Below are 72,089 nucleotides of genomic sequence, written 5' to 3'. Positions count from 1 at the left end.
TTTGATGACTTGAGCATTCATTGTCATACTGCTTTGCATGATCATATAGCTGACATAGTAGTCGTGGATCAGCCACCGTTCATCATTTTTCATACATGTTATGCTAGATCATTGCACATCCTGGTACATGCCAGAGGCATTCATATAGAATCATACTTTGTCATAGGTATTGAGTTGTAGTTTCTATTTCTTTTGAGTTATAAGTAAATAGAAGTGTGATGATCATCATGATTCATTTTTACGGCAGTGCCCTAGTGAGGAAAGAATGATGGAGACTATGATTCCCCCACAAGTCAGGATGAGACTCTGGACAATGATAGAAAAAAAGAAGAAACAAAAAAGGAAAAAGAAAAAATATAATAATAAACAAATAGATAAGGGGCATTGTTAGTATCCTTTACCACACTTGTGCTTCAAAGTAGCACCATGTTTTTCATATGGAGAGCGTCCTATGTTGTCACTTTCATATACTAGTGGGAATTTTTCATTATAGGATTAGATGCACACCCACTTCGTTTTCATATTGAGCTTTCATACACTTATAGCTCTTAGTGCATTCGTTGCATGGCAATCCCTACTCCTCGCATTGATATCGATTGATGGCCATCTCCATAGCCCGTTGGTTAGCCGCATCGATCTGAGACATTCTCACTTTTTGTCTTCTTTATATTTACCCCTATCATCATTCTCTATTCCACCCGTAGTGCTATATCCATGGCTTACGCTCATGTATTGCGTGAGGGTTGAAAAAGTTGAAGCGCGTTAAAAAGTATGAACCAATTGCTCATCTTGTCATCGGGGTCGTGCATGATAAATACTTTCTGTTAAGAAGACAGAGCATGACAAGACTATATGATTTTGTAGGGATAGCTTTCTTTAGCGTTGATATTTTGAAAGACATGATTGTTTGTTGGGATGCCTGAGTATTGTTGTCTTTATATCAAATTATAGACTATTGCTTCGAATCACTTATGTCTTAATATTCATGCCATGATTAGATATATGATCAAGTTTATGCTAGGTAGCATTCCATATCAAAAATTATCTTTTTTTATCATTTACCTACTCAAGGACGAGTGGAAATTAGGCTTGGGGATGCTGATACGTCTACGATGTATCTACAATTTTTGATTGTTTCATGCCAATATTATACAACTTTCACCTATTTTTGGCTTATTGTACTAACCTATTGATCCAATGCCCAATGCCAGTTCCTGTTTGTTGCATGTTTTTTGTATTGCAGAAAATCCATGACAAACGAAATCCAAATGCAATAAAATTTTACGGAGAATTATTTTGGAATATATGTGATTTTGGGGACTTGGAATCACCGCAAACGGAGGCCCACACAGCCCACAAGACAACAGGGCGCACCCCAGACCCTGGCGCGTGGTGTTGGGTTGTTCCCTCCCCGAACATCGGTCGGGGCTCTACTTCGGGCGCAAGGAAGCTTATATCCGGAAACGAATCGAGTTAAAATCTCAGCGCAATCGGAGTTACGGATCTCCCAGAATATAAGAAACGGTTTTCGGCCAGATCTGGGGAACGCGAAATAGAAGAGAACAGCGAGAGAGATCCAATCTCGGAGGGGCTCTCGCCCCTCCGCCTACATGGAGACCATGGACCAGAGGGGGAACTCTCCTCCCATCTAGGGGGAGGTCAAGGAAGAATAAGAAGGAGGGGGCTCTCTCCCCCTCTCTCCCGGTGTCGTCGGAGTGCCACCGGGGCTAGGATCGTGATGGCGATCTACATCAACAATCTCGCTACCGTCTACACCAACTTTCTCCCCCTCTATGCAGCGGTGTAACAGCTCATCCCCTCGCTGTAATCTCTACTTAAACATGGTGCCCAACTCCATATATTATTTCCCAATGATCTGTGGTTATCCTATGATGTTTGAGTAGATTTGTTTTGTCCTGCGGGTTAATCGTGATCTTGGTTGGTATGATTGTATATTTTATTTCTGGTGCTGTCCTATGGTGCCTCCGTCCCGCGCAAACATGAGGGGCCCCCGATGTACGGTGTTGCAATATGTTCATGGTTTGCTTATTGTCGGTGTTGCAGGGGTGAAAGCAGCCTAAACGCGGATAAGTGAGTTATGGCGTATGGGAGTAAAGAGGGCTTGATACTTAATGCTATGGTTGGGTTTCACAACCTTAATGATCTTTAGTAGTTACGGATGCTTGCTAGGGGTCCAATCATAAGTGCATATGATCCAAGTAGAGAAAGTATGTTAGCTCATGCCTCTTCCTCATGTAAAATTACAAGAATGATTACCGGTACTTTTTATCGATTGCCTAGGGACAAATGAATTTCTTGTTGACAAAAGCTATCCACTTTTATTACCTTGCAATTTATCCGTAGTTTTATTCTCGCAAAGTACTTGTAGTTTTATTCTTGCAAAATATTTTCATAGTTGTTTTAGGTAAAGCAAAAGTCAAGTGTGTGTATAGTTGTATCAGTGGTCGATAGAACTTGAGGGAATATTTGTTCTACCTTTACCTCCTCATTGGGTTTGACACTCTTATTTATCGAAGAAGGCTACAAATAATGCCCTATACATGTGGGTTATCACCCATCATCTACTTATTACTTCCCAATGCCTTCCCCTAGTCCCAAATCATGGTGAAGTGTCATGTAGTCGACGTTCACATAACACCACTAGAGGAAAGACAACATACATCTCATCAAAATATCAAACGAATACCAGATTCACATGATTACTTATAACAAGACATATCCCATGTCCTCAGGAACAAACATAAGTACTCACAAAGTGTATTCATGTTCATAATCAGAGGGGTATTGAATATCATTAAGGATGTGAACATGTGATCTTCCACCGAATAAACCAACTAGTATCAACTACAGAGAGTAATCAACACTACTAGCAACCCACAGGTACCAATCGGAGGTTTTGAGAGAAAGATCGGATACAAGAGATGAACTAGGGTTTGAGAGGAGATGGTGCTGGTGAAGATGTTGATGGAGATTGACCCCCTCTCGATGAGAGGATCGTTGGTGATGACGATGGCTTCGATTTCCCCCTCCAGGAGGGAAGTATCCCCGACAGAACAGCTCCGCTAGAGCCCTAGATTGCTTCTTCCTAGGTTCTGTCTCGAGATGGTGGTGCTTCATCATGAAAACTTCCTTATGATTTTTTCTAGGTCAAAACCTTTCATATAGCAGAAGATGGGTACCGGAGACCTGCCAGGGGGGCCACAAGCCCAAGGGGAGCGTCCAAGGGGGTAGGGCGCACCCCCCAGGCTTGTGGCCTCCTGGTGGATCCCCTTTGGTATTTTATTCACCGAATATTTTTTATTTATTCCAAAATAATTCTCCGTAAATTTTCAGGGCTTTTGGAGTTGTGCAGAATAGGTCTCTCAGAATTGCCCCTTTCCGGTCCTGAATTCTAGCTGCTGACATTCTCCCTCTTCATGTAAATCTTGTAAAATAAGAGAGAAAAGAAATAAGTATTGTACCAGAATGTGTAATAACAGCCCATAATGCAAATAAATATCAATATAAAAGCATGATGCAAATGGATGTATCATCCTATTAAGCGTCTCGATCTATCCCTATAGATCTTGATGCCCAATATATAAGCAGCTTCACCGAGGTCTTTCATTGAAAAATTCTTATTCAAGTATCCTTTTATGCTATCCAGGAATTCTATATCATTTCCAATCAACAATATGTCATCCACATATAATATTAGAAATGCTATAGAGCTCTCACTCACTTTCTTGTAAATACAGGCTTTGTCGTAAGTCTGTATAAAACCATATGCTTCGATCCCCGCATGAAAGCGTATATTCCAACTCTAAGATGCTTGCACCAGTCCATAGATGAATCGCTGGAGCTTGCACACTTTGTTAGCACCTTTAGGATCGACAAAACCTTCTGGTTGCATCATATACAACTCTTCTTTAAGAAATCCATTAAGGAATGTAGTTTTGTTGTCCATTTGCCAGATTTCATAATTATAAAATGTGGCAATTGCTAACATGATTCGGACTAACTTAAGCATCGCTACGGGTGAGAAGGTCTCATCGTAGTCAACCCCTTAAACTTGTCGAAAACCTTTTGCGACAAGTCGAGCTTTGTAGATGGTGACATTACCATCAGTGTTCGTCTTCCTCTTGAAAATCCATTTATTCTCAATGGCTTGCCGATAATCGGGCAAGTCCACCAAAATCCATACTTTGTTCTCATACATGGATCCTATCTCAGATATCATGGACTCAAGCCATTTATCAGAATCTGGGCTTATCATAGCTTCTTCATAGTTCGTAGGTTCGCCATGGTCTAATAACATGACTTCCAGGATAGGATTACCGTACCACTCTGGTGCGGAACGTGCTCTGTTCGACCTACGAGGTCCCGTAGTAACTTGATCTAAAGCTTCATGATCATCATCATTAGCTGCCTCTCTAGTTGGTGTAGGCATTGCGGGAATGGATTTCTCTGATGTGCTACTTTCCAATTCAAGAGAAGGTACAATTACCTCATCAAGTTCTACATTCCTCACTTCTTTCGAGAGAAACTCCTTCTCTAGAAAGGATCCATTATTGGCAACAAAGATCTTGCCTTTGGATCCATGGTAGAAGGTGTACCCAATTGTTTCCTTAGGGTATCCTATGAAGACGCACTTCTCCAATTTGGGTTCAAGCTTATCAGGCTGAAGCCTTTTGACATAAGTGTCGCAACCCCAAATTTTAAGAAACGACGGCATAGGTTTCTTACCAAACCATAGTTCATACGGTGTCCTCTCAACGGATTTAGACGGTGCCCTATTTAACATGAATGTGGTTGTCTCTAATGCATAACCCCAAAATGATAGTGGTAAATTGGTAAGAGACATCATAAATCGCACCATATCCAATAAAGAATGGTTACGACGCTCGTACACACCATTACGCTATGGTGTCGTTCCAGATGGCATGAGTTGTGAAACAATTCGACATTGTTTTAAATGAAGGCCAAACTCGCAACTCAAATATTCGCCTCCGCGATCAGATTGTAGAAACTTTATTTTCTTGTTACGATGATTCTCCACTTCACTCTGAAATTCTTTGAACTTTTCAAATGTTTCAGACTTGTGTTTCATCAAGTAGATATATCCATACCTACTCAAATCATCTGTGAAGGTCGGAAAATAACGATACCCGCCGCGTTCTTAACACTCATCGGACTGCATACATCTGTATGTATTATTTCCAATAAGTCATTTGCTCGCTCCATTGTTCCGAAGAACAGAGTTTTAGTCATCTTGCCCACGAGGCATGGTTCACAAGTATCAAATGATTCATAATCAAGTTATTCCAAAAGTCCATCTGCATGGAGTTTCTTCATGTATTTTATACCAATGTGACCTAAACGGTAGTGCCACAAGTATGTTGCACTATCATTATCAACTTTGCATCTTTTGGCATAAATATTATGAATATGTGTATCACTACGATCGAGATTCAACAAGAATAGATCATTCATCAAGGGTGCTGTCACAGCCCTAGCTTCAGCCTTGTTGTGGTCTAGCCTTGGTTGTTGCATCATGTTTAAATTCAAAGGAAAATTGAATTGAGGGAATTCCCAAAGCCTCAGAAATCTTTTAAAAAAATGAGCAAGTTAAAAATTTCTTCAAATGAGCCCAAGGAAATGTTCACTTTAATCCTTGAAAATATTGGCAAGAGGTAAAAATCCAAACCAATATTTTAGGGCATTAAGGGTAATTAAATTGGGCATTTTGAATTAAACCATAATGTATTTGAATTGGCTTTATTTCTGTTATAAAATAAATACATGTCCAATAATTTTGGAAATTTTTGTGGGGCTCTAGAGTAATACCTCTAGTCCATACAATAATTTACAGAAGCAACAAAAATGGTTTAGTTTTAAAACTAAATCAAAACAGAGAAAAAAATAGAAAACAGAAATTAAATAGCAAAACAAAGAGAGGCAGTGAACTCACCCGTTCAACCCACCTCGTGGCCCAGCACTGTAGCTGAGGCCCAGCCCAGCAGGCAGCCGACACGCCAGTCGTCGCCTTCCTCTCGCCAGTAGGATACTGAGCGCGTGGCCAACGCACGCACTCCCTCCTCGCGCCACCTCCTGCCTCCTTGCCTACCTCGTCGATGAGGGGATAAGCCCCGGAGCCGTCTGGATCGATCTCTCTCTCTCCTCGCTCTTTCTCCCCTCCCTTGTCTCTATCACGCGCGTCCACCGAGCGCGGTCGTCGACACCGACCGCCGTACGCGCAGCCACCGCCTCTCCCTCCTCCCCTTGAGCAGTCCAGGAGCTCCGAATCATCGCCATAGCCCTCTCCATCGACTCAGGCGACCGGAAGAGCCCCGACGCGTCGTCCTCGACCTCATCTTCTTCCTCGGCCACGGGAGATCGCAGCCGGGATTCCGACTCCGTCAAGCCTTCCTCGAGCACGCTGACCCTCTCCCCGTCCTCCCTGTGAGCTACTGCGTCTTCCCCCCTCTCTCCTCTCTCTTCTTTTGCGCCCCAGCTAGCTTCACCGCCGTGCCCGAACCTCGCCGCCGCTGTGCCATGTCGCTGTCACGGCCAGAGCTGCCTCCGCCCACTTTTGAGTGTGTCGCCGTTCTCACCGTGCTCTCAGGAGCCGAACGCACGCACTAGCTCCTTCTCCTATGCACCGCAGCGTCGTCCTCACCGACGCCGAACTCCGGCTGCCGCCTTGCTCGCCGCCGGCGCTGCTCCCGGCCACCCTGCGACCTCCCATCCGGTCCTTTGGATGCGGACGAGCAAGAGCAACTCCCCGGTGCCCTTAGCTCGCCAAACCACCACCCGTAGCTCAAATCCGAGCAGAGCCGCCGTCGTTTTGGTCGCCGCCGGCAAGGCTCCGGCGACTGCCGACGTGGCCGTCATTAGCGGCTAATCGCGCCTCTAATTAACCTCCAGTGAAACAGACATCCGGGCCCCACCGCCTAACTGACCGGCTAACTAAATAAGATTAAGTTTAATCTAATTCTAGTGGGCCCACATATCAGTTTTGACGATGCTGATGTGGCCGTTGACCCGACCCCACATGTCTGTGACTCTAGCCAGCACTGTGTCACTGACCTACGGGTCCTACCAGTCAGGTTTGACCCGGGCAGCCCTATTGACCCTGCTGACATCACCCTGACGCATTGCTGATGCAATAAGTCATTTTCTAGGTTAAAAATAATTCAGAAAATTCCAGAAAATAGTATAAACTTCAAAAAATCATAGAAATTAATCTATAACTCCAAATGAAATAATTTATATGTGAAAAATTATCAGAAAGATTCAAGGAATCCATCTGTACCATTTTAATGCATGTTTGAACAATGTTTGTCCTCTGTTTTGGACAAAACAAATAAAGGGCATTTAAATAATCATATATGGAGTTGGAATTTGAATCATGTATTCAAACCAACTTCATTTAAATCATAGCTAGATGCATTAGCTCAAATCACAGCATATTACCATGTCATGATCATGCATCATATTGTGGCATTGCATTGATTGTGTTCTTTCTCAGTTGCCGGTGATTGTCCCCTCTCAGTAGACGATGTTCCGACGATGAGATCGATGACACCGATGAAGAACTATATTATCTTCAGAAGTGCCACGCAAGCAAAAAAAACCCTTGTTCATTCCGATATAATCCCACTCTCTCGCTCCTACTCTCTTTTACTGCATTAGGACAACAACGTTTCAACTGTTACATGCTGCGGTAGTTGAACCCCTTTCCTCTGCATGACCTGTCATTGCCACAGTAAATAGATGAAACCCACTAGCATGAGTAGGACTTGTTTGAGCCCTGATGTGCCTACTCATTCATGTTTGTTTGTCATGCCTACTACTACTTAGAGTTGAGTCAGGTCTGATTCATCAGGGATGAATTGGAATGTGGTGAACATGTCCTACCGTTGAGAGCTAAGTGTGTGAACACGATTTGGTAAAGGTAGCGGTGAGAGGCCATGTAGGAGTACATGGTGGGTTGTCTCATTGCAGCCGTCCTTAGGAACTGAGTTATGTGTTTGTGATCCATGAACAGTTACTACCACACATTGGGTTCTGGTAACTCGACCCCTCTTGACTTATTAATCAACTCGATCTCTGTCCAGGAGTTGCAACTAGTTTCTAGTGTTTGTAGGTAGTGTTAGTAGTCTACCAAGTGGCACCCGGTACAGGTGGGCTTGGGACAGACTAGGCACAGTGGCACGGTGTACCAAGTGGCACCCGGATGGTGGGCTTGGGAACCCTGCACACATTGTTTGGGGCCATGAGCGACACCCCAGCCGGATCTCCTTGAGGATGGAACCCGAATAGGTGATAAACCTGAACTAGAGACTTGTTGGTTAGTCAGGACGTGGCCGACTCCCTTGCCCGGCTTCCTCTTGAAGGTTGCCGAGGTACATGACGTGTACATGGCGATAAGTGGCGAGAGCGTGTGTGAAGAAGTACACCCCTGCAGGGTTATCATTATCTATTCGAATAGCCGGATTCCTCGGATATGGAAACTTGGAGCCCTTGTATAGTACATAGACAAGTGAAAGTGGATACTCTAAAATGCGCAAGATAAGTGTGAGTGCTATGGATGGCGTTCTCGTAGGGAGACGGGAGCGGATCCATAGTGGAGTATTGATATGGTGAATATGTGGACTCGTGTGCGCCACCTCAAAGAGTTACTTGTAGTCGTAGTTCAGGTTAGCCACTGAGTCAAAGCTGGCTTGCTGCAGTTAAACTCCACCACCCCTCTATTGATACTGATGCATATGTAGATAGTTCTGATGTAAGTCTTGCTGGGTACATTTGTACTCACGTTTGCTTATTCTATGTTTTGCAGAGAGACGTCAGTCTCGCTAGTAGTTCCGTGTGGACTTCGACGTTTAGCTTGTTACCTCAGCTACGATCTTGTACCCTTGGGAGGGTCTTGTAGATAGTCAGGCTTTTGAGCCTTCTTCATTTGTAGTTGTCTGTACCCAGGCAAGTTAAGCCTCCGCATGTGCTTGTTGCTTGTATGCTCTGAATGATGGGTCCTGAGACCCATGTTTGTAATATCTCGCTCCTCGGAGCCTAATGAATAAATACTTGAGTCGTAGAGTTATGCTGTGATGCCATGTTGTATTTACACATATCGAGCATATTGTGTGTATGATTTGAAAGTGTGTTATACCGACTAGAGGGGGGTGAATAGGCGATTTTTATGAAAGTCTTCAATACATGGAAGTTTCGAAGACAAATGATAGAAATGAACCTATTACCATGCAGCGGAAGGTAGACTACACTAGGCAGACCATAGTCACATATTCAATGAAGTGAAACCACAATGACTAATAGCAGCTAGGCAGTAAGGATCAGGTACACGGTGAAGACAAATAGATAATGCAAATAGGCACTGACTTCACTAGAGCCAACTGTAAATAAAGAGATGGGAAGGATAGAACCAGTGTGCGAGATGAAGACAAAGGTTTAGTAGACCAGTTCCAACTGCGGTGACAGTTGTACGTCTGGTTAGGGCAGATAGGTATTTAAACCTGAGGACACTCAGTCCCGGACACTTAGTCCTTAACACGCAGCTCAGGACACTTAGTCCTCACAGTATTCCCCTTGAGCTAAGGTCACACAGACCTCGCCCAATCACTCTGGTAAGTCTTCAAGGTAGACTTCCAAACCTTCACATACTTTGTTCACCGGCGATCCACAATGACTCTTGGATGCTCAGAACACGACGCCTAACCGGCTGGAGGATTCACAGTCCTCAAGTGTAATAAGTCTTCAGATCACACAGACAGGAAGACTTAAGTGATGCCTAACACTCTTTGGCTCTGGGTGTTTAGGGCTTTATCCTCTCAAGGAATTCTCTCTCAAAGGCTTCGAGGTGGGTTGCTCTCAAACGACAAATGTCGTGCTTTAACTCTGAGCAGCCAACCATTTATGGTTGTAGGGGGTGGGCTATTTATAGCCACTAGGCAACCCGACCTGATTTGTCCGAAATGACCCTGGGTCACTAAGGAACTGACACGTGTTCCAACGGTCAGATTTCAAACACACACGACAACTTTACTTGGGCTACAAGCAAAGCTGACTTGTCCAACTCTGGACAAGATTCGCTCTCATAGTCTTCAATCGAAGACATAGGATTTTGGTTAAGCATCACTTCTGTCATTCTGACTGGTTCTCTTGGACCCCACTTAACAGTATGGTGGTTCCTATGACTCAACAAAGAAAAACACAGAACGACGAAACTGCTAAGTCTTCGCGCTCCATAGTCTTCACGCGATGTCTTCTCTTGTCATAATCTTCAATGTGAATGTCTTCACATACCACCTTTGACTTCAATGTCTTCATACATTTTTAGGGGTCATCTCTGGTAGGAAAACCGAATCAATGAGGGACTTCTACCTGTGTTATCCTGCAATTCTCACAAACACATTAGTCCCTCAACTAGGTTTGTCGTCAATACTCCAAAACCAACTAGGGGTGGCACTAGATGCACTTACAATCTCCCCCTTTTTGGTGATTTATGACAAACTAGTTGAAGTTTTCAACGGGGAATATAATATGTGAAATTGTAAAGGATAGGGAATTGTCTTCATAAGTTGCAAGGGCTCCCCCTGAAGATGTGCATATAAGTAATTTGCTTTTGGAATGCAAATGCACATGGCAGGTTGTACTTGTGGAGATCCTCTTCAACTTATGATGACAATTCATCATGCATGAAAAGTATGTGAAGATAATGACATGCATAATGAAAAATGGACGTCTGCAAAATGATCTAAGTGCGGAATTTATCATCGCATAAGAGAATAGCAAATAAGTAGCAGACGACCATCGAGTTTAAGTGTTACAACTCAAAGAACCAAATGTATCAAAACGAGAGTTGTAAACACTAGGCAAAACATAAAGTAACCGCCCATATGGACCCGCTTGAAGACTATCAAACTCATATGCTTCTTCACCTTTTGTCAGTAAGGACCAAAAAGGTTTGAAGACATAGAGCATCTACTCGTTCCCATGAGGAGTAGGTGAAGCAGCAAGGTCGTCGGTGTTGTTCGGCGGTGCAGACGAACTCAGGGCAGTGTCGATGCGTGCAGAAGTAGGGGGCGGTGAAGTGGCATCTTCTTCGTCCTCGATCACTCTGGCATTCACAGTTGCCGCAGAGGAAGAGAACTCAGAATCTTCAAGAGACGGAGTTCGTCGTAGCACATTTCTTCTTGGAGGTGTGGAGTCAAACTTGAAACGTTCAGAGAAACCATCCTCTTGAAGATCATCTTCGGAACACATAAGCGTCATCCCTTTCCATGTACGCCGACAGGTTTCATGGGCAACAAAGGCATTCTTGGTGGCAAGATTGCGAATGCGGTTGACATCCACCAAGAGGCTTTGCATTTGGCGCTTCAGCCAGTCATGATGCCTATCCTGTTTCTGATCAAGGGCAACCAGAAGCTCTCGGTCATTGAGAACACGAGACCTCTTCTTGGGCCGTTGGGCAATAGTGCTTTCAGTGGCTTCAGTGAGGGCATGATGAGGTGCGCGTGTAGTACCAGCCAGAGGATAAACACGAGTGACTGCTTCAACTCCTTCAATGTTTTGAGAGAAGCTTTGATGCTCAGCATTCTGAAGACTAAGAGGCTCCTAGGCAGGCTCTGGATAGATGGCTTCAACGGACATATCAACGTCAGGCAGAAAGATCCGATGATTGCGAGCAGAGGGCTGATATGAGACAACTGATTGTAGTTTGATCAGCCGCATTATCCATGGAGCGTAAAACTTCAAGCCAAACAGATCAGATCCTGATGTAGCAAGTTGGTGGATGAAGAAGTCTTGTGCATTGAAGCATTTGCCATGAAGAATATAAAAGACCAAAGTCTTCATTGCACCTTCCAGCTTTGCATGTGGAGAATGTCCTTTGATGGGCCAGAGAGTTTGCCTGATAATGTGATAGATAGTGCGTGGCAGATACTCAAGGTCTTCAACAAAGAACTCCTTAGGATATGTGGCATCTGGAGGCAAAGGCTTCATCATGCTAAGCATCTGACTCATTTTCGGTTTAGGCTTCTGAAAGATGCTCTCCATAGCTGCACTGTGAAGCTGACAACCAGGTTCATAGAGATCTCCAGGAGTGGGCAGACCAATGAACTCAATGATATCAAAGGCTTTGGCTTCGTGATGAACATTGCCGGTCATCCACTCAAGGACCCAAGTCTTCGGATCTCTGTTGTAGCCACGAATGTGAAGAGTGGCATAGAATTGGAGCAGCAACTCTTTGTTCCAGTGCTCTTGGTCGGTGACGAAAGGCAACAGTCCAGACTCTTTGAAGCAATCCAGAGCTTCTTCCAAGCAAGGCAGACCAGTTATGGCTTCAGTGTCAAGACGCATATGAGGGAAAATGCGACCTTGATTATACAGAATGCATGAGTAATAACTTCGCCGTGGATAGCTCCAGAACTGATCAGAAGATATTCTTTCCCTTGAGTAGGGGTTCTTGGCACTATTGAAGAAGGTGTTGTCTGCTTTGAAGCCGTTGACATTAAAGGATCCAGGCGCTGATGCAGGACCTGGAAACCTAGGCAACCTTGGCATTGGCTTTTGTACCTAAGGCCTGTGCTCAACGTGATAGTCAAACTGAGGACCAGCAGCAGGCGCAGGAGCAGTAGCATCATTGGCTTCACTGGCTTCTGGCACATTTGTTGGTGCAGGCTCCACATTTGCTTCAGCCATGACAACGTCATTGGCTTCATATGTGTTGGTGGTGGCAGCCTCAAGATTCTCAACCTCCACTTGATGAGCTGGAGGGTCGGGCACAGACACATTCTCCTCGAGAACAGCTTCTTCAGTAATGGGGGGAGTAGGGGCACGTTCTTCTTCTTGTGTGTCGTCGACTGATGCAGCCGGAATGTCTTCAGCAGCTTTAGCCTCAGACTCGGAGACATTGACAGTAGGAGTGGCATCTGGAAACACTTAACGTGTAACAGATTGGTGGGGCACTTCTCCTTCTGGAACGCTCGAAGAGGGACTTGAGACCTTGGTCCTTTGCGAAGCCTGCGTAATGCTGGCGACGCCTCTGGAGATGGAGTTGGCTGGGCCTCAAAGTCATCTTCTTCTTCTTTCCGGGGTGGTGTGACTTGTTGTTGTGGGTGATCAGCCCATGATGCATCCTGAGCAATTGGCGTCAGAGGACGACCAATGTTGATGAGTTCGTTGTGCGGAAGCACAGGCGATGATACCAAGTTGTGCTCGATCTGAGGAAGAACTACATCATCTTCAACATTGTCATGGTGACCAATGTCTTCAGCAGCGGTGGGATCAGCTGCTGGAATGTCTTCAGCGTCATGAGCCTCTATGGAAGCAGGCTCATGGACAGTCAGTTGGCGCTCTTGATGTTCAGCGACAGGGCGAACCATGGAGATAGGTTCAACAATTAAGGGCTCTGTGGGAGCAGCCCGATCCTTCTTGGTCTTGCGCTTCTTTTTGGAGGGAGCAGCAGCAGAGGCTTCAGGATGTTTCCTCTTTCTCGCTTCAGCCTCAGCAGTCCTCGTCTTCTTCAGTTCTGAAGTGGTCGACCTGACCTTTGGCTTTGAGCCAGTCATGCTGGCTGGGAAGACAATGGGATGTGCTTCCTGCCTTGGTGCTTCGGGTTCGGCCACAGCTGGCTTCTTTTTCTTCTTTGCAGCCATCCTGGGGTCGATGCCAGGACGACCAAGGGCCTTGCGCTTCTCAGCCTCATTGTAGGCTTGCACACACTTGTTAGCTAGGCTCTTCATGCGCTCACGAGAACCTTGAGCTTCTTGACGGTTCTTGAGAAAGGCTTCTTTGAGCTCGTGCAGCATGATCTTGAAATTTTTGACCTCTTGCACGCTGAGCTTGGCCATGTGCTTCTTGAACTGAGCTTTCTCAAAGTCAATCTTTTGCTTCAGTTCAACGATGCGCTGAGCTAGAGCTAGCTCTGAAGCAATGGCGCCATGGAAGGCGACACTGAGGCCAATTGGAAGTTGCAGATCTTCAAAGCTGAGGTTGGGCGTGTCAAACTACTCATCAATGAAGTTGTGGATGATTGCCACGTCAAAGAGAGGCAAATCATTGAAGATTTCTGCTTCTTCTTTGCTCTTGATCAGTTGCTCAAGAGCGTCATCTGCAAGATCTTCATCACTGGACAGATCAATAGCGTCATTGCGTAGAATAGCAGCAGCAGTCAGTTCTTGGCTGGTGTGTTGCAAAGGCATCTTGACTTTTGAGGGCTTGGAGATGCGTGACAAATCTTCAGACTGCACACTGTCTTCAGGAGGTGCAGTAGCCAGTGGCTTCGCTCGTGAGATTTTTGGTGCTGAGGCAGGCTTTGAAGCTTTAGGCTACTTCAGTTTCTTTGGCTTCGGCAGTGCAGGCGCTTCATCAGATTCAGCGTCATCTGCAGGCTCATCCACGGCTGTCCCTTGAACCATGATATGAGTGATGAGACCTTCCAGGTTGTAGAAGGGCCCAATAAGATTGGGTTCAGCTTCGCGGGTGCCATCGGCACGGGGAGCAGAGGGACTAGGGTTGAAGTCTAGTCCCAATGACTTCTTGTTCTGCTTCGCCGAATTCTGGGCAAACTGGAAGTTGCGCTTGAACAGATTGTCGTCATGACACCATAGCAATGACGATGGGTCAGCATCCGCAGACTGTGGTCCACGGACCATGCAGGGATAGAAGCCTTGTTCAATGGCTTCATCTCTGGACCTGGGTTGAAGATTTCTGTATAGGATGTCTCCCCATGGTCGCTTGATGGCATTCTTCTCTGCATATTCCTTGGTCACAAACCGGTACTTGAACCATTGTTCTGCCCAATATCTTCGAATCCATTGGATTCGTGTCTTTCGCTGATTGTAATCCTCTTCTAGATCTGTCTTATACAGCTCTGAGAGGTCATCGGGCAGAGCTCTTGATGTTTCACCTCGACGCTTTCTGCCACCCTTCCTTACTTATTTCTCTGCAGCCATGAACTTTAAATTGAATGGCTTCAACATGTTCAAAGGCTTCAAAGGCTTTCACTTGCTGGACAAACAGGAATTGGCTTCGGGAGAATTTATATGATGTTGTAAGAATTCTGCAAATGAATGCAGACTATGAGAACCAAGGGATTCTCCCACGGACATGTACCTGTGACAGCATTAAGGTGCAAGGGAAGGGGAAGAGGTCATATGCATTCTCAGAAGATTTTGAAGATAAAAAAGTTTAGAAGACATTGACCTCATCGTGCGAAGACATTCACTCACAGATAAGGAGTTGGTTCCAGATTTTTTCAAATCCACGGATCAGTACAAGTGAGGAATCTAACTACTTTGTGAAGCATAAGTGAACATATTAGGCATATTATGAGATGCAGTATGAAATAGATCCAACTTGTGTGAACAGAAACTGCTTGTGGTAGAAAGTGACGAATCTATAGGATCAAAGGGGCCGTAAAAAGGAAGTTTTATTTACCACACGAAGAACTGCTAGATGGAGTGGAAGAGGAGGCCGAGCAGTTCGATCGTCCGTGCCCTAACTTGGCGACGGAGGACACCTACGGCGACGGCGGAGAAGACGATGTCCGCGGCCGGCGTGAAGACGGCGTCGAAGAGGTCGCGGCAGCTAAGCGCTTCGTCGCCGGCGTCGTCGAGGGCTAGCGGTGGCGCTAGGGTTTGTGCGAGAGTGGAAGAAAGGATAATGACTGTGGTGAGGTGTGTATTTATAGGGACAGGGATGGCACAACGTTATTGCACAGGTGCCCCTGGCGATTCACATCTGAAGGACACGTGGCCATCATGCAACATATCGGAGGTTGTTCCACGTTCCCACGCACGCCTGGATTGTCAGGTGGTCGTTCCCACTTGTTCGGGTTTCAGGTGAAGGAATTAGCATTGAAAGCGGACTTAATGTTTGTCTCTGTATCTTCTGCTAGCAAGGACGCAGAGAAGACATTCGACAGTTTCAAGAGAATGCATATGACTTGGAGAGATAGAGTTTGAGATAGAAAGCATAGAGAGGTTAGGGTCTGATCACATTCACTTAGTTCAAAAGATTCAACAAGAAGACATAGCTATAAGTGAATGCTGTAGAGGACAGAACACTAGTATATATACATATAATCAACATAGTGAAGATAATCATGAAGACAGGTTGAGATTGAAGCCAAACCAAATGTGAAGACATAGCAAATGCAACGCATGGGTGAAACACTTCAAACAGAAGAATTTGGTGGTGGCGTTACCCACCGTATAGGAAGTATTAGACCCAGACACAGCGCACAATTATCGTGGCGCTCCGAAGTCAAATTCCACATTAATGTATTCACACTTAGAATGTATGTCTTCATTGATTGAAGATATACTTTACTTCGTGTGTTGCACATCTAAGTCATCAATATGCGTAAGTGTTAGGATGTGTGCCTGATCACAGGACATTTGAGGATTCCAAGATATTTAGCTCACACCGTAACTTGCAAAATCTCTTCTCATCCAAGGGCTTGGTGAAGATATCTGCCAATTGCTCTTGAGTGTTGACGTGTATGATATCAATATCTTCCTTCACAACATGATCTCTGAGAAAGTGATGACGAATTTCAATGTGCTTTGTCTTCGAGTGCTGAACTGGGTTGTTGGCGATCTTGATGGTGCTTTCGTTGTCGCAGTAGAGTGGCACTTGCTTCAGATGAATGCCATAGTCTTTGAGTGTTTGCTTCATCCACAGAAGCTGAGTGCAGCAAGATCCAGCAGCAATGTATTCAGATTCAGAAGTGGAGAGAGAGACACAGTTCTGCTTCTTTGAAGACCAACATACAAGTGATCGTCCTAGAAAATGACATGTGCCTGATGTAGACTTGCGATCCACCTTGTTACCAGCATAATTAGCATTCGAGAATCCAACCAGATCAAACTCTGAGCCCTTTGGATACCATAATCCTAGTGTTGGGGTGTAAGCCAAATATCAAAGAATTCGCTTCACAGCTAAGTGATGTGATTCCTTTGGTGCCGCTTGGAATCGAGCACACATGCAAACACTAAGCATAATATCTGGCCTAGATGCACATAGATAAAGTAAAGAACCAATCATGGAGCGGTATACCTTTTGATCGGACTCTTTACCATTGTCGTCGGGACCCAGATGATGTTTGGCTGGCATTGGCGTCGTGAAGCCTTTGCAGTCTTGCATACCAAATTTCCTCAGGCAATCTTTGAGGTACTTCTCTTGAGATATGAAGATGTCGTTGCGTTGTTGACGTATTTGAAGACCAACGAAGAACTTCAGCTCACCCATCATGGACATCTGATATTGCTCTTGCATCATATATCCAAACTCTTCACTGTATTTCTGATTGGTGCAGCCGAAGATAATGTCATCCACATATATTTTGCACACAAACAGTTCACCATCATATGTCTTCGTGAAGAGAGTGGGGTCGAGGGAACCAGATTTTAAGCCTTTGCTCTTTAGGAAGTATTTGAGTGTGGCATACCAAGCCCGAGGGGCTTGTTTGAGGCCATACAGTGCCTTGTTGAGCTTGTACACCATGTCATGATGTTTTGGATCTTCAAAGCTAGGTGGTTGTGCAACATACATCTTCTTCAATCTTGCCATTGAGAAAAGCGCTCTTCACATCCATTTGATATAGAAGTATGTTATGATGATTTGCATAGGCCAGCAGTATGCGTATGGCTTCAAGTCTAGACACAAGAGCAAATGTTTCATCGAAGTCAATCCCTTCAACTTGAGTGTATCCTTCAGCAACGAGACGAGCTTTGTTTCTGACAACTTGACCATGCTCATCTTGCTTGTTGCGATATATACATTTGGTGCCTATTATATTGTGCTTGCGAGGATCAGGACGCTTAACCAGTTCCCATACATTATTCAGCTCAAACTGTTGAAGCTCTTCTTGCATAGCTTGAACCCATTCAGGTTCCATGAAGGCTTCTTCAACTTTCTTGGGTTCAGATATTGAGATGAATGCGAAGTGCCCACAGAAATTTGCTAGTTGTGTTGCCCTTGAACGAGTGAGTGGACCTGGTGCATTGATGCTATCAATTATTCTCTCAATCTGTACTTCATTTTCAACACGAGGATGTACAGGATGAAGATTTTGCTCTTGCTGATCATTGTCATCGTTAGAGGGATTGTCTTCAGGCTGAGAATTGTCTTCAGGTTGATCAGGTGCGGAGATGATAAGTTCCTCTTCAGGCTGAGCTTCAGACGGTATGATTTCTCCAGTTCCCATAAGTTTGATTGATTCACTGGATGGAACTTCATCTAGCACATTTGGCAGGTGCTCTCTTTGTGAGCCGTTCATCTCATCAAACCGCACATCCACTGTTTTAACCACTTTATAGTGAAAAAGGTTGAAGACTCTGTAGGAGTGTGAATCCTTTCCATATCCAAGCATAAAACCCTCATGTGCTTTTGGTGCGAAGTGTGATGTGGATCCTTGATCCAGCACCTGGCACCAAATACTCTGAAGTAACTGATGTTTGGCTTCTTGCCAGTAAGGAGCTCATAGGATGTCTTGTTCAGAAGCTTGTGAAGATAAACACGGTTGATGATATGGCATGCAGTATCAATGGCTTCAGGCCAGAACTTTCTTGGAGTCTTGTATTCATCAAGCATCGTCCGGGCCATCTCAATAAGTGTTCTATTCTTGCGTTCGACGACGCCATTCTGCTGTGGCGTGTACAGAGCTGAGAGTTCATGTGTGATGCCTAAGGTATCAAGATATGTATCTAGGCCAGTGTTCTTGAATTCAGTGCCATTGTCACTTCTGATGTGCTTTATCTTGGCGCCATAGTTGTTCATTGCTCGACTGGCGAAGCGTCTGAAGACATCCTGCACTTCAGTCTTGTAGAGGATTATATGCACCCAAGTATATCTTGAATAATCATAAAAATGACAAAGCCATAGAGACAAGCAGTAGTAGTAAGAGTTAAGTAATTAGTGGGACCGAAAAGATCCATGTGGAGCAGTTCGAAGGGTTGAGTCGTTGTCATGATTGTCTTCGAGGGATGCTTGGCCCTCATCATCTTTCCTGCTTCTCAGGCACCGCATAAGTGATCCTTCTTGAACTTGACGCCCTCGATGCCTATGACATGCTTCTTCCTTGCAAGGGTGTGGAGGTTCCTCATGCCATCATGCCCTAGCCTTCGATGCCAGAGCCAGCATTCAGAAGCTTTTGCTAGAAGACATACTGCAAGTTGTGGTCCTGCTGGGAAATCTACCACGTAAAAATCATCTTTCCGATACCCTTCAAACACTAGAGACTTGTCAGATTCCATTAGTACAAGGCAACGATATTTTCCAAAAATCACAATCATGTTTAAATCGCAAAGCATTGAGACAGACATTAAGTTGAAACTAAGGGATTCAACAAGCATGACTTTATCCATGTGTTGATCCTTTGATATTGCAACTCTACCTAGACCCAATACCTTGCTTTTACCAGTGTCAGCAAATGTGATGTGACTTTTGTCAGATGGACATAAAGTTGAGTCCATGAGAAGGCTTCGCTTGCCAGTCATGTGATTTGTACACCCACTATCAATAATCCATTCTGAAGCAGCTGGTGTCGTACCCTACAGTGCAGTTAGGGGGATAGGCTTCACGAAGAGAATTGTGAAGCAAAAACATTTGACGAACCAGTGGATTATTAAAGCTTTGATTGAGATTAGGACTGATAGGGCAAGTAGCAAGTGATTGAGGAACAAAGTACATAATAAGACCATTTGGGCATTTGATCTTGCGCCCTACAAGATGTTTAAGGTCCCCAACAATAGCGTCAGACGATTTTAGTTTTCGACTGGAGACCTTTCCCTGCAAAAGAGAGTTAAGCTTTCTTAGCCACCCACATCTTCAAGGGTGGCTTCGAAGCAATGAGTCTAAGTGCAGCATCTGAGAACTTTGGCTTTGGAGCCCTAGCAAAAAGTCTTGCAGGTGGACAATAGTACTCATAAGAATAAGTAGAATAGTTCTTGGTCTTATGAACATGGCGGTTTGATGAAATGTGCTCATATTCACAGGCCTGAGTATGGTTTCCCTGCAAAACATTTGCGTTAGTGCGACTCAGGTGAGTCCTCTATCTGTATGAAGCCTTTGGACCGTATGAAGCCTGTGGTCTGGGGTTTGTCTTCTTCACCTGTGGTGTCATGATGACATTCACAGGATGATTCTCCAAACACTTTTTCGGCACCTAGATCTTCTTCATAGGCGGTCCATTCCTGCAGTTAGTACCAATATACCTGGCAAACACTTCACCATTCTGATTCTTAAACAGTACATAGTTTGCATCAAAGGATTCATCAACAACAATGAGATTAGCACAGGTGAAGCCAGATAGGGTGGATGGATCCGCTGAAGGTTCCTTTGCAGCAACCCATTTGGTTTTGGGGTACTGCTCAGGTTTCCAGTAAGAGCCATCAGCATTCATTTTCCTTTCGAACCCAACACCCTCTTTCCTAGGGTTTCAGTTCAGGATCTGCCTTTTGAGGACATCACATAGTTTCTGATGCCCTTTGAGACTTTTGTACATCCCTGTTTCAAGCAGTGTCTTCAATCTAGCATTCTCATCAGCAATAGCAATGGTATCCTCAGTAGAGGGGTTAGTTACCACATCAACAGTTGAAGATATTGCAACAGTGGCAGCAGTAGAACATTTAGCAACAGAAGTAGAGTTATCACGCTCAGGGCATTTAAGACATGGTGGTTCAAATACTTCCTGAGAGGGACTGACCTGTTCAGCGCAAGGTGACTTGTTTTTCCATTTGAGGATCTTCATGAGTCATTCTCAATTTCTCGAGTTCTTGCTTCCTTTGAAGATAATCATAGGAAAGCTTTTCATGAGTTGTTGAGAGCGTTTCATGACGACTTTCAAGTTCCTCATACTTAACATGAAGATTTTTTATGTCTTCAATTAAGGACTGAGATCGAGTCATTTCAGCGTCCAACAGGCCATCGCTTTTGTCTAACAGTTTTTGAATATGTTCCATAGCTTTCTGTTGTTTAGTGACAAGGGAAGCAAGTTTTGCATAGCTGGGTCCAAATTCATCACCAGATTCATCATCACTGGATTCAGATAGATAGCATTCAATTACCTTAGCATCATTTGCCATAAGGCATGATGTAGAAGATGATGATTCTGGTTCGAATGTCATCGCTTTGAGAGACTCCTTAAAGTCCTTGAACCAAGGATCATGATGAGTTCGATGACCTTCATAGACCTCAGAGAGACGGTCCCAAATAAGCTTCGCATGATCGAGATGCATGATATTCCTAAACTGATTTTGAGATAGACAGGAGCAGATGACGTCCTTCGCCGTGAGGTTGAGAAGAGTGTACTTGCGAATGTCATCAACTTCCACCATCTTGCACAGATCGGTCAGACCAATCTCAGTGACGGTCCACAGCTCGCTCTTTGTCGCCATGAGGCGCTTCTTCATCATGGCCTTACACTTGGGATACTCGTGACCGTCAAAGATGGGGCATGACACAGTCTTCATACCTGTGGTTGACATAACTAAAACTCCAGGCGGTTAAACCAAAATCACACAGAACAAGGGAGTACTCTGCTCTGATACCAATTCAAAGTGTGTTATATCGACTAGAGGGGGGTGAATAGGCGATTTTTATGAAAGTCTTCAATACATGGAAGTTTCGAAGACAAATGATAGAAATGAACCTATTACCATGCAGCGGAAGGTAGACTACACTAGGCAGACCATAGTCACGTATTCAATGAAGTGAAACCACAATGACTAATAGCAGCTAGGCAGTAAGGATCATGTACACAGTGAAGACAAATAGATAATGCAAATAGGCACTGACTTCACTAGAGCCAACTATAAATAAAGAGATGGGAAGGATAGAACCAGTGTGCGAGATGAAGACAAAGGTTTGGTAGACCAGTTCCAACTGCGGTAACAGTTGTACGTCTGGTTAGGGCGGATAGGTATTTAAACCTGAGGACACTCAGTCCCGGACACTTAGTCCTGAACATGCAGCTTAGGACACTTAGTCCTCACCATATTCCCCTTGAGCTAAGGTCACACAGACCTCGCCCAATCACTCTGGTAAGTCTTCAAGGTAGCCTTCCAAACCTTCACAGAGTTCGTTCACCGGCGATCCACAATGACTCTTGGATGCTCAGAACACGACGCCTAACCGGCTGGAGGATTCACAGTCCTCAAGTGTAATAAGTCTTCAGATCACACAGACAGGAAGACTTAAGTGATGCCTAACACTCTTTGGCTCTGGGTGTTTAGGGCTTTATCCTCTCAAGGAATTCTCTCTCAAAGGCTTCGAGGTGGGTTGCTCTCAAACGACAAAAGCCGTGCTTTAACTCTGAGCAGCCAACCATTTATGGTTGTAGGGGGTGGGCTATTTATAGCCACTAGGCAACCCGGCCTGATTTGTCCGAAATGACCCTGGGTCACTAAGGAACTGACACGTGTTCCAACGGTCAGATTTCAAACACACACGGCAACTTTACTTGGGCTACAAGCAAAGCTGACTTGTCCAACTCTGGACAAGATTCACTCTCATAGTCTTCACTCGAAGACATAGGATTTTGGTTAAGCATCACTTCAATCATTCTGACTGGTTCTCTTGGACCCCACTTAATAGTACGGTGGTTCCTATGACTCAACAAAGAAAAACACAGAACGACAAAACTGCTAAGTCTTCGCGCTCCATAGTCTTCACGCGATGTCTTCTCTTGTCATAGTCTTCAATGTGAATGTCTTCACATACCACCTTTGACTTCAATGTCTTCATACATTTTTAGGGGTCATCTCTGGTAGGAAAACCGAATCAATGAGGGACTTCTACCTGTGTTATCCTGCAATTCTCACAAACACATTAGTCCCTCAACTAGGTTTATCTTCAATACTCCAAAACGAACTAGGGGTGGCACTAGATGCACTTACATGATTGAAATGCTTGGGATGTGTGGGATCCGACAACCTAGTTGTTGATCCTTGGTAGCCTCTCTTATGGGGAAATGTAGTCTTGTGCTTCCATGAGCCATAGTAGTCCGGTACAGCCCGGTTCACTGGAGTCCTGCTAGCCCAGCACTACTGCTCCGGAACACTTGACTAGCCGGCATGTGATTCACCTCGTTCCTGTGTTTGTCCCTTCGGGGAAATGTCACGCGGTGACATCCGGAGTCCTGCCTAGCCTGCGACAGACCGGGTTCCCGGAGTCCTGTTAGCCCAGTGCTACAGCCCGGATTCGCATGCTGCTGACCGACATGCTCGATGTTGATTCATGTATGCCTGTCCCCGTAAGTTAGTGCCACTTTGGGTTCACGACTAGTCATGTCGGCCCGGGTTCTTTGTCATATGGATGCTAGCGACACTATCATATATGTGAGCCAAAAGGCGCAAACGGTCCCGGGCCATGGTAAGGCGACACCCGTGGGAATACCGTGCGTGAGGCCGCAAAGTGATATGAGGTGTTACAGGCTAGATCGGTGTGACTTGGAATCGGGGTCCTGACAGCTTTGGTATCAGAGCCTGACTGCCTATAGGATTACCAAGCCAACTGGTCAAAGTCGTGTCTAGAAATGCTTTAGTTATGTAAGGGAATTGATTGTGGATGGGAACGTAAGGCTCTTTTTACTCCTTATCCTCACGACCTTCTGATCTGAGTCATCTTATCTTTTCTACGGGGTTAAGAACTAGGCTTTCTCTTCTATCTCTCAGGATGACGTGTTACTAAACCGTAGTTGCCTAGGATTGTTGAGTTTAAGCCTCATTCCAGTTTCTACTACTCCAGTGTGTTGTTAGTTGGACTTGGAAACTTGATATTGTGATGTGAAGTGGTTATGCCACCATTTTGCAGGATGTCTCAAATCTTTTCCAGCATTTACAACCGTTATGCTGTCCGAGTCATTCCAGGTTTCTAAATAATCTGATGCATTTGCAAATACTTCCTCCGTTCCCGATGTCCTTTTGGTCAGAATAAGCACACTAGCCAGTGAGTTGAGGTACTCTGTTTCCTCGACATATATGTTGGAGCCATTATTATGACCCTAGGTGTCTTAGAGAGTCACCTAGTAATCTAGCAATGCTATGTATTCCCGGTGAGATGGTTCTAGCCATTGTTCTCGAAAGCATCCCGTGATGCCATTTAGTAGTAGGTATTCTACTCTTGGGTTCCTGACCCAAGATTCACTCCACTTACTTTCTGTTGATAGTGTTTACTAGTTCCTTTAGAATATTAGTAACCTTTGCGATAGTCCTCGAGGTCTGTGGTATTTTCTTCTTCCAAATACTATGAACTGCTTATGGCAGAAGTTCTTTTGAACCAAAAGATCACAACCAGAGTGCTCTTGATGAGTTCTCCATCCTAGATTGTTAATCTGCCAGTTCTACCCTTTCCGCATGGGTTATCCGGAAGAAATGTTGAGCTTCGCTCCACATATATTCCTTTGAGTTGTCTCTCTTTAGTTGTATTCCGACCTTCATCTATCAATTGATAGTCAAGAGTATGTGAGCATTCGTTCATCGGTGCCTATCGTTCTTGTGGTCCGTCAAGCCATTCTATTCCGGAATGACTAGGAGAAACAAACTCCAGTACCATATCCAGTTCTAGGATTGGGTCAAAGTAGCTGTATGCCATGGATCAAAATGCCAATCCAGCTTTTGCTCTATTCTACCTTGGAGTGTTACCATCTTTATGTCAAGGATGTCATGAGAATTACACCACCTCTTATGAATTCTTGATGCAGTGATACTTCTCACCATCATCATTCATTCCTCGGTCCTCGTGTTGTTGTAACCGGAATGCCGACAAGTGAATTGTGATGTGTGAAATCAATACTCCGAGCAACTCGTTGCTTGGTAGTAAATGGACAATATTCTCATTCTTAGCATGTTGGTTATTGAACTACCATTCTAAGGTTGATCTTGCTACCTAGTCCATATTTCCTGGTGCACTCTTCGATCAATGAGATAGGATTGTGTCAATCCCTTGCTCCCTTGATCATATCTTCTTGCCCTGAAAAGCAAGATTGATCTTGAGCTAAATAACATATCGGTGGTTCGTGATTTTCCAAATATCTTCTCGGAAGTATTACCAGGTTGTTCCCCGATAGCTATGTTGAGTTCGTGATCATGTTGGTTTTTCTCTAAACCATCCATTCTCCAAGAATCTGTGTTGGATACCCCTGAGCTAGTTGGTTAAGCTAAACAACAACTTGGAGAGTTGGAAGATGGAAGCTTGTCTGACTTAGTTCATGATAAGGGATATCTTTGTGTGTGTGTGTGTGTTGAAGAAAGATGATATCTTCATCGATTGGTCCCTGTGATCAGTTGTTGGACCTATTGTCTTATCAACTTTGATTTGAGTATGGGCTATCGTCAAATCAAATCAGAACCAACGATGTTCGTAATGTTGTCTTACTCGTGGCTGATCCCTCGAGCAAACACCATTACATCCTTTGGGTCTGACCAATGCTATCACCGTGTTCACATGATGGTGGAAGTCCAGTGATATGGAAATTCCGATAAGTTATTGTTAAGCCCATCAGTAGCATTTTTTCTCCCCCATGATTCATGTTGAACATCAACCTAGTATTCGAAACTTTGTAAGCAATGCCTTCGTGTTCCGTTCATGAAGCTTATGCTTGGATGAAAGTAGTGACTTCCTCTAAGTTCACGTGCAATCGATGCAAGTTGCCGCCGTGAATTCGAGGGAGCTTGTTTTTGCTTATTTTGGAATCATCCCAAGTTAGTCATGCATTCGTGTGAAGTATTCTATGGTTTGGTAAATTAATTACCTGCACTCCATATGTGTTCCTATCACACCAAGCCACTGATTGATTTGTTCAAGGAGAAGAAGTTCCTTCTTGAGAGCATGCCTTATGCAAGGACTTTGTTATCCTCGATGATGGTTTCCCACCTGAACTCGGTAGTGTTTTTATTATAAGACTACTACGTGGTCATGCTTTTCTGGGACAACATGTTCACATGTGTAGCAGAACCAGCTCATGTTTTGGAGCTTACTACCATAGTCCATTTCCTGAGAATCTCGCAACGCCATCTCGTCGATTTGTGTTGCAAACTTTCATTTTCTTCTAGACTCGATGGTCTGGAATATCCTGTTACCAACCAGATCTGAATCTCAGGCAGATATGATGGTTGGAACTTTTCCAAGATCTATGATGTAGGTCCCCGACAAGGTTGATGTTCTGGCTGACACACGTAGCCAGAAGATCTATCATTGTAGTATCTTGATTGAGCTATTTGACCATCTTCTCCATGAGGATTTAGTGTGACCTATTCTTGAAGTTGTTTCTTAGGGATCCTTGTGCTCTTAGTTTCTTCGATGATTCTGTAACAATTGGAACGTTGGAAACACTCTCGACTATTGATTTCTTCCCCAGTTACCAGAATCATTCCCAACATTTGCATTTTGTTCCCAGCTTGCACCTTAGTGGTTGTTGTTCAGGATCATCTTCAAAAGTGGACTTACCATGGGTACCATCCATTTCTGATGGTAAGCTAAAAATCATCCATTGCGTTGTCTTCAACAAGGTAGTCCACATCATCCATCCTAGTCGGAGTATGCCATTCTTTCGAACCCTTCCAACGATCGATTATGATTACCTCAGGCTGGTATAAAGAGTTTCAATGATCTTTGTATCAAAAGTAATTCTTTTTGCCACTTAAGGGAAATGCTCTACGAGTCACCTTTCCCTAAGGTGTCCCGTTATCGAATCATGGCAGATAACTCCTCTTATCTTGAAACCATGCACCATCTTATTCAGCGTGGAATTGTGCTTATCAACTTGAATCTTCGTTCTCTGTTTCACTCCATCCCTTTGGATGTATGTTTTGTGTCTCAACTCAAGATGTTTCAACATCTCATTCCGTGAGTTGATAGTGAGTTGTTCGATCTTCAAGAAGATCGATTTCGGTAGAGAGTCTCTTTCCGTCATCATCATGTTGGATAAAGATCTCGATAGCAAAGATGTCAAAATCAATTGGAGCAATGAATCAACATCCTCGAGAAGAGCAGTTGGATCATGAAGATTGTGATAGTTCGAGTCCCCTCTTCTTTTACCCACACTTGAATCTCGGGACGAGATTCTTGTTTAGTGGGGGAGAGTTGTCACAGCCCTAGCTTTAGCCTTGTTGTGGTCTAGCCTTGGTTGTTGCATCATGTTTAAATTCAAAGGAAAATTGAATTAAGGGAATTCCCAAAGCCTCAGAAATCTTTTAAAAAAATGAGCAAGTTAAAAATTTCTTCAAATGACCCCAAGGAAATGTTCACTTTAATCCTTGAAAATATTGGCAAGAGGTAAAAATCCAAACCAATATTTTAGGGCATTAAGGGTAATTAAATTGGGCATTTTGAATTAAACCATAATGTATTTGAATTGGCTTTATTTCTGTTATAAAAGAAATACATGTCCAATAATTTTGGAAATTATTGTGGGGCTCTAGAGTAATATCTCTAGTCCATACAATAATTTACAAAAGCAACAAAAATGGTTTAGTTTTAAAACTAAATCAAAACAGAGAAAAAAATAGAAAACAGAAACTTAAATAGCAAAATAGAGAGAGGCAGTGAACTCACCCGTGCAACCCACCTCGTGGCCCAGCACTGTAGCTGAGGCCCAGCCCAGCAGGCAGCCGACACGCCAGTCGTCGTCTTCCTCTCACCAGTAGGATACTGAGCGCGTGGCCGACGCACGCGCTCCCTCCTCGCGCCACCTCCTGCCTCCTTGCCTGCCTCGTCGGTGAGGGGATAAGCCCCAGAACCGTCTGGATCGATCTCTCTCTCTCCTCGCTCTTTATCCCCTCCCCTGTCTCTCTCACGCGCGTCCACCGAGCGCGGCCGTCGACGCCGACCACCGTCTCCTCCCCTTGAGAAGTCCAGGAGCTCCGAATCATCGCTGTAGCCCTCTCCGTCGACTCAGGCGACCGGAAGAGCCCCGACGCGTCGTCCTCGACCTCATCTTCTTCCTCGGCCACGGGAGATCGCAGCTGGGATTCCGACACCGTGAAGCCTTCCTCGAGCACGCTGACCCTCTCCCCGTCCTCCCTGTGAGCTACTGCGTCTTCCCCCCTCTCTCCTCTCTCTGCTTTTGCGCCCCAGCTAGCTTCACCGTCGTGCCCGAACATCGCCGCCGCTGTGCCATGTCGCTGTCGCGGCCAGAGCTGCCTCCGCCCTCTTTTGAGCGTGTCGCCGTTCTCACCGTGCTCTCAGGAGCCGAACGCATGCAACAGCTCCTTCTCCTGTGCACCGCAGCGTCGTCCTCACCGACGCCGAACTCCGGCTGCTGCCTTGCTCGCCGCCGGCGCTGCTCCGGGCCACCCTGTGGCCTCCCGTCCGGTCCTTTGGATGCAGACGAGCAAGAGCTACTCCCCGGTGCCCTTAGCTCGCCAAACCACCACCCGTAGCTCAAATCCGAGCCGAGCCGCCATCGTTTTGGTCGCCGTCGGCAAGGCTCCGACGACTGCCGACGTGGCCGTCATTAGCGGCTAATCGCGCCTCTAATTAACCTCCAATGAAACAGACATCTGGGCCCCACCGCCTAACTGACCGGCTAACTAAATAAGATTAAGTTTAATCTAATTCTAGTGGTCCCACATATCAGTTTTGACTATGCTGATGTGGCCGTTGACCCGACCACACATGTCTGTGACTCTAGCCAGCGCTATGTCACTGACCTACGGGTCCCACCGGTCAGATTTGACCCGGGCAACCCTGTTGACCCTGCTGACAACACCCTGACGCATTGCTGATGCAATAAGTCATTTTTGGGTTAAAAATAATTCAGAAAATTCCAGAAAATAGTATAAACTTCAAAAAATCATAGAAATTAATCTATAACTCCAAATGAAATAATTTATATATGAAAAATTATCAGAAAAATTCAAGGAATCCATCTGTACCATTTTCATGCATGTTTGAAAAATGTTTGTCCTCTATTTTGGACAAAAAAATAAAGGGCATTTAAATAATCATATATGGAGTTGGAATTTGAATCATGTATTCAAACCAACTTCATTTAAATCATAGCTAGATGCATTAGCTCAAATCATAGCATATTACCATGTCATGATCATGCATCATATTGTGGCATTGCATTGATTGTGTTCTTTCTCAGTTGCCGGTGATTGTCCCCTCTCAGTAGACGACGTTCCGACGATGAGATCGATGACACCGATGAAGAACTATATTATCTTCAAAAGTGCCAGGCACGCAAAACCCTCCTTCTTCATTCCGATATAATCCCACTCTCTCGCTCCTTCTCTCTTTTACTGCATTAGGACACTAACGTTTAACTGTTACATGCTGCGGTAGTTGAACCCCTTTCCTCTGCATGACCTGTCATTGCCACAGTAAATAGATGAAACCCACTAGCATGAGTAGGAGTTGTTTGAGCCCTGATGTGCCTAATCATTCATGTTTGTTTGTCATGCCTGCTACTGCTTAGAGTTGAGTCAGGTCTGATTCATCGGGGATGAATTGGAATGTGGTGAACATGTCCTACCGTTGAGAGCTAAGTGTGTGAACACGATTTGGTAAAGGTAGCGGTGAGAGGCCATGTAGGAGTACATGGTGGGTTGTCTCATTGCAGCCCTCCTTAGGAACTGAGTTCTGTGTTTGTGATCCATGAACACTTACTACCACACATTGGGTTCCGGTAACTCGACCCCTCTCGACTTATTAATCAACTCGATCTCTGTCCAGGAGTTGCAACTAGTTTCTGGTGTTTGTATGCAGTGTTAGTAGTCTACCAAGTGGCACCCGGTACAGGTGGGCTTGGGACAGACTAGGCACAGTGGCACGGTGTACCAAGCCACTGATTGATTTGTTCAAGGAGAAGAAGTTCCTTCTTGAGAGCATGCCTTATGCAAGGACTTTGTTATCCTCGATGATGGTTTCCCACCTGAACTCGGTAGTGTTTTTATTATAAGACTACTATGTGGTCATGCTTGTCTGGGACAACATGTTCACATGTGTAGCTGAACCAGCTCATGTTTTGGAGCTTACTACCATAGTCCATTTCCCAAGAATCTCGCAACGCCATCTCGTCGATTTGTGTTGCAAACTTTCATTTTCTTCTAGACTCGATGGTCTGGAATATCCTGTTACCAACCAGATCTGAATCTTAGGCAGATATGATGGTTGGAACTTTTCCAAGATCTATGATGTAGGTCCCCGACAAGGTTGATGTTCTGGCCGACACACGTAGCCAGAAGATCTATCATTGTAGTATCTTGATTGAGCTATTTGACCATCTTCTCCATGAGGATTTAGTGTGACTATTCTTGAAGTTGTTTCTTAGGGATCCTTGTGCTCTTAGTTTCTTTGATGATTCTATAACCATTGGAACGTTGGAAACACTCTCGACTATTGAGTTCTTCCCCAGTTACCAGAATCATTACCAACATTTGCATTTTGTTCCCAGCTTGCACCTCAGTGGTTGTTGTTCAGGATCATCTTCAAAAGTGGACTTACCATGGGTACCATCCATTTCTGATGGTAAGCTAAAAATCATCCATTGCATTGTCTTCAACAAGGTAGTCCACATCATCCATCCTAGTCGGAGTATGCCATTCTTTCGAACCCTTCCAACGATCGATTATGATTACCTCAGGCTGGTATAAAGAGTTTCAATGATCTTTGTATCAAAAGTAATTCTTTTTGCCACTTAAGGGAAATGCTCTACGAGTCACCTTTCCCTAAGGTGTCCCGTTATCGAATCATGGCAGATAACTGCTCTTATCTTGAAACCATGCACCATCTTATTCAGCGTGGAATTGTGCTTATCAACTTGAATCTTCGTTCTCTGTTTCACTCCATCCCTTTGGATGTATGTTTTGTGTCTCAACTCGAGATGTTTCAACATCTCATTCCATGAGTTGATAGTGAGTTGTTCGATCTTCGAGAAGATCGATTTCGGTAGAGAGTCTCTTTCCGTCATCATCATGTTGGATAAAGATCTCAATAGCAAAGATGTCAAAATCAATTGGAGCAATGAATCAACATCCTCGAGAAGAGCAGTTGGATCATGAAGATTGTGATAGTTCGAGTCCCCTCTTCTTTTACCCACACTTGAATCTCGGGAAGAGATTCTTGTTTAGTGGGGGAGAGTTGTCACAGCCCTAGCTTCAGCCTTGTTGTGGTCTAGCCTTGGTTGTTGCATCATGTTTAAATTCAAAGGAAAATTGAATTAAGGGAATTCCCAAAGCCCTCGGAAATCTTTTAAAAAAATGAGCAAGTTAAAAATTTCTTCAAATGAGCCCAAGGAAATTTTCACTTTAATCCTTGAAAATATTGGCAAGAGGTAAAAATCCAAACCAATATTTTAGGGCATTAAGGGTAATTAAATTGGGCATTTTGAATTAAACCATAATGTATTTGAATTGGCTTTATTTCTGTTATAAAAGAAATACATGTCCAATAATTTTGGAAATTATTGTGGGGCTCTAGAGTAATATCTCTAGTCCATACAATAATTTACAGAAGCAACAAAAATGGTTTAGTTTTAAAACTAAATCAAAACAGAGAAAAAAAATAGAAAACAGAAACTTAAATAGCAAAACAGAGAGAGGCAGTGAACTCACCCGTGCAACCCACCTCGTGGCCCAGCACTGTAGCTGAGGCCCAGCCCAGCAGGCAGCCAACACGCCAGTCGTCGTCTTCCTCTCACCAGTAGGATACTGAGCGCGTGGCCGACGCACGCGCTCCCTCCTCGCGCCACCTCCTGCCTCCTTGCCTGCCTCGTCGGTGAGGGGATAAGCCCCGGAACCGTCTGGATCGATCTCTCTCTCTCCTCGCTCTTTCTCCCCTCCCTTGTCTCTCTCACGCGCGTCCACCGAGCGCGGCCGTCGACGCCGACCACCGTACACGCAGCCACCGCCTCTCCCTCTTCCCCTTGAGAAGTCCAGGAGCTCTGAATCATCGCTGTAGCCCTCTCCGTCGACTCAGGCGACCGGAAGAGCCCTGACGCGTCGTCCTCGACCTCATCTTCTTCCTCGGCCACGGGAGATCGCAGGTGGGATTCCGACACCGTGAAGCCTTCCTCGAGCACGCTGACCCTCTCCCCGTCCTCCCTGTGAGCTACTGCGTCTTCCCCCCTCTCTCCTCTCTCTGCTTTTGCGCCCCAGCTAGCTTCACCGTCGTGCCCGAACCTCGCCGCCGCTGTGCCATGTCGCTGTCGCGGCCAGAGTTGCCTCCGCCATCTTTTGAGCGTGTCGCCATTCTCACCGTGCTCTCAGGAGCCGAACGCATGCAACAGCTCCTTCTCCTGTGCACCGCAGCGTCGTCCTCACCGACGCCGAACTCCGGCTGCCGCCTTGCTCGCCGCCGGCGCTACTCCCGGCCACCCTGTGGCCTCCCGTCCGGTCCTTTGGATGCAGACGAGCAAGAGCTACTCCCCGGTGCCCTTAGCTCGCCAAACCACCACCCGTAGCTCAAATCCGAGCCGAGCCGCCATCGTTTTGGTCGCCGTCGGCAAGGCTCCGACGACTGCCGACGTGGCCGTCATTAGCGGCTAATCGCGCCTCTAATTAACCTCCAATGAAACAGACATCTGGGCCCCACCGCCTAACTGACCGGCTAACTAAATAGGATTAAGTTTAATCTAATTCTAGTGGTCCCACATATCAGTTTTGACTATGCTGATGTGGCCGTTGACCCGACCCCACATGTCTGTGACTCTAGCCAGCGCTATGTCACTGACCTACGGGTCCCACCGGTCAGGTTTGACCCGGGCAACCCTGTTGACCCTGCTGATAACACCCTGATGCATTGCTGATGCAATAAGTCATTTTTGGGTTAAAAATAATTCAGAAAATTCCAGAAAATAGTATAAACTTCAAAAAATCATAGAAATTAATCTATAACTCCAAATGAAATAATTTATATATGAAAAATTATCAGAAAAATTCAAGGAATCCATCTGTACCATTTTCATGCATGTTTGAAAAATGTTTGTCCTCTATTTTGGACAAAAAATAAAGGGAATTTAAATAATCATATATGGAGTTGGAATTTGAATCATGTATTCAAACAAACTTCATTTAAATCATAGCTAGATGCATTAGCTCAAATCACAGCATATTACCATGTCATGATCATGCATCATATTGTGGCATTGCATTGATTGTGTTCTTTCTCAGTTGCCGGTGATTGTCCCCTCTCAGTAGACGACGTTCCGACGATGAGATCGATGACACCGATGAAGAACTATATTATCTTCAAAAGTGCCAGGCACGCAAAACCCCCCTTCTTCATTCCGATATAATCCCACTCTCTCGCTCCTGCTGTCTTTTACTGCATTAGGACACCAACGTTTCAACTATTACATGCTGCGGTAGTTGAACCCCTTTCCTCTGCATGACCTGTCATTGCCACAGTAAATAGATGAAACCCACTAGCATGAGTAGGAGTTGTTTGAGCCCTGATGTGCCTACTCATTCATGTTTGTTTGTCATGCCTGCTACTGCTTAGAGTTGAGTCAGGTCTGATTCATCGGGGATGAATTGGAATGTGGTGAACATGTCCTACCGTTGAGAGCTAAGTGTGTGAACACGATTTGGTAAAGGTAGCGGTGAGAGGCCATGTAGGAGTACATGGTGGGTTGTCTCATTGCAGCCCTCCTTAGGAACTGAGTTCTGTGTTTGTGATCCATGAACACTTACTACCACACATTGGGTTCCGGTAACTCGACCCCTCTCGACTTATTAATCAACTCGATCTCTGTCCAGGAGTTGCAACTAGTTTCTGGTGTTTGTATGTAGTGTTAGTAGTCTACCAAGTGGCACCCGGTACAGGTGGGCTTGGGACAGACTAGGCACAGTGGCACGGTGTACCAAGTGGCACCCGGATGGTGGGCTTGGGCACACTGCACACATCGTTTGGGGCCGTGAGCGACACCCCGGCCGAATCTCCTTGCGGATGGAACCCGAATAAGCGATAAACCTGGACTAGAGACTTGTTGGCTAGTCAGGTCGTGGCCGACTCCCTCGCCTGGCTTCCGGTTGAAGGTTGCCGAGGTACATGACGTGTACAGGGCGATAAGTGGCGAGAGCGTGTGTGAAGAAGTACACCCCTACAGGGTTATCATTATCTATTCGAATAGCCAGATTCCTCGGATATGGAAACTTGGACCCCTTGTACAGTTCATAGACAAGTGAAAGTGGATACTCTAAAATGCGCAAGATAAGCGTGAGTGCTATGGATGGCGTTCTCGTAGGGAGATGGGAGCGGATCCATAGTGGAGTATTGATATGGTGAATATGTGGACTCGTGTGCGCCACCTCAAAGAGTTACTTGCAGTCGTAGTTCAGGTTAGCCACTGAGTCGAAGCTGGCTTGCTGCAGTTAAACTCCACCACCCCTCTGTTGATACTGATGCATATGTAGATAGTTCTGATGTAAGTCTTGTTGGGTACATTTGTACTCACGTTTGCTTATTCTATGTTTTGCAGAGAGACGTCAGTCTCGCTAGTAGTTCCATGTGGACTTCAACGTTAACTTGTTACCTCAGCTACGATCTTGTACCCTTGGGAGGGTCTTGTAAATAGTCAGGCTTTTGAGCCTTCTTCATTTGTAGTTGTCTGTACTCAGGCAAGTTAAGCTTCCGCATGTGCTTGTTGCTTGTATGCTCTGAATGATGGGTCATGAGGCCCATGTTTGTAATATCTCGCTCCTCGGAGCATAATGAATAAATACTTGAGTCGTAGAGTTATGTTGTGATGCCATGTTGTATTTACACATATCGAGCATATTGTGTGTATGATTGAAATGCTTGGTATGTGTGGGATCCGACAACCTAGTTGTTGATCCTTGGTAGCCTCTCTTATGGGGAAATGTAGTCTTGTGCTTCCATGAGCCATAGTAGTCTGCTACAGCCCGGTTCACCGCAGTCCTGCTAGCCCAGCACTACTGCTCCGGAACACTTGACTGGCCGGCATGTGATTCACCTCGTTCCTGTGTCTGTCCCTTCGGGGAAATGTCACGCGGTGACATCCGGAGTCCTGCCTAGCCTGCTACAGCCCGGGTTCCCGGAGTCCTGTTAGCCCAGTGCTACAGCCCGGATTCGCACACTGCTGACCGACATGCTCGATGTTGATTCATGTATGCCTGGCCCCGTAAGTTAGTGCCACTTTGGGTTCATGACTAGTCATGTCGGCCCGGGTTCTCTGTCATATGGATGCTAGTGACACTATCATATACATGAGCCAAAAGGCGCAAACGGTCCCGGGCCATGGTAAGGCGACACCCTTGGGAATACCGTGTGTGAGCCCGCAAAGTGATATGAGGTGTTACAGGCTAGATCGGTGTGACTTAGAATCGGGGTCCTGACAGGTGCATGACCATAAAAGGTATTACTCATATAAATAGAACAACCATTATTCTCTGATTTAAATGAATAACCGTCACGCAATAAACAAGATCCAGATATAATGTTCATGCTCAACGCTGGCACCAAATTACAATTATTGAGATCTAAAACTAATCCTGAAGGTAGATGTAGAGGTAGCGTGTCGACAGCGATCACATCGACCTTGGAACCATTCCCCGACGCGCATCGTCACCTTGTCCTTAGCCAATCTTCTCTTATTCCGCAGCTCCTGTTTTGAGTTTCAAATATGAGCAACCGAACCAGTATCAAATACCTAGGCGCTCCTATGAGCATTAGTAAGGTACACATCAATGACATGTATATCAAATATACCTTTGTTCACTTTGCCATCCCTCTTATCCGCCAAGTATTTGGGGCAGTTTCGCTTCCAGTGACCATTCCCTTTGAAGTAGAAGCACTCAGTTTCAGGCTTGGGTCCAGCTTTAGGCTTCTTCCGAGGAGTGGCAACTTTTTTGCCATCCTTCTTGAAGTCCTTCTTGATTTCTACCTCCGCAGCCTTAAGCATTGTGAAGAGTTCAGGAATCGTTTTATTCATCCCTTGCATATTATAGTTCATCATGATGCCTTTGTAGCTTGGTGGCAGTGATTGAAGAACTCTGTCAATAACACTATCAACTAGAAGATCAACTCCCAGCTGAGTCAAGTGGTTATGATACCCAGACATTTTGAGTATGTGTTCACTGACAGAACTATTCTCCTCCATCTTGCAGCTATAGAACTTGTTGGAGACTTTCTCAACCTGGGCATTTTCTTGAAATATTAACTTCAACTCTTGGAACATCTCATATGCTCCATGATGTTCAAAACGTCTTTGAAGTCCCGGTTCTAAGACGTAAAGCATGGCACACTGAACTATTGAGTAGTCATCAGATCAAGCCTACCAGACGTTTATAACATCTCCAGTAGCTCCTGCAGCAGGTCTGTCACCTAGAGGTGCATCAAGGACATAATTCTTCTATGCAGCAATGAGGATAATCCTCAAGTTACGGACCCAGCCCGTGTAGTTGCTACCATCATCTTTCAACTTAGCTTTCTCTAGGAACGAATTAAAATTCAGGGGAACGGTAGCTCGGACAATTGATATACAACATATCTAGATATGCAAAACTATAAGACTAAGTTCATGATAAATTAAGTTCAATTAATCAAATTACTAATGAAATCCCACTTAAATAAACACCCCTCAAGTTATCTAAGTGATACATGATCCAAATCAACTAAGCCATGTCCGATCATAACGTGAGATGGGGTAGTCATCAATGGTGAACATCTCTTTGTTGTTCATATCTACTATATGACTCACGTTTGACCTTTCAGTCTCTAGTGTTCTGAGGCCATGTCTGTACATGCTAGGCTCGTCAAGTTAAACCCAAGTATTATGCATGTGCAAAACTGTCTTACACCCGTTGTATGTGAACGTAGAGTCTGTCGCACCTGATCATCACGAGGTGCTTTCAAACGACGAACATTGGCAACAGTGCATACTTGGGGAGAACACTTTTATCTTGAAATTTAGTGAAGGGATCATCTTATAATGCTATCGCCGTTCTAAGCAAAATAAGATGCATAAAGGATAACCATCACATGCAATCACAATTTGTGACATGATATGGCCATCATCATCTTGTGCTTTTGATCTCCATCTCCAAAGCATCGTCATGATCTCTGAAGCTTCTACAAATATTGCTAATGCATAGCGATAAAGTAAAGCAATTACATGGCGCTTGCATTTCATACAATAAAGAGACAACCCTAAGGCTCCTGCCGGTTGTCGATATTACAAACACATGATTATCTCATACATCAACATATATCACATCACATCTTGACCATATCACATCACAACATGCCCTGCAAGAACAAGTTAGACGTACTCTACTTTGTTGTTGCAAGTTTTACGTGGCTGCTACTGTTCTTACCTACGCAAAACCACAATGATGATTCATCAAGTTTTTTGTTTTAACCTTCTTCAAGGACCGGCCATAGTCAAATTCGATTGAACTAAAGTAGGAGAAATGGACACCCACCAGTCACCTTTATGCAAAACTAGTTGCATGTCAGTCGGTGGAACCGGTCTCATGTGCGTGGACATGTAAGGTTGGTCCGGGCCGCTTCAGCCCACATTACCGCTGAATCAAAATAAGACGTTGGTGGTAAGCAGTATGACTATCACCGCCCACAACTCTCTATATTCTGCTCGTCCATATCATCTACGCATAGACCTGGCTCAGATGCCACTGTTGGGAAACGTTGCATGGAAAACTGTAACATCCCAAATTTTCAATTTGGAATGTTATACATAGGTCATTCATGCATATCATATTTTATCGCATTTCGCTTTGCGATCCTAGAAATTCTAAGCAACTCAAGGACCCACGAAGAGAGTTGGGGATTTCACATTTTTCATATTTGAATATCAAAACAAGGATCATTTTGGTTTAATTATTTTCCTCTCTAAAAATATTTCTCATTAAAATATATGAGAGGAGATAATATGACTTCTCCAAAATAAATGAAATATCAGAGGAAAATATTAAAATCAAATAATTAATTTTGTTTGGATTTTTTGTTGCTATTTTATTTGAATTAGGAAAACAATGCGTTTTTCAAAATTTCCTTAGAGGCCCAAATAAATGTTCACTTTGTCCGCAATATTATTAGAGGACCGTGTAAATTTATTTCAGGATTTTTGGACTTCGTTTAGTATTTCTTTTATTTGTTTTTCCACATCAGGATTTATTTAGAAAAAGTCATCGACCTACCGGGCCGTGCCCGAGCCGGAGACCTCCGGGCGGGGGCTTTATAAGCCGCAGCCCACGACCCCAGAGGCCCAAGTCGCCGCCGCCAGCCCCGCGCCCCCGACACCCTAGCCGCGCCGCCACCCGCGCCACCGCCGCCTCGCGCCGCCCCGCCGCCGCCAGCCGTCGCCGGACCTCGCCGAGCTGCCGCCGTTGACCATTGACCAGTCGGTTTTCTTCGGTTAACCCCGGTTTTCTTTTTTCCGAAAAAACCCTAGATTGTTTTTTATTAGATCGGTTGTGTTTGGGTTTTCTTCGGTTTAGTTAAATAGCGGACATTCGTCCGTATGTTCGTTTTAACGAATGATGTTCGTCAGTTAGCCGCAGACAATGAACGTTCGTTCGTTAGCCTGTTCGTCTCGTTTTATTTTCCCGGGTTTTTCCGTGATTATTTTCGATCATGATTTCTGCCCTAATCTTCGTTTTAGTATTTTTTCGCTTGTTCATCCAAATCAGGTGAAACAAGTGCCAAGATCTTCGTCTCAAATCCCCTCTTTCTGTTTAACCAACTTGAACAAGATTTTGGTATTGTAAAATTTGACTTTAGTACAGATTAGTAATCGGATCTTGTTTCTTTCGTAGTTTGCATTTCGTTGCTCCGTTTGATTTGATTTTTTTGCAAACCGGAGTTCTTCAGTTGTACTTTCTGGTTAGATCTTCTTATTTGAGTTTTACCCGTGCATCTTTGCTTGAGTGCTTATGTATGCTATTGTTTGTTTGTGATACAATTCCTGGAGTGCGAACCGTGCTACTACGAGTCTTTAGGATTTGCAGATCGTCAGCAAGGCAAGTAACACTTTGATCATACCCCTTTACTACCCTATTTTTATGCATTAGTTAAACCCTCACACATTGCATGAGTAGGATCTCTTAGGCCCTAATTGGTTCAGCTTTTATCGACGGATTCCGCTGCAGCGCAGCAGAATCTGAACCAAAGGGCGAACCCAACAGAATCCGATTTCAGAAATCTGCTGCCAAAATCTGAACCAAAAGCGGAAGCATCCCAGGACGTGATTTCTAAAATCTGATTCTGCTGCGGCCAAAATCTGGAAAAGGTGTATCAGCTAGTTTGCCAAATGACCTACATTTTTTCACATCAGATTTTCCAGAGCTGTTTTTCTACAGCAGTTTTTCACAGCTGCTTTTAGAAATCCACAGTCGAACCAAACAAGGCCTTAACATGTGGGTCTGGGAAGTAGATGATGAGGTAGAACCTATTACCCATTGAGGGAGTCCTGGATTAGGGGGTGTTCGGGTAGCCAGACTATAACTTCAGCCGGACTCCTGGACTATGAAGATACAAGATTGAAGACTTCGTCCCGTGTCCGGATGGGACTTTCCTTGGCGTGGAAGGCAAGCTTGGCGATGCGGATATTCAAGATCTCCTACCATTGTAACCGACTCTGTGTAACCCTAACCCTATCTGGTGTCTATATAAACCGGAGGGTTGTAGTCCGTAGGCAATCAACTCCATATACAACAATCATACCATAGACAAGCTTCTAGGGTTTAGCCTCCTTGATCTCGTGGTAGATCTAATCTTGTACTACCCATATCATCAATATCAATCAAGCAGGACGTAGGGTTTTACCTCCATCAAGAGGGCCCGAACCTGGGTAAAACATCGTGTTCCCTGCATCCTGTTACCATCCGGCCTAGACGCACAGTTCGGGACCCACTACCCAAGATCCGCCGGTTTTGACACGATGACGCACAGTTCGGGACCCACTACTCGATGACGACGAATTCGTCATACCATCAGACCCCGTCGAACAAGAGCGTTTTAAACGCAGGCTTTTAGCCACGGCAAGCAGCCTCAAGAAAAAGCAGCAACAGCTTAGAGCTGCCCAAGATTTGCTAGCTGACAGATGGACTGAAGTCCTTGCGGCCGAAGAGTATGAACTCGAACGCCCCTCCAAGAGTTACCCGAAGCGCAGGCCGCTACCCCGATCAGAGGAGGAAGCACCTACATCACCAGCGCATGACATGGCAGACCGGCCACCTCGCGGCCGCGACAGAGAGGCCTCTCGGCCCTCCACCCAAGCCATGCCCCGACGCCGCTCAACTAAGGCACGGGAAAATGCGCCCGACCTGCGAGACATACTGGAGGATAAGGCAAGACAAACAAGATCGATCTACGGATCGCGCAGGCGCCCTACGGCATGTGACAATGATCTTCACTCTGGATACAACAAATCCGGCCGGGCCGAACACAACAGACATAGCTCTTCCGAGCTGCGTCGTGATATAGCCCAGTACAGAGGCGCAGCACACCCGCTATGCTTCACAAATGAAGTAATGGATCATAAAATCCTAGAGGGTTTCAAACCCGTAAACATCGAATCATACGATGGCACAACAGATCCGGTGGTATGGCTCGAGGATTATCTCCTTCACATCCACATGGCACGCGGCGATGATCTACACGCCATCAAATACCTCCCGCTCAAACTTAAAGGACCAGCCCGGCATTAGCTTAACAGCTTGCCAATAGACTCAATCGGTTCTTGGGAGGACCTGGAAGCCGCATTCCTCGACAACTTCCAGGGCACTTACGTGCGACCGCCGGATGCCGACGACTTAAGCCACATAATTCAGCAGCCAGAGGAATCGGCCAGACAATTCTGAACACGGTTCCTAACAAAGAAAAACCAGATAGTCGACTGTCCGAACGCAGAGGCCCTAGCAGCCTTCAAGCATAACATCCGCGACAAGTGGCTTGCCCGGCACCTGGGACAGGAAAAGCCAAAATCCATGGCAGCCCTCACGACACTCATGACCCGCTTTTGCGCGGGAGAAGACAACTGGCTAGCTCGCAGTAACAACTTATCAAAGAACCCTGGTAATTCGGATACCAAGAACAAAAGTGGCAGCACATGTCGGAATAAGCAAAAACGCTGTGTTAACAGTGACAGCAATGAAGACACGGCAGTCAATGCCGGATTCAAAGGCTATAAATCCGGTCAGCGGAAAAAGCCATTCAAAAAGAATACTCAGGGCCCGTCCAGTTTGGACCGAATACTCGATCGCTTGTGCCAGATACATGGCACCCCCGAAAGGCCAGCCAATCACACTAACAGGGATTGTTGGGTGTTTAAGTAGGCAGGCAAGTTAAGGGCCGAAAACAGAGACAAGGGGCTGCACAATGACGACGAGGAGCCCAAGCCGCCGAACAACAATGGACAGAAGGGCTTTCCCCACAAGTGCGGACGGTGAACATGATATACGGGACGTATACGCGATGGAGCCAGTCGCCCCAAAGTTCAACCCATGGTCCTCCTTCCCGATAACTTTTGATCGAAGGGACCATCCCACTAGCATCCGTCATGGCAGCTTCGCCGCATTGGTTCTTGACCCAATCATCGACGGATTTCATCTCACAAGAGTCCTCATGGACGGCGGCAGTAGCCTGAACCTGCTTTATCAGGATACAGTGCGAAAAATGGGCATAGATCCCTCAAGGATTAAGCCCACAAGAACAACCTTTAAAGGCGTTATACCAGGTGTAGAAGCCAACTGTACAGGCTCAGTAACACTTGACGTGGTCTTCGGATCCCCGGACAATTTCCGAAGCGAAGAGTTAATCTTCGATATAGTCCCGTTTCGCAGTGGCTATCACGCCCTGCTCGGACGAACCGCATTCGCAAAGATCAATGCGGTGCCACACTACGCATATCTCAAGCTCAAGATGCCAGGCCCTCTAGGAGTAATTATGGTCAACAGAAACACCGAACGCTCCCTCCGTACGGAGGAGCATACGGCGGCTCTCGCAGCGGAGATACAAAGTAGCCTTCTCAGGCAATTCTCCAGTCCGGCTATTAAAAAGCCAGACACTGCCAAGCACGCCCGGAGTAACCCACAGCAGGACCGCCTGGCACACTCTGAGCAAGCGTAGCAATGCGGCCCCAACCCCAGCTTTCGCGACATAGCGAAACCAGTACCTCACATACATAACTACGCCCTTGAAATACCATGGGCACAGGGGAAGGGGCACAATAACGGCACACCCAAAATACGGCTTAAAACGTACTAGGGGCTGCCCAATTCCTTTTTTTTTAATTTTTTCCTTACTTTCAGGACTCCATACTTCGGATGACCTGTTCAGCAATTCGACTGCCTCACAAACGATGCAAGATCCAGGGAGGCAGACAAGCCATGCCGCATTATGGAACTCCCAGGTGGTCTCTGTTACGAGCGGTATACCTGTTTTAAATACAATTCCACGGCCTGCCCCTGGTCAGGACATACTGAATAGTCCAATATCTTTTGCTTACCGCACTATTTGTATCGTTCGGCTTTGATAAATAGCCTCTCTATAAACAATGCTTAGCTTCTTGTCTATTTTTTGCATTGTCTTCTTTTCACATTTATGTTTATTAAATGACATGATTGCACCCATACACCATGGTACGGCAAACACGCCAGGGGCTTCAGTACCCCTCATAATGGTGTGAGAAGTCCGTACACTTTCACAAGTGCGGCACCCCGAACTTATAGCACTATATGCATCGGCTCCGAATCATGATTTGGGTCAATAGTTGGGTTTGCCCGGCTCCTATGTTTTGGTGCCTTACGTTCCGCTCTATCGGCTAAGGTAGCACTAGGAGAACCACTGCAATTGTGCCCCGGTTCAGCTAGGTTAAGCACCTCAGTGGAGAAAGCTAAAACTGACTATCATGATGAGGCGAGAGACCGGTCGCTGTTCGAGAGGTTTTTCGAGTCCCTAAAGACTTATGCCGCTTCGAGCGAGGAGCTGGCTTTGTCCGGCCAAGGCGTGGATAGCGCCCCAAACGCGGTCTTCCGAACTAGGGGCTTTGCCGAAATTTAAAATTATAGAGTTCTATGGCTAAGTGACAGTGTTCAAGCATTATAGTCCGATTGCCTGGTTCATTTTGCTGAGCGCCTCCCTCGAAGGACCCAACTATGGGAAAAAGAGCGCTCAGGTTTATCCCGAACACCCCAGCACTAGTGGCATGGGGGCAGAAGCTGACGACTGGCCATCTCTCAATTTTTTGATAAACGGCCGCACAGAAAGTAATATTTTAAATTCAATAAGCATTGCTTAACGCATATGAACAAGTTTTCAGCGCACAGGATAAACACGAGCGAGTTCATTCAAAAATCACATCCTTGGTACATTCATCCTCCACAAGGCGGGCACCTGCAAGAACATCCTTGTAGTAGTCCTCGGGCTTGCGATGCTCCTTCCCCGGCGGCGGCCCGTCCTTCACAAGCTTCTCACCGTCCAGCTTACCCCAGTGCACCTTTGTATGGGCAAGGGCCCGACGGGCACCTTCGATGCAGACGGAGCTCTTGATGACCTCGAGCCTCGGACAGGCCTCCACCAGCCGCCGCACCAGCCCGAAATAGCTCCCAGGCAGGGCTTCTCCGGGCCACTGCCGAACTATGAAGCCCTTCATGGCCTGTTCGGCCGCCTTGTGGAGCTCGACCAGCTATTTCAGCTGGTCGCTCAAAGGCATAGGGTGTCCAGCCTCAAAATACTGAGACCAGAACACCTTCTCCGTCGAGCTGCCCTCTTCAGCTCGGTAGAATGCGGCGGCGGCGGATACGCTGCGGGGAAGATCTACGAATGCCCCTGGAGAGCTCCGGATTCGGGTAAGTAACAAGTAGTTTACTTTTATATTTCTGCTTTGCATGAAGAATGCCTTACCCGCTGCTATCTTCCTCATCTCCTCCAACTCTTGGAGGGCCTTTTGGGCTTCGGCCTTGGCAGACTTGGCAGTCTCAAGGGCCGTCGCGAGCTCGGATGCTTGCGCCTTTGACTCAAGCTCCAAACTCTCATGTTTTTTCATGAGAGCCTGAAGCTCTTGCTGCACCTCGCCGACCTGAGCCCCAAGTCTGTCTCGCTCGTTGCGCTCCGCGGCCGTTTTCTTTTCGGCCTCAGACAGCGCCTGCTTAAGGGTCGCCACCTCAGTCGTGGCCCCTACAATAAGCAATACAATCCTGTTATTTTTTTGCAATCACGCCTTTCTATAGGCACCTTTTCTGTAAGGTATTTCTTACCTTCTTTCTCCTCGAGCCGCCGCTTGGCAAGGTCGAGCTCTTGCTCGGTCTGCTCGAAGTCCTGCTTCAGGACACCCACCTCCGCAGTCAGTGCGGCGGTGGATAGCAGCGAAGCCTGCATACGCATATTGACTCTTTTTTTGTTAGACTTGCGAAATTTAATAGATCCTCTATTCGGCTTTTCTTTCCGAACGCCAAACAGAGCATCAGGGGCTACTGTCTATGCGGTAATATTTTTACATATTTTCACTTACCTCAAAGCCTGTTAGAAGGCTAGCGCAAGCTTCAGTCAGTCCGCTCTTGGCGGACTGAACCTTCTGGATCACCGTACTCATAATAGTACGGTGCCCCTCGTCGATGGAGGCGCCGTCAAGCACCTCCAGCAGATTGTCTGGCACCTCCGGTTGGACGGAGGCCGCCGGCTCAGAAGGCTTGCTCCTCTTGGAAGGAGTTCGCCTACCGCAGTCTGGAACTATGGAAGATGCCGGCGCGGTGTCCGGCACAAAGCCAGACATGGAGCCCTGGGGGGCCTTATCCCCTTCACTCCTGGAGTCAGAGAGGTTGCCTTGCGGCTCCTCCGGGACCACCTCCTCCTGCCCCGGAGCTTGTCGCGACGCCACTTCGGCGTCGTCTGCAATGCGGGGGGAGACAGCGGGCGGAACTGAGTTCACATCCGATGAGTCCAGGGAGCCGCCCGACGATTCGTTGAATTCGGCCTGGGGCGGGCTGCATAATTACGTTTGACATTAAGGAAAGCTGTGCGACAAAGGAACATCATGAGTTACTCTGATATCCGAACTTACGATTTCGCCGGACGCTTGGCCCTGTTTGGCCACTCCTCTTCGCCCTCTTCGGCGTTGGGGGAGTAGTCCCGCGGAGGGGTCTTCCTTTTCCTAGACCCCTCGGCCTCCCCCGTTGGGGCGGCCTTCCTCTTCTCTCCTCCCTCCGCTGGGGGGGGAGAGTTTTCTTCTTCCTCCTCCTCGTTTTCACGGGAAGAGGGCGTCTCGGACTCATCGGATGACGAGTCCGACACCACCACGTTACGGGCACTCTTTCGAGTCCCCGTGGTCTTCTTCTTCTTGGCCTTCTTTTCCGGCACCACATAAGGCACCGGAGCCAGCAGCTTCACTAGTAGAGCTGGGGCTGGGTCTTCGGGCAGCGGAGCCGGACAGTTAATCGGTCCAGACATCGCCCGCCAAGCCTGTCAAAGGTAAGGGAGTTTAGATCCCACATAGAGTCAAACTATGAAAAAAGCTTAACATCTTGTAAAAGGTGAAGATAGCTTACCTCGCTAGCGTGACGCTGCGAGCTGTATCCGCGGTCCTCGGAAGCGGATGCGGGAGCCTCGGCGCCCTTGAATAGCACCTTCCAGGCATCTTCGTACGTCGTGTCGAAGAACCTGCTAAGGGTTTAGTGCTGCGCCAGGTCGAACTCCCACAGATTAAAATCCCGTTGTTGGCACGGGAGGATCCGGCGGACGAGCATAACCTGGATTACATTAACAAGCCGGATTGGCTTGTTCACCAGGGACTGGATGCATGTTTGCAATCCGGTCACCTCTTTTTTGTCACCCCACGACAGGCCCGTCTCTTTCCAGGACATAAGCCGCGTGGGGGGTCCGGATCGGAACTCGGGGGCTGCGGTCCATTTCGGATCGCGTGGCTCGGTGATGTAAAACCACCCGGATTGCCACCCCTTTAGGGTCTCCACAAAAGAGCCCTCGAACCATAGGACGTTGGCCATCTTGCTCGCCATGGTGCCTCCGCACTCCGCCTGGCTGCCGCGCACCACCTTGGGCTTGACGTTGAAGGTCTTGAGCCAGAGGCCGAAATGAGGGCGGACGCAGAGGAAAGCCTCGCACACGACGATAAACGCCGAGATGTTGAGGATGAAGTTCGGGGCCAGATCGTGGAAATCCAGGCCGTAGTAGAACATGAGCCCCCGGACAAATGGGTGGAGTGGAAAACCCAGTCCGCGGAGGAAGTGGGGAAGAAATACTACCCTCTCATGGGGCCTTGGGGTGGGGAGAAGCTGCCCCTTTTCGGGAAGCCGGTGCGCGATGTCCTTAGACAGGTATCTGGCCTTCCTTAGCTTCTTGACTTGGCCCTCCGTAGCGGAGGAGACCATCCACTTGCCTCCCGCTCCGGACATTGCTAGAGAAGATTGAGGTGGGAAGTGCGGGCTTGGGCGCTGGAGCTCGAGTGCGCAGGAGATGGATAGGCAAAGGAGGAAGAAGGCGTAGGTAAAAAGGTGGATCCTTATCCCCTTATATGGGCGGATGCGGTTGTGCGTCCCCACCAGCCTAGTAAAACTCGCTTGCCTCCCAAGCGTCGTGATAAATGGCACGGTTGGGTTACCCACATCCGTATTGATGAGAATCTCGTAAAGGGGGTACACGATCTCTGCTTTGACAAGGCGTGCCAAGGAAACCGCCTCGCAAAACATGCTGAGGTGGAAAAGTAAAAACGATTCGAGTAAAGGACTTGGCCGTAGTGTGATGAAGCACTGCGGAATACGTCAGCAGATTTGATTTGTGTTTATATCATTCTCTCTATGGCAATATGTGGAAGCTTATTTTGTAAAGCCGGACACTACTCTTGGTGTTTACAATCTTCTATGAAGGACTTGGGGGAGGAACCCGCCTTGCAATGCCGAAGACAATTTGCGCGCCGGACTCGTCGTCATTGAAGCCTGGTTCAGGGGCTACTGAGGGAGTCCTGGATTAGAGGGTGTTAGGGTAGCCGAACTATACCTTCAGCCGGACTCCTGGACCATGAAGATACAAGATTGAAGACTTCGTCCCGTGTCCGGATGGGACTTTCCTTGGCGTGGAAGGCAAGCTTGGCGATGCGGATATTCAAGATCTCCTACCATTGTAACCGACTCTGTGTAACCCTAACCCTATCCGGTGTCTATATAAACTGGAGGGTTGTAGTCCGTAGGCAATCAACTCCATATACAACAATCATACCATAGGCTAGCTTCTAGGGTTTAGCCTCCTTGATCTCGTGGTAGATCTACTCTTGTACTACCCATATCATCAATATCAATCAAGCAGGACGTAGGGTTTTACCTCCATCAAGAGGGCCCGAACCTGGGTAAAACATCGTGTTCCCTGCCTCCTGTTACCATCCGGCCTAGACGCACAGTTCGGGACCCACTACCCGAGATCCGCCGGTTTTGACACCGACACCCATTTTATTATCAAACCCTTGGGAGTTACTTATACGTTATGTTTATTGCCATGCTATGCCGTAGACGTGGATTGGGTTTCAGAGTATCCATGATAGATGTGACTTGTTAATTAATGGTTCAACTTAAGGTGGCAAGTTTAATACACATCTGGGTGGATTGCTTGTGGGCACCTGGAGAATCCAGTGTTGTCCAAGGATATCCTGGAGTACCCGTGTGATCATCCTACGGTCCGCCACCCAAGCTCAAAGGGATCATAAGATTATTCATGCTAGAAACTTCCTTGTGCAGCCACAAGTCATTATGGGCTCTGGCATAGTTGAGTATGTTGCGTGACCTCTTTCAGTGGTGGGCTAGCAGATGTAGGGGAAAGTAGGTGTAACTGTCCACCCAGGGTAAAGAGTTAATGCTTCTGAAAGACTGTGTCTCGGTCATCCGTTTCTCAAACACCATGTAGTGCGAGAAATCCAATGGAGGAGATCGAGTCTTGTGCGGGAAAAGTGCGCAAACCTCTACAAAGTGTATAAACTAATCATGTTTAGTTGTGTCCTCGGTTATGGACATCTTGAGTAACTAGTACTTCAATTATTGATTTGATCTCATCACTCTAAATTAATTTGTTGGGATGTTAATGACTACATTAATTGGGATTGAGTTGGAGGAACCTTCTCAGTGTTTCAACTACCATGATAGTTAAATAAAATATATTCCTTTGTTGTAGGGAAAAAATGGCTTTTCGCAAAACAATATAACCATAGAGCCTCCACCTGCCATATATGCATGTAGTGATAGCATTTATCTGTTCATTGCTCTCTTGTGTTATATTGCCATCATATTCCATGTGTTGACCCGTTTCGGGCTGCAATGTATCATGTTGCAGACTTTTCAGACGACGAGTAAGGTGCCATAGGTCGTTTGTCATGCACTCAGCTATGCTGTTGGAGTTGATGGATTCGCTTTATCTTCCAAGCCTTCTGCTGTTATCTTATTAGATGGCCTTAAGCCATATTTACTGTAATAAGTTCTCTTTTGAGACATTCGATGTAATAAGTGTTTGATTGCTACTCTGTTATAAATCCTTTGAGTATTGTGTGTGTCAGCATTACCGATCCAGGGATGACACTGAAGCACAGAGACTTGACCGTCTAAGGTCGGGTTGCTACAGGATGGTATCAGAGCACACGCTGAATGTAGGACACGACCACTAAGATGAGCCATAGGTCATTCTTCTCTACTCATTTCTGACTCCTCTCCATTTTCTACTCTTTAGGATGGCGGACTCAAGGAATAAGTTTACACAGCCGGATGAAAACACACCCTTTGGACGACACTTGAAGGAATTCACTAGGTATCTGAACATCGGAATACCAAGTTTCACCGGGACCTACACCGCCACTTTACTAGAAGAGGAGCGTTGGATGATTCGAGTTCAAGTTCCAGGAAGGACATTCACGCCAGTCACTGAACCCATAGAGTTTTCTTTTGATGCATCGACCTGGAGTCTAGGCAAGAGCATGGCAGCCCATATTACTATGGGACGCATCAGCGAAGTTTACCACAAGGAGCTTAAGGATACTCCAGATATGTGGGCGCCGAGATGAGCAATGGGAGATGATCAGCACCAGGAAGGACAGGTCCATTGCAGCATTCATCCAGGAGTTAAATCATCACATACATCGCCAGGAGAACCAAATGTGCGCAAGCATGATAGATTTGAAGAAGGCAATGACCAGGATCACAGAGCTAGAAGAGGAGCTCAAGTCTACATGCGAAGGATATGAGGAGGAAATGACGGTACTTGTGGAGAAGAATGACGACTTGACAAGGAAGCTAGGAGTTTTCATGGGAGACCCCGCACCAGGAGGAGAAGACGACGAACCTAAGGAGTTCTGAAGACTACATCATCATCGACGACACTGAATGCGACCCCGATGGTAGTGATGATGACTATGAAGACGAAGCTGGAGCAGATATCATGGAGTCTTCCACCGATCAAAATTTCTAGTAGACCACCATATGATCAGTAGTATTCCCCCATGTAAACATTAGTAGTCCGAGCACTGTAACGATAGTTAGATCGATTGTATGCCCTTGCTTGATTGATTGAGTGATATGATATGATTGTGTTTGTCTCATGTGCATATGGGTAGTGCTTTCTCATTAGACCTCATTCTATTCTAATCTCTCCCCTCTAAACCCATTTCTCATTAGACCTCATTATATTCTAATCTCTCCCCTCTAAACCCATCAGATGCCTCCGAGACGTGACCCAGGATTTGCTTTCCCACTGGAGCTCACTCAGTTGATCCAGCAGCAGAACACACTGATGCAATTGCTAGTTCAGAATCAGGGCAACAACAACAACAACAACAACAACAACAACAACAACAACAATAACAACAATAACAACAACAACCCACCGCCACCACCTCCAGTTGACAACTTAGCCCATTTTCTGAGGTTACAACCACTAGTGTTTTCCAGTAGCACCGAGCCCATAGTTGCGGATGACTGGCTACGTAGGATTGGAAGGGAGTTAACCACTGCCGGTTGCACATATGCTGTGAAGGTGCGTTTTGCCACACACCAATTGGATGGACCCGCAGCCGCATGGTGGGAGAATCACACAGCCACTTTCCCCATAGCCAATGTTACTTGGGAGCAATTTCAGCAAGCATTCCGCACATCCCATGTCTCAACTGGACCTATGAGCATGAAGAAGCATGAGTTTCGCAACTTACGCCAGGGCAACCGTACTGTGGGGCAGTACTTGGAGGAGTTTAGTAAGTTATCTCTCTATGCCCCTGATGATGTGGCCACAGATGCCACGAAGCAGGAGAAGTTTATGGAAGGGCTGAATGATGAGATGAGCATGCAGTTGATGGTGGCAACATTCAACCACTACCAGGAGTTGGTAGACAAGGCTCTTATGATTGAAGGGAAGCAACAGCAGATTGAGAGCCGCAAGAGGAAGTATGGGCAAGGAAAGTACAATTCAGGAGCTCAGTAAAAACCCCGCTTCACCCCGAACCCGGGAGGATTTACCCATAACCATGGAGTCCATAACCATAATGGAGGAATTCCGCATAACCACCACGGCCCTAGGAATGGAAATGGGAGTGGAGCAGGCAGCAATCAGAACCGCTCTAACCCAGCAACGCCCGCCAAGAAGGACCTAAGTCACACTACTTGTTTCAAGTGCGGGAAGACTGGACACTACGCCACCGAGTGTTTTGAAGCGAAGAATGGGAATGGCAACGAAAGCTCTGTGCAGAAGCCCAACCCTTTCAACGAGGGACAAGTGAACCACGTGAATGTGGAGGAGGTTGAGGAGCAGCCTGATGCAGTTATCGGTAAGTTTTTGGTTAAGTCATTTACCACAATAGTTCTTTTTGATACTGGTGCATCGCATTCATACATTTCAAGGGGATTCGTGGATAAATATAAGTTGCCCACCAAGGTACTTAGGACACCCATGTTAGTAAGCTCACCAGGAGCGGAGTATATGGCTAGTCAGGGATGTTTTCAGATGCCATTGACCATAGGTAGGCATGTTTTCCCCTCAGACTTGATAATTTTGGAATCCCAAGGATTGGGTGTGATACTCGGTATGTATTGGCTATAGATGTATGGGGGAAACATCGATTGCGCTAGTAAGTCAATTCTTCTCACCACACCGGAAGGGAAAAGGATTAAATATGTATCCAGGTATACTCCTAAGAGTACTCACGTAAATTCCCTCTGAGGAGTTGTTCAGGAGGAAGTGACTGTAGTGAAGGATTACCCAGATGTATTTCCAGAGGAACTACCAGGCATGCCCCCCGGATCAATACATTGAGTTTTTGATAGAGTTATTGCCAGGCACCGGACTGATATCGAAGAGACCATACCGGATGCCCGCAAATGATCTGGAGGAGATTAAGAAACAAATTAAGGAGTTATTGGAGAAAGGTTACATTCGACGAAGTTCTTCACCATGGGGAGCCCCAGTGCTCCTGGTTGAGAAGAAGGATAAGTCCATGAGAATGGTGGTTGATTATCGGGCATTGAATGAAGTAACAATTAAGAACAAGTACCCCCTGTCGATGATCAATGATCTATTTGACCAGCTGCAAGGAGCAAAAGTCTTTTCCAAGATCAATCTTCGATCAGGATACCACCAGCTGAAGATTCGAGAACAAGATATACCTAAGACAACTTTCACCACCAGGTATGGGTTGTATGAGTATACGGTTATATCATTCGGATTGACTAACGCCTGTGCCTATTTCATGAGCATGATGAACAAGGTGTTCATGGAGTTCTTGGATAAATTTTTCGTGGTGTTCATTGATGACATTTAGGTGTATTCGAAGAATGAGGAAGAGCATAAGGGGCATTTGCGTTTAGTTATCGAGAAGCTCAAGGAACATCAGTTATATGCCAAGTTCAGCAAATGTGAGTTTTGGTTGAAGGAAGTAGGATTCCTTTGACATGTTATATCATGAGAGGGTATAGCCGTAGACCCTACCAAGGTTCAGTCAGTCACTGAGTGGTTGGCACCCACCTCCGTTGGAGAGATCCGTAGTTTTCTTGGACTCGCGGGATATTACCGGAGATTCATTGAAATTTTTTCTAAGATTGCGAAGCCCATGACGGCGTTGTTGAAGAAGGACACCAAGTTCCATTGGACTGAAGAATTTGAAGCAAGTTTCCAGGAGTTGAAGAAACGTTTGACTACGGCCCCAGTGCTGATTCTGCCAGATATACGTAAGGATTTCCAAGTGTATTGCGACGCGTCTCACTTATGACTTGGAAGTGTACTTATGCAAGATGGAAGAGTTGTTTCGTATGCCTCATGACAACTTTGGCCGCATGAGTGGAATTATGCCACGCATGATTTGGAGTTAGCAGCTGTAGTGCATGCACTCAAAACCTGGAGACATTTTCTTATTGGGAACCATTGTGATGTGTACACGGATCACAAGAGTTTGAAGTACATTTTTACTCAGAAGGAGCTGAATCTCAGGCAGAGGAGATGGTTGGAGCTCATAAAGGATTATGACATGAAGTTGCTATCATCCCGGCAAGGCCAACATCATAGCAGACGCTTTGAGCCGGAAGAGTTATGTCAATACCTTCGTAGGCAAAGGATTGCCAATGGAGTTAGCAGAAGATCTCAGGGAGCTTCATTTGGAGATAGTTCCTAGAGGTTTTGTTACAACAATGGAAGTTCAGTCGACATTATTGGGAAAGATTTGAGAAGCTCAGAAGGATGACAAAGAAATTGCCGAGATAAAGGAGAAGATGAGCGAAGGTAAAGCCAAAGGTTTTCGTGAGGATGAGCATGACACCATGTGGTTTGAGGACCGTATATTTGTGCCCAATAATGCCGAGATCAGGAAATTGATACTACAGGAAGCTCATGACTCACCATACTCGGTGCACCCCGGAAACACCAAGATGTATTTGGATTCGAAGGAGCGTTTCTGGTGGACTCGAATGAAGAAGGACATTGCCGAGTATGTAGCCATATGTGATGTATGTCAGAGAGTGAAGGCAGAACATCAGAAGCCAGCAGGATTACTACAGCCTATGCCGATACCCGAATCGAAGTGGGACAAGCTTGGCATGGATTTTATCACCGGATTACCCAGGACCCGATCGGGATATGATTCTATCTGGGTAGTAGTGGATCGCTTGACTAAAGTAGCTCAGTTTATCTCGTGAAGACCACCTACACAACTGAGAAGTTGGCCAAGATATATATGACCAGGATCGTATGTGTGCACGGAGTTCCGAGGACCATCGTATCAGATAGAGGAACGCAGTTTACTTCAAAGTTTTGGCACCGGCTGCACCAGACTTTGGGAACCAGGCTAGAGTTCAGTACAACCTTTCATCCGCAGATAGATCGACAGACCGAGAGAGTCAATTAGATTTTGGAGGACATGTTGAGAGCTTGTGCGCTAGATTATGGATCCAGTTGGGATGACAATCTACCCTACACGGAGTTCTCATACAAAAACAACTACCAAGCCAGTTTGAAGATGGCACCATTCGAAGCCCTGTATGGAAGAAGATGCCAAACACCGTTGTTGTGGGATGAAGTTGGGGACCGTCAGTTGTTTGGACCAGATTTGATTAAGGACTCTGAAGAGAAAGGTTAAGCTAATTCGAGATAGACTGAAGGTAGCTCAGTCCCGACAGAAGAGCTATGCAGACTCAAAACGCAAGGAGGTAGTCTATGAAATCGGAGATAGAGCATATCTCCGTGTGTCACCACTACGAGGTGTTAAACATTTTGGAGTTAAGGGAAAGTTAGCCCCAAGATTTGTAGGACCGTACCGTGTTTTGGAACGTATGGGAGAGGTTGCCTACAAATTGGAGTTACCCGAAGGACTGTCAGGAGTTCATGATGTGTTTCATGTTTCCCAGTTGAAGAAGTGCCATGTAGAGATGGCCGATATTCGTCTGAGAGATACAGTGCCCCTGGAAGCAATTCAGTTGGATAGTGATCTGACCTATGAGGAGAAACCAGTCAAGATTCTCGAGTTTGCCAGCCGAGTTACCTGCAGCAAGGTTATTAAGTTTTTGCAAAGTCCAGTGGAGCCACCATACTGAGGATGAAGCCACTTTGGAACAAGAGGATGATCTACGCAAAGACCACCCAGACCTATTTTCTAGCCAACCCGAATCTCGAGGACGAGATTCATCTTAACGGGGTAGGTTTGTAACATCCCGAATTTTCAATTTGGAATGTTATACATAGGTCATTCATGCATATCATATTTTATCGCATTTCACTTTGCGATCCTCGAAATTCTAAGCAACTCAAGGACCCACGGAGAGAGTTGGGGATTTCACATTTTTCATATTTGAATTTTATCTAATATCAAAACAAGGATCATTTTGGTTAATTATTTTCCTCTCCGAAAATATTTCTAATTAAAATATATGAGAGGAGATAATATGACTTCTCCAAAAAAAATTGAAATATCAGAGGAAAAATATTAAAATCAAATAAGTAATTTTATTTGGATTTTTTGTTGCTATTTTATTTGAATTAGGAAAAATGCATTTTTCAAAATTGCATTAGAGGCCCAAATAAATGTTCACTTTGTCCGCAATATTATTAGAGAACCGTGAAAATTTATTTCAGGATTTTTGGACTCTGTTTAGTATTTCTTTTATTTGTTTTTATGTGTCAGGATTTATTTAAAAAAAGTCACTGACCTACCGGGACGTGCCCGAGCCGGAGACCTCCGGCCGGGGGCTTTATAAGCCGCAGCCCGCGACCCCCGAGGCCCAAGTCGCCGCCGCCAGCCCCGCGCCCCCAAAACCATAGCCGCGCCGCCGCCCGTGCCGCCCCGCCGCCCACCGTTGCCGGACCTTGCCGAGCCGCCGCCGTAGACCGTTGACCGGTCGGTTTTCTTCGGTTAACCCCAATTTTCTTTTTTCCAAAAAAACCCTAGATTGGTTTTATTTATTAGATCGGTTTTGTTCAGTTTTTCTTTGGTTTAGTTAAATAGCGGACGTTCGTCCGTATGTTCGTTTTAACGAACGCTGTTCGTCAGTTAGCCGCAGACAACGAACGTTCGTTCGTTAGCCTATTCGTCTCGTTTTATTTCCAGGGTTTTTCCGCGATTATTTTCGATCGTGATTTCTGCCCTAATCTTCGTTTTAGTATATCTTTTCGCTCGTTTATCCAAATCAGGTGAAACAAGCGCCTAGATCTTCGTCTAGAAGCCCTCTTTCTGTTTAACCAACTTGAACAAGATTTTGGTACTCTAAAATTTGACTTTAGTCCAGATTATTAATCGGATCTTGTTTCTTTCATAGTTTGAGTTTCGTTGCTCCGTTTGATTTGATTCTTTTCGCAAACCGGAGTTCCTCAGTTGAACTTTCTAGTTAGATCTTCTTATTTGAGTTTTACCCGTGCATCTTTGCTTGAGTGCTTATGTATGCTATTGTTTGTTTGCGATAGAATTCCCGGAGTGTGAAGCATGCTACTACGAGTCTTTTGGATTTGCAGATCGTCAGCAAGGCAAGTAACACTTTGACCATACCCCTTTATTACCCAGTTTTTATGCATTAGTTCAACCCTCACACATTGCATGAGTAGGTTCTCTTAATATGTGGGTGTGGGATGTTGATGATGAGGTAGAACCTATTACCTGTTTTATTATCAAACCCATGGGAGTTACTTCTACGTTATGCTTATTGCCATGCTATGTCGTAGACGTGGATTAGGTTACAGAGTATCCATGATAGGTGTGAGTTGTTAATTAATGGTTCAACTTAAGGTGGCAACTTTAATACACATCTGCGTGGATTGCTTGTGGGCACCTAGAGAATACAGTGTTGTCCAAGGATATCCCAGAGTACCTGTGTGATCATCCTACGGTCTGCCTCCAAGGCTCAAAGGGATCATAAGATTATTCATGCTAGAAACTTCCATGTGCAGCCACAAGTCATTATGGGCTCTGGCATAGTTGAGTATGTTGTGTGACCTCTTTCAGTGGTGGGCTAGCAGATGTAGGGGAAAGTAGGTGTAACTGTCTACCCAGGATAAAGAGTTAATGCTTCTGAAAGACTGTGTCTCGGTCATCCGTTTCTCAAACACCTTGTAGTGCGAGAAATCCAACAGAGGAGATCGGGTCTTGTGGGGGAAAAGTGTGCCAACCTCTGAAGAGTGTATAAACTAATCATGGTTAGTTGTGTCCCTGGTTATGGACATCTTGAGTATCTGGTACTTGAATTATTGATTTGATCTCATCACTCTAAATTAATTTGTTGGGATGTTAATGACTACTTTAATTGGGATTGAGTTGGAGGAACCTTCTCAGTGTTTCAACTACCATGATAGTTAAATAAAATATATTCCTTTGTTGTAGGGAAAATTTGGCTTTTCGCAAAACAATATAACCATAGAGCCTCCCCAGCCATATATGCATCTAGTGATAGCATTTATCTGTTCATTGCTCTCTTGTGTTATACTGCCAGCATATTCCATGTGCTGACCCATTTAGGGCTGCAACGTATCATGTTGCAGACTTTTCAGACGACGAGTAAGGTGCCATAGGTCGTTTGTCGTGCACTCAGCTATGCTGTTGGAGTTGATGGATTCGCTTTATATTCCAAGCCTTCCGCTGTTATATTATTAGATGGCCTTAAGCCATATTTACTATAATAAGTTCTCTTTTGAGACATTCGATGTAATAAGTGTGTGATTGCTACTCTGTTATAAATCCTTCGAGTACTGTGTGTGTCAGCATTACCGATCTAGGGATGACACTGAAGCACAGAGACTTGACCGTCTGAGGTCGGGTCACTACAAAAACATTTTTTCTACACACACGCAAAATCTATCAAGGAGCATAGCAATGAGAGGGGAGAGTGTTTCTACGTACCCTCGTAGACCGTAAGCAGAAGCGTTAGTTAACACGGTTGATGTAGTCGAACTTCTTCACGCTCCAACCGATCGAGTACCGAATGTACGACACCTGCCTTTCAACACACATTCAGCTCGGTGACGTCCACGCCTTCTTGATCCAGCAAGACGACGAGGTAGGGTATGAGTTTGATACGTCTCCAACATATCTATAATTTTTTATTGTTCCATGCTGTTATATTATCATTCTTGGATGTTTTATAATCATTTTATAGTCATTTTATATCATTTTTTGGTACTAACCTGTTGACATAGTGCCAAGTGCCAGTTGCTGTTTTTTTGCTTGTTTTTTACATCGTAGAAAATCAATACCAAACGGAGTCCAAACACAACGAATTTTTTTGTGGAATTTTTATGGACCATAAGACATCCAATCGGCCAGAGAAGCACCTGGGGTGCCCCAATGGGGGCACAACCCACCAGGGTGCCTAGGCCCCCAGGCACGCCCAGGTGGGTTATGGCCACATCAGTGACCTCCCGCACTGCTTCTTTGCTCTATAAATACCCCAATAGTCCAGAAACTCTAGGGGAGTCGACGAAAATCAATTGTAGTCGTCGCAGAGTCCAGAACCACCAGATCCAATCTAGACACCATCACGGAGGGGTTCACCACTTTCATTGGTGCCTCTCCGATGATGCGCGAGTAGTTATTTGTACACCTTCGGGTCCATAGTTAGTAGCTAGATGGCTTCCTCTCTCTTGTTTGATTCTCAATACAATGGTCTCTTGGAGATCCATATGATGTAACTATTTTTGCGGTGTGTTTGTTGGCATCAGATGAACTTTGAGTTTATGATCAGATCTACCTCTTTTTATCCATGAAAGTTATTTGAGTTTCTTTGATATCTTATATGCATGATTGCTTCTAGCCTCATATTTCTTCTTCGATATTTGGGTTTTGTTTGGCCAACTTGATCTATTTATCTTGCAATGGGAAGAGGTGCTTTGTAGTGGGTTCGATCTTACAGTGCTTGATCCCAGTGATAGAAGGGGAACCGACACATATGTATCGTTGCTACTAAGGATAAAACAATGGGGTGTATTTATACATAAATACATCTTGTTTACATCATGTCATCGTTCTTATTGCATTGCTCCGTTTCTCCATGAACTTAATACACTAGATGCATGTTGGATAGCGGTCGATGTGTGGAGTAATAGTAGTAGATGCACGGAGGAGTCGGTCTACTAATCTTGGACGTGATGCCTATATAATGATCATTGCCTGGATATCGTCATGATTATTTTAAGTTCTATCAATTCCCCAATAGTAATTTGTCTACCCACTGTTTGCTATTTTTCTCGAGAGAAGCCACTAGTGAAACCTACAGCCCCCAGGTCTCTTTCTCATACAATTTGTTGTTGTGATCTATTTTCCTTTGCTTTTATTTTCACATCTATTAAACCCAAAAATAAAAAAATACATTGCTGCAATTTATTTTATTTGGCGTTCGATCTATCAATCTACTACAATTTATTCGCGTCCGTTTGCCAATTTGTGGCGTCGTTACCCGAAAGGGATTGACAATCCCTTTAATACGCCGGGTTGCGAGTATTTGTTATTTGTGTGCAGGTGTTTTTTACATAGTGTTGTTTGGTTCTCCTACTGGTTCAATAACCTTGGTCACATCACTAAGGGAAATACCTACCATCTCTGTGCTGCATCATCCCTTCCTCTTTTGGAAAATAACGACGTAGCTTCAAGCCGCATCAGAAGGAATTTCTAGCGTCGTTGTCGGGGAGGATCATCTACATCTACCAGGTTCCTAATCACAAATCTCATCTCCTCGCAATTTACATTATTTGTTGTTTGCCTCTGGTTTTCCTCTCCCCCACTTCACAAAAAATTTCCTTTTCATTCGCCCTCTTTTTCGTTTGCCTTTTTCTTGTCAAATCTTTTGTTTCCTTGTGTTGCCATGTGCCTTCTATATGCTTGCATCTTCGCTTGCTAAAACTCTATTGATATGGATCCTCATCCACTAGCTAATCTTTTTAAAAGATCCAACTATGATGAACCAATTGCTAGTGAGTTGAGTGCACTAGATTATCTTTATGAAGTTTTGCTTGAAATTTGTGAATCTGAAAATTGTGATGAACTGCTAAAAGAAGAAATTTATGAAGTGATTCATGATAGCTCCTTGAATGAAAAGCATGATTTCAATGGTGTTACTATAAATTCTATTAATGACAATTGTGTTAATAATGTGCAAAACCCCAAGCTTCGGGATGCTAATTTTGCTCTGTCCACTACTTGTTGCAATGATCATGATTGGGGTGATAATGATTCTTATGATCTTGAACATTTATTTATGCCTCATGATGAATTTGCTATTGATAATAATGTTTGCAATAATATTGAAAGTGGGTTTGGAAGAGTGTCAACTCTAGGTAATAATGATTCCACTACTTTGGAGAATGATCAATCTCATGAAATTTTTGATAAAAGCGGGCTTGGAGAGGTCATGACTTTATTTGATGATAATCCCACTATGTTAGAAGAGTGTCAACTTTGCATGCATGTGGATCATGTAGAAAATATGTTATGTGATAGCTATATTATTGAATTTTAATATGATCCCACATGTAATTATTATGAGAGAGGTAAATACGGTTGTAGAAATTTTCATGTTACTAAATTACCTCTCGTCATGTTGAGATTGCTATTGTTTCTTTCTTCTTCCTTGCATATGGTAGATATTTCTTGTCTTGATAATTTGGTTGCTTACAAAATGCCTATGCATAGGAAGTATGTTATACTTAAATGTTTTTGGCATATGTTTTATGATGCTCTCTTTGTGTTTCAATTATTTTCTTTCATGTGAGCATCGTTGAAATCTTATGCCTAGGTAGGGGCATAAAACGATAGCGCTTGTTGGGAGGAAACCGAATGAATAAAAATTATTTTTGTTTTTTGCTTCATGTTCTTGAGTGTTAGCACAATTATGCCACTGTAATAATTGTGTTTTCGTGTTTTAATTAGTGTTTGTGCCAAGTAAAGCCTTTAGGATTTGCTTGGGTGATAGTTGTTTGGTCTTGCTGAAAAACAAAAAATTTTGCACTCATAAAAATAATTGTCATTTTTAACCAGAGCGCGATAAAATACCAATTATTTTTGCATAAGATTAATATAAAAATTTCCCAAGTCTTCCCAATTTTTCATAGTTTTTGGAGTTACAGAAGTTTTCAAAATATCCAGATTGCTACAGACTTTTCTGTTTTTGACAGATTATGTTTTCTTTGTGTTGTGTGCTTGTTTTGATAATTCTATGGTTTTTTTGATGAGTTTTTGCCATAGAAAAGTTGGAATACAGTAGATTTAATGCAAGAATAAAATATGATGGCTTTACTACAGTACTTATAGTAGTGATTTGTTTCCTTATACTAACGGATCTCATGAAGGTTTTGTTGAGTTTTGTGTGATTGAAGTTTTCAAGTTTTGGGTTATCTTACGATGGATGAAGGAATAAGGAGTAAGAAGAGCCTAAGCTTGGGGATGCCCTGGCATCCCAAGCTATTATCCAAAGAGAGCAAGCAACTAATCTTGGGGATGCCCCGAGTGGCATCCCCACTTTCTTCGAATGGCAATCGGTATTTTACTCGAAGCTATATTTTTATTCGTCACATACTATGTGTTTTGCTTGGAGCATCTTGTATGATATGAGTCTTTCCTTGTTTTATTTTGTGTTTTAAGTCTTGATTCCTTGCTGGACACACCTATTTGAGAGAGCCAAAATTATGCCATGACTTTTTAGAATTGCTCTTAATGCTTCACTTAAATTTGTATGAGCTATGGATTTGCTCTAGTGCTTCACTTATATCTTTTTGAGCATGGTGTGCTTTAGTATTTTTGAAGAAATGCTCTCCTGCTTCACTTAGATTTATTTGAGAGTTAGTAAAACTTTCAAGAAATTCTCTCTTGCTTCACTTAAATTAATTTGATAAAAATAAATTTTATGCTCATGATCTTCACTTATATTTGTTTGAGTTTGTCAAAAGTAACACATGAAAATTAGTTCCAAAGCAATAGATATCCAAGAAGGGTATAATAAAAACTTTCATGAAGATCATTGGACAAAATAAACTTGATTCTTAGTAATAGTTGTGAGATATGATGATGTGATATGTGAGTCATCTTGATGAGTAATTATGCTTTAGTAAGAATATTGGTGTTAAGGTTTGTGATTCCCTGTGCAAGCACGAAAGTCAATAGTTATGCAATGAAATTATATCCTACTTGTGGTGCATTATTCGGTGTTAATTATTCTTAATACTCGCTTATGAGATTATTCATTTCTTGGTTGGTCGCTTCTCAATCTTTTGCTAGCCTTCATTTTGCACTAAGTATGATCAGTACTTGTGCGTCCAAAATCCTTTAAACTAGTTTTGCCACATGAGTCCACTATACCTACCTATATGCGGTATTCTTTTGCCGTTCTAAGAAAATTTGTATGTGCCATCTCTAATATTCAAAATAAATTTCTCTTTTCTGTGCTCGTGCCGCTCGTGAGGCGGTGAGGGGTGGTTAATATTTTCCATGCTAGATGTGCTATTCTCAGGATGAGTGTTTATTCACTTGTCATTGCACGACAGTAAGGCAAAGGTATTAAGGATGCCCAGTCCCGAAATGAAAAATGAATTTACTTTATGTTGTCAAATAATAAATTCCTTGGAAAGTGTTGGTATGGAAGGCACCCGTGGATACGGTTAGCCATGGAAAGTGAAAGTATGGTGGAAAAAGGAATAAACTTTAATTTCTGTTTGGGAACCGCCTATGATATATCTAGCATGGAAAGTGTTGGGAACTCTAAGTCATTTTCATTGGTGGGAAAAGTATGCCTCTCAAAATGTTTTTATCTCTCAATTTTTGCTTTGAGCTTTGGTACCTCTACAAATCCCTACTTCCCTCCGCGAAGGGCCTTTCTTTTACTTTATGCAATTTTTATTTTTTGAATTTGAGTTTCCATCTTCTCTTATAAAGCACCAACTAGGGGGCACTATGATCGCATTGGGTATAGCTAATATGCGAGTGTGTTTCATGAATGGATCAATGATTGAGCATGATGGGCTAGGGTTAACTTATTTTAGCGTTGATATTTTGAAAGACTTGGTTGCTTGTTGATAAGCTTGAGTATTTAAGTTATCATGTCAAAACTAGACTATTGCTTTGAACAATATAAAAGTCCAAATGTCCATGCTATAAAGAAAAGAATATGAGATGAGATGTTAGGCAGCATTCCACATCAAAAATTCTGTTTTTATCATTTACCTACTCGAGGACGAGCAGGAATTAAGCTTGGGGATGCTGATACGTCTCCAATGTATCTATAATTTTTTTATTGTTCCATGCTGTTATATTATCATTCTTGGATGTTTTATAATCATTTTATAGTCATTTTATATCATTTTTTGGTACTAACCTATTGATATAGTGCCAAGTGCCAGTTGTTGTTTTTTGCATGTTTTTTACATCGCGGAAAATCAATACCAAATGGAGTCCAAACGCAACGGAACTTTTTGTGGAATTTTTATGGACCAGAAGACATCCAATGGGCTGGAAAAGCACCTGGGGTGCCCCGAGGGGTACACAACCCACCAGGGCACGCCTGGGCCCCCAAGCACGCCCAGGTGGGTTGTGCCCACCTCGGTGGCCTCCCGCACCGCCTCTTTGCTCTATAAATACCCCGATATTCCATAAACTCTAGGGGAGTCGACAAAAATCAATTCCAGCCGCCGCAGAGTCCAGAACCACCAGCTCCAATCTAGACACCATATTGGAGGGGTTCACCACTTCCATTGGTGCCTCTCCGATGATGCGTGAGTAGTTCTTTGTAGACCTCCGGGTCTGTAGTTAGTAGCTAGATGGCTTCCTCTCTCTCGTTTGATTCTCAATACAATGGTCTCTTGGAGATCCATATAATGTAACTCTTTTTGCGGTGTGTTTGTTGGGATCAGATGAACTTTGAGTTTATGATCAGATCTATCTCTTTTTTATCCATGAAAGTTATTTGAGTTTCTTTGATCTCTTATATGCATTATTGCTTATAGCCTCGTATTTCTTCTCCGATTTTTGGGTTTTGTTTGGCCAACTTGATCTATTTATCTTACAATGGGAAGAGGTGCTTTATAGTGGGTTCGATCTTACGGTGCTTGATCCCAGTGACAGAAGGGGAACCGGCACGTATGTATTGTTGCTACTAAGGATAAAACGATGGGGTCTATTTCTACATAAATAGATCTTGTCTACATCATGTCATCGTTCTTATTGCATTATTCTGTTTCTCCAAGAACTTAATACACTAGTTGCATGGTGGATAGTGTCGGTGTAAAAAAGTAGGGGCTCTCCTTTTGACCCCTTTACTTGTGCGCAGGCGGTCAGAGCCACGCGTCGCGGCCACACTTAGCAGGGCAGAGGAGGGAAGCCGGAGAGAAGCCAAAGCACCAAAGCAAACAAGACAACGCCAAGCCCAAGAGCACAAAGAGCAGAGGGACGAAACAGGTTCCCCCGGAAAGACTCTTGCCGGGGCAGCCTCAGCGGCCCCGACAAGACCCTTGCCGGGGCAGCACGCCCAACACCAGCGGAGCGCACCACCCTTGAGCCCACGGTTTCCAACACCATCAACCACGTTGGGCCAGGGATCGGGAGGCACCTCCAGGGTGGCATGCAGATCTTTGTGAAGACAGAGAAACACTCAGGATCAGATGAGGACCAGAAGACGGCGACCCTCGGCGGGATCCTAGCCGAGGAAATCCACAAGGCCCTCGGCAAGTCCCTTGCCGGGGATGACAGCAAGGCCCTTGGCAATACCCTTGACGGGGATGATGGCAACGCCACGGCAAGACCCTTGCTAGGCCCCCGGCAAGGCCTTTGCCAAGGGCCTCAGCAGGGCCACTGCCAGACCCATACCAGCCAAGACTACCATCGCCGTTCGCATGCAGCTGCAAGCCCAACCAGCTGGGCAGGCACCTGCGTGGCCACATGCAGCTTCCAGGCCAAATCAGCAGGCACCTGCGTGGCGGCGTGCGGACCTTCATGAAGGCCCTATCACCGTGCCACCTCAGCTGCCTGCCTGTCTACATGGCATTGCATGCATCGCTAGCCTGGGCGCGTGTCAAAGTGAGGAGGAGCGGCGACGGACGGGACGGGCCTCGTTCCCGTCCCCGATAAAGCTAAGGGACACCTAAGCGATGCATTAAATGCGTCTTGTCCTGTAATACGGGCGATAAGCTCGCAGTACTGTAGGCCTTTCCACCTCCTGTGTGCCACTGTGGCAGCCCCTTTCGACTATAAAAGGAGGCCTATGGCGTACTGGGGGGATTCGGCTCTTTTGAACTACATAGCCACCGTAGCTAGTTCGAAATCCCAAGAACACTGACTACATCCACCAAAGCAGGACTAGGGTTTTACGCATCCTCGCGGCCCGAACCTGGGTAAACGATTCTCGTGTTGACCGCTAATCTTGCTCTTCTCACGACCCCGCGCCCTGGCAACCGTAGTAGGGATTCTTGTGATCCCATAGGTGTCGTTTCGCACCGACATCTTTGGCACGTCAGGTAGGGGGCGGAGTTGTGAGAATCTGGTCTAGCAGTTAGCCTAGCAGTTCTTCGTGCCATGGCTCCCAAGAAGAAGAAGGCCACGGCGGTCGAATCATCGCGAGCCGGACGGCCCGTACCGGTGCGGGCGAGCAGCGGGCTGGTCGCGGACAGAACCCGAGGTGCGACCCGCGAGCACCAACATCGCTCTGGCAGTCAGAACCTGGAGAGCGTCGTCGTTCGTGCACAAGGCAACGGGCCACACGCCGCGAAATCCAGAGACGGAGATGGGCCCCCCACAGGCGGCGCGGGACCCTCCAGGGACGTCGTCGTACCTCCCGCGGGCAGCGCGGCGACCTCCAAGACGCCCACTCCGGCGCCCACAACGCGCTCTTCCCAGGTTGTGCGCGACGAGCAGTGTCACCATGCCGGTGACCCTAGACGCCGTCGTGGGAAGATTCCTGTGCGTCATCTGCGCGACAAAGAAGGCCAGCACGCCCGCCGAAGTGCTGGCGAGGACGGCGCACAGCCGCTGGGCCGTGACAAAGCTCCTTCTAACATGGTTAGAAGTCGAAGCACGCCACGGTCCACGCCAACAGAAGCCTTACCGCACGCGCAACTGCTCCTCGACTCCCCCCCCCCCCCCCCCGCCATGGAGAAGCTCGACGAGTGGAGACCCACTATCCGGAGCCTCGTCGGCGTCGCCAACAAGGACAATCCATGGCCGGCAGGCCCCTCGGGCCAGCGCTCCATCGAGCCGCTGCATGCTGGCGGTGGAGGGGCCAGAGGTGCCGCGGCCATGGTGCACTCTGCTCCTCCACGCCAGCCACCGCAGATGTCGGTCCGTCGTGATGACGCTTGTGATGACATTTCCATAGCATAATCCGACCCACGGACCCGCCGCGATTTACGCCAGGTTCTTTAGGAACGAGCCCATGAAGACGCTCGAACCACCATCGAGCGCCGATGTGATACACGCCACTAGTCAGACAGGTGGGCGGGGCCCGTTATGGACCACCCAGCACCGGGAGGCTCCGGCGGCCTACCTTACGAGGTGGGTTACCCAGCCTTTACCCGTGAGTTGCGGCAGTTCCAGTGGCTGCCCCACCACACGTTCAAGCCCGACGTCGGCGAGAAGTACGACGGCAAGACCCACCCGTCAGAGTTCCTCAGCATCTACACCATCGCGATGCAAGCCGCAGGAGCTCGTGACGACAAGGTGCTCGCTAATTACTTCCTGTTGGCCCTGAAACCCAATGCCATGTCTTGGTTGATGCACTTGCCGGTGGATTCCATTTCTTCTTGGTCAGATTTGTGCCACGAAGTTGGTTGGTGCCTTCACTGGAGGCCACCAAGCTCATGGCCAGGCGGGTGATTTGCATATCATTCCCCAGAAGGAAGGTGAAAACCTACGCAAGTACATACAGAGATTCAGCTGAGTGCAATACAACATCCCGGATGTTCATCGTGTCGCCGTGATCAGCGCATTCCATCAGAATGTGCATAACCGCAAGATGTGTGAACAACTGGCGATGAACAAGGTCAAAGGCATGGCCGAACTTTACGTTCTAGCCGATAGATGCGCCCGGGCTGAAGAGGGAAGGAAGTACCCCGGCGAAGACGCCGGTGCGGAAACCTACTCTACCGACGAAGACACCGCCGCCCTGACGAAGAAGGGCCGGCGTCGCAACAGGAAACACAAGGACAAGACCGTGCTTGCCGTTGAGGGATCCGGCGACACCAGCGCCGCCAAGAAGGCCAAAGCAGACGACCCTGGCAAGGAGATTGCCGGGTGTGCCACTTGCCGGGCCTTGACGTCTGCCGACAAGCCAGGAGGCTCCGACAAGCAGTACTGCAAGATCCACCGCACCAAGGGCCACGACCTCTAGAACTGCCGACAAGTTGAGTTGCTTGCTGAAAAGCAAAAAGCCGAATATGAGAGGCGGGACAAGGAGAAGGGTCGAGATGGTGCCGAAGGATCCGGCAAGAACTGTGGCGGCCAAGGGGGTCGCCGCGGCAAGGATAACCAGCAAGGGAGGCCCGCCCGAGGCCGCGACAAGAAGCAGGAAGATGATGATCGTGACAAGGACGACGAGTCCGGTGAGCATGAGTTCCAGAAGGCTATGGAGGCCATGTGCGTCGATGGTGGCGCCTCGCTGCACACTTCTCACCGCCAGCTCAAGTAGTGGACGTGTGAGATTACAGCCGCAGAGCCATCGTTTGACGCACAGAAGCCACTGAAGTGGTCCAGCATGCCCCTCATCTTTGACGTCGAGGACCACCCTAACCGCACGACTGCGATTGGGTGTTTGCCGTTGTTGGTCTCACCAATGATACGCAACATCAAGGTGAATAAGATGCTGGTTGACGGCGGGGCCGTCCTGAACTTGATCTCGCCTGTCCTGATGAAAAGGCTGCAAATTCCTGATGGAGACCTTGAGGAAACGGGTGTGTTTCAAGGGGTCATCCCGTGGAGGAGCCAGCCGAAGGGTAAAATCACATTGCCCGTGACGTTTGGAGGTGAGTTCAACTACGGGAAGGAGAGGATCGTCTTCGATGTGGCCGAGATCCCCTTGCCCTACAACGGGATCCTCCGTCGCCCGACACTAGCCAAGTTCATGGCGGCGTCGCACTATGCCTACAATACGCTGAAGATGCCTGGGCCAATGACCATCATCGATGTCCCTTCCAACAAGAAGGATGCGCTGATCAGCGCTGACCAACTCTATTAAGAAGCAGTTGCAGCAGCTGCCACCAAGGCGCCTGCTCCTCCCGTTGAGGCCCGGGAGGGAAGAAGAAGACCGGCAAGACCTATCGCACCCACTCCGGCAAGCGCACCTCTTTGGAGTGCTATGCTACTGTCGAGGACGTGCCCGAGAGCTCTACTGGCAAGAGCAAGAAATCCAGAGCTGAACCACCAGAGACCAAGAGGGTATCCGTCAAGGAGGATGGCACGGGAGGGGCTTTCACCATCAGCTCCACCCTCGACGGCAAATAGGAAAATGTTCTTGCCACTTTCCTGCGGGCGAATGTCGATGTGTTTGCGTGGCAAGCATCCGACATCCCCGGCATTCCCTGGGAAGTGATTGAGCACCACCTTGTTGTCTGTCCCCATGGGCAACCCATCAAGCAGAAGGTCAGGAAGCAAGCTTTGGAACGACAAGAGTTCATCACAGAGGAGATCAGGAAATTGGAAGCGGCAGGTTTGGTTAGAGGAGTGCTCTACCCGACGTGGATGGCCAATCCGATGGTGGTGCGCAAGGCAAATGAAGTGGAGGTTGTGCATTGACTACACAGATGTCAATAAGGCTTTTCCTAAGGATCCCTTCCCGTTGCCGTGCATCGACCAGATTGTTGATTCCACGGCCACGTGTGATTTGTTATCATTCCTCGACGCCTACTCAGGCTACCACCAAATCTTCATGGCAAGAGAAGATGAAGAGAACACAGCATTTATCACCCCACGTGGTATGTATTGCTTTTTACGGATGCCTTTTGGGTTGAAGAGTGCTGGTTCAACATTTGCAAGAGCAGTCCAAATTGGTTTTGAACCCCAACTACATAGAAATATGGAAGCCTATATGGATGACATAGTAGTCAAAACCAAGGATAGGGAGACTCTTGTGCAAGACTTAGAAGAGACGTTTGCCAACCTACGCAAGATCAACCTCAAGCTGAACCCTGAGAAGTGTGTCTTCGGTGTTCTGTCCGGCCAACTTCTCGGGTTCTTTCTGTCGCAGCGTGGGATCGAGGCAAACCCAGACAAGATCAAGGCTATCGAGCGGATTGAGGCACTCAAGCAGATCAGGATGTGCGTCGACTCGCTGGCTGCGTTGCCGCCATGAGCTGATTCATCTCCAAGTCTGTCGAGCGTGCCCTTCCCTTTTTCAAGATTTTGAAGAAGGCGGGCCCAATGGAATGGACCTCAGAAGCCGAGGCGGTGTTGCAAGACCTAAAGAGATACCTTTCCTCTACACCGATACTAGTTGCGCCTAGACCACAAGAGCCGTTGCTGCTATATCTGGCGGCGACAAATCAAGTGGTCAATGTCGCGCTGGTGGCAAAGAGGGAGGTTGACGAAGAGGCAGTGGCTGCGGCAGGACCGGCAGACGGCAAGTCAGAGACTCCCCCGGCAGGGCCTGGTGCCGGCAAGGCAAGGCTCCCGGCAGAGCCTGATACCATCGGGGTAGAGCCCGCGCCGTCAAGTGGGGTGGTGCAGAAGAAGAAGATGATGCAGCACCCGGTTTACTTCGTCATCTCCCTCTTGCAAGGGGCTAGATCAAGATATTCTGGTGTGCAGAAATTGCTCTTCGTCCTCCTTATGGCCTCGAGGAAGTTGCATCATTACTTCCAAGCCCACGAGATCACTGTCGTCACCCGCCTCCCGTTGCAACGGATACTGCACAACCCAGATGCAACCGGAAGGATTGTGGAGTGGGCCTTGGAGTTATCTAGCATTGGGTTGAGGTTTGAAAGTACTTTGACAATCCAGAGTAGAGTACTGGCGGAGTTCATTGCAGAATGGACCTCGATGCTTGATGAAGAGATCCAGGAGACCACTCTCCCCGGCAAGGAAACAGCTTGTGACTGGATTATGTACTTTGACGGAGCTTTCTCGCTGCAAGGCGCCGGTGCTGGTGTGCTGCTCATCGCACCCACCGGAGAGCACCACAAGTATGTAATCCAGATGCACTTTCCCAGGGAGATGTCCACCAACAACACTGCTGAGTACAAGGGGCTGCTCGCCGGTCTCAAGATCGCGGCAGACCTCGGGGTGAAGAAGCTCATCATCAGGGGTAATTCACAGCTTGTTGTCAGATAGGTCAACGAAGATTACCAGAGTCCATTGATGGAGGCCTACGTAGATGAGGTGATGAAGCTGGAGGAGCGCTTCAACGGTATTCAAGCGGAGCACGTTCCCCGAGCGGAGAACGACATCGCTGACTACCTATCAAAGCGCGCTGCACTCAAGTTACCTGTGGAACCAGGTACCTTTTTGCTTCGGCTAACTCAACCATCCTTCGAACCATCAACGGAGTGGAACAAGCGGAGGAAATCGGTCCCCAGCAAGTACCTTCCTGCCGAGCCCCTAGGGGCCACCGGCAAGAGTGTTGCCACGGATTCCGAGCCTGCCAAGGGGCAGCTAGCTCCGGCAGGGCACCAAGCCCTGGCCGTAGAGACGGTCGCCCCCATGGCGGAAGAAATGCCTTTAGTCCTTGCCGTCGAGCCCCAGGCTCCGGCATGGGCACAACATACCGTCTATTTCCTCTAGATAGGGGAACTTCCTGAGGAGCGGGAAGAAGCGGAAAAAGTAGCTTGTCGGTCTGCCTTGTACCAGTTCATCGATGACGTCCTGTACAGAAAAAGACCGAACGGTGTGAAATTGAAGTGCATCCCCCGGGAGGAAGGACTGGAGCTATTGGCAGAGATACATGGAGGCATATGTGGCTCCCACATAGGGTCGAGGGCCCTTGCCGGCAAGGCTTCTTCTGGCCCACCGCCCTCCAGGATGCAACGACACTAGTAACCAGGTGTGAAGCGTGCTAGTTACATTCAAAGAAGCTTCATCAACCATCTCAAGCCCTTCAAACAATCCCTCTCTTTGGGCCATTCTTGGTCTGGGGGCTCGACATATTGGGCCCTTTCCCCCGTGCTATCGAGGGCTTTGAGTACTTGTACGTCGCGATCGACAAGTTCACAAAGTGGCCGGAGGTGGAAGCGGTGAGGAAGGTGACAGCATAGTCAGCCGTCAAGTTCTTTAAGGGACTAGTCTACCATTTTGGTGTGCCAAACAGAGTCATCACCGACAACAGCACGCAGTTCACAAGCCACGCCTTCGTGCAGTATACCAAGACCACGGCAGCAAGGTCTGTTTTGCTTCTATGGCACACCCACGGAGCAATGGCCAGGCGGAGAGGGAAAATGCTGAAGTACTGCGAGGCCTTAGAACAAAGACTTTTGACAAGGTGCACAGAAGCGGAAGGCGCTGGATTGATGAGTCGCCGGCGGTTCTTTAGTCGATTAGGACGACGCCAAATCGAGCCACCGGCCAGACACCTTTTGCCCTAGTATACGGGGCAGAAGCAGTTCTCCCCACGGATCTCATATACGGGTAACCTCGAGTGCTCGCTTATGACGAGCTTGAGCAAGAGCAGTTGTGGCAAGACGACGCGACGCTCCTTGAGGAAGATCGTCTTCGGGCAGCGTGAGAGCAGCATGCTACCAGCAAGCCTTGCGCCGCTACCATAGCCGCAAGGTTCATGCCTAAAGCTTTAAGGAAGGCGACCTTGTTCTTCGGCGCATTCAGTCAGCCAAGAATTCCAACAAGTTTACTCCGAAGTGGGAAGGCCCTTATCAGGTAATACGAGTCACTAGGCCCGGCACAGTCCGCCCGGAGACCGAAGATGCCATCCAAGTGAGCAACTCCTGGAACATCGAGCATCTTCGCAAGTTTTACCCATAAGGCGCGGCTTGCTGGGCTCCCCGGCAACCCACTCTTTGTACAAGCTTTGCCGACAAGGCATGTAACCCTCTGTACAGAGCTAGGCGCAGACCCTGAGCATAAATAAATGAAGCGCTGGCGCCCTAAGTTATAGCATGCATTCTAGGTCAAGTCTTTCCCTCGGTTAGGGTTGATAGTGCTTAGCGGCGACTAACCCCTGGCCTAGAGGTCGAGTGTGCGTCTTTCTGTTCTCTTTGGTTCGCAGGGCACTTCTACTGAGCCGCTTGGGAAAAGGAGAACAAGACGGTGCCCCGGCCTCGGCAGGGCAAGGCTGCGGGGAGCTGAAGATACGAGGGACCAACCACGGCAAGCCCAGGGTTGCCGGGGGCTGCGGATTCAGATAAGTCTTTCATCCCCTTGTTGTGCGTTTCCGTATAGAACTAGGATATGTGAAACCTCGTTTGTGTTCTTGAAACCACCGTGCTCCCCCTTTTCTGTACCCGAGAGCTACCTCCTGGGTCGGAATTTGGTATTAGTCATGGTGGCAAGGAGATGACCGAGGGGCCTAACCCTACTTCGCCCCTGCCTCCACCAAGAGCGCGAGAATGGTCGACTAGAGTAGGGAAACGGTAAGGCCTATTTCCGGGCGACAATGATTACCTTAAAAATAACAAGGATTCATCCTTGGCATGGGCCTTGCTCACGCGCAAAGAACCCGGCAAGCACCCTTTTCATTAAAAACATCACATACAGGTACAGTTCATACGGAATTAAAAACATGCGCAAGGGGGTAACAAGTCTTAAAATAAACAAGTGCCCGTGGGCTTAAAAAAAAGATAAGATGCCTGTAATCCCTTCCTTGTCCCTCTCCTCAGAAGGTGGAACAAGAGGGCCGGAGGGCGAAAAGAGCACCTAGGTGAGGTGCGAGAAGCAGAAAGGACCAAGAGAACGTCCCGGTGCTGGGAGGGAAGCTGGAAGACGAGACAGCGGGCCGGCAATACGTGACGAAGGCATCGGTGCCCGCGTACTCCAACTTGACGGCCGCCACCCGCCTTCTTCTCCCTCTCCGGCCCTCCTACGCCAGCCGCCCAAGGAGGCGATGGGGAGCACTCTGATGGAGAGCTTGGCGAGGATGGCCCTCGGCAAGGCACGCAGCCGAGGGAGGGGCAGCGCGATTAGTCGAATTCGGAGTCGGCATCCCGCCGCCCGACTCCCTCGTCATCGCTGTCGCTATCCTCCTCCTCACTCCCGCTTGAGGAGGAATCTTCATCGTCGGAGGAGC

Source organism: Triticum urartu, chromosome 4 (genome assembly GCF_003073215.2).
Source record: "Triticum urartu cultivar G1812 chromosome 4, Tu2.1, whole genome shotgun sequence".
In the NCBI taxonomy this organism is placed as follows: Eukaryota; Viridiplantae; Streptophyta; class Magnoliopsida; order Poales; family Poaceae; genus Triticum; species Triticum urartu.
The sequence above is the reverse complement of the archived record's forward strand: the minus strand, read 5'-3'. Positions refer to the sequence as shown.